The 72,089-nt window shown below is 33.5% G+C and overlaps 1 protein-coding gene, 1 long non-coding RNA gene and 1 pseudogene across 5 annotated transcripts in view; all 3 read right to left on the bottom strand.

Moving 5' to 3' along the window:
• Window positions 1-6,794, bottom strand: part of LOC143252165 (ras-related protein Rab-30-like) — a 9,338-nt pseudogene extending 2,544 nt beyond the window's left edge.
• LOC143252166 (uncharacterized) overlaps window positions 1-10,735 on the bottom strand; it is a 17,600-nt gene extending 6,865 nt beyond the window's left edge. The window contains exons 1-2 of the long non-coding RNA XR_013028866.1: window positions 10,502-10,735; window positions 9,148-9,288 (exon numbers count right to left, since the gene is read on the bottom strand). This is a non-coding gene — a long non-coding RNA (uncharacterized LOC143252166). The remainder of the gene's footprint in view (window positions 1-9,147; window positions 9,289-10,501) is intronic.
• A 10,568-nt stretch (window positions 10,736-21,303) lies between these two features.
• LOC143252164 (transforming growth factor-beta-induced protein ig-h3-like) lies at window positions 21,304-65,410 on the bottom strand. 4 transcript variants are annotated; one of them, XM_076503874.1, is made up of 11 exons: window positions 64,978-65,410; window positions 45,968-46,066; window positions 39,550-39,614; window positions 39,152-39,300; window positions 36,476-36,652; window positions 35,905-36,205; window positions 32,256-32,465; window positions 31,591-31,904; window positions 28,831-28,967; window positions 24,536-24,707; window positions 21,304-24,305 (listed from the first exon to the last, which is right to left on the bottom strand). In XM_076503874.1, the coding sequence occupies exons 1-11, from the start codon at window positions 65,088-65,090 to the stop codon at window positions 24,081-24,083; spliced, it is 1,962 nt and encodes a 653-aa protein (XP_076359989.1). In that variant the 5' UTR covers window positions 65,091-65,410; the 3' UTR covers window positions 21,304-24,080. The 4 variants fall into 4 exon arrangements, with proteins under 4 accessions (XP_076359989.1, XP_076359993.1, XP_076359992.1 ...); XM_076503878.1 differs by lacking the exon at window positions 64,978-65,410 and adding an exon at window positions 47,110-47,427; XM_076503877.1 differs by lacking the exon at window positions 32,256-32,465.
• Between the last annotated feature and the right edge of the window lie 6,679 nt (window positions 65,411-72,089).

Here is a 72,089-nt window from a genome sequence, read left to right as displayed (position 1 = left end):
TTGAAAGCTCACTTTATTTATTATATCATTATCATTGTATAGCATTAGTAAATTACCTTACCTACTAACACTTTTTAAAACTCTTGGGTTTGCATATAGCTCAATCTCCCTCAACCAATCTGGCAAACAGTCAAATGTTGGTTGTGTGGTGATGTCATATACCAAAATCAAGGCATGAGCACTGCGATAATAGCTCTGAGTAATTGAACGATATCTCTGTTGTCCTGCAGTGTCCCATATCTGAAGCTAAAAATAAATCTCTGTTAGTGCAGTTAATTAGATGAAGTAGATTATGCTGAAATAGCTGGTAACTTACACCATGCAGTCTTACAGCATTTTGTCAAAAAAAAGTGGAAAAAAATTAACTAACAGAGAAAAACTCCCATGATTGTTTGTTCATTACATCATTTTGACTTCAACAATATATTTACATGTCTGGGTCTTTACTGATATGTTGGTTATTAAGATGATTCCAGAGATGCAAGGGTTACTTTATTAAAAAATAGGCTAATATCTCTTGACTCATTTTTATTTGGAAAAACAATGGTTGGTTGGAGGAAATCATATCAAAATTTAGGAGACTGTTCATTAATTGTGCTATATTCTGAAGATAATATGATGAAAGGACGTAAGCTTAAGATTTGTAAAAACAACTAGGATAGGCTTCAGTTAAGAAATTTTTATTATCCTAACATAATTACTGACTTACAGAATAAGTTTCTCTTGACAATAGTGGAGTTTAAGAGGTGAATCAATGATTTTCTGAAAAGTAAAGAATAGGTTCAAGTTTTTACTTTCTCGAGAATGGATGTGCAAGGAGAACTTTGAAGGGCAAAACTGTTCTTTCGTATTCATAAGTTGTGTTAAAATCTTAGGTACAATACAGTAACCAAAATGAACAATATACCACAGTTACTTATACTTTTGATAGGTTACTTTCTTTTCTTAAAACCTTGTAGATACAATACAAAAATGTAAACTATTTTAAAAACAATTATAGAAAATGAGATCTGATTTCATTAATTAATTTTCTGCACCTTCCTGAAAAGTAAGAAATTTCACAAATGCTTCTTAGTTTTTACTGCATGAGCTGATCAATGTAATCCTGTACATCCAGACATCAATTTGAATGACATTCAATAACTATCAGGAATATGTTATTACTCACTGTCATGTATACATACATTATTACCTAAAAACTACTGCATTACTTCTCTGCTCTTATGATGTTGTTGGACTGGATTATTAGAAGGTGATCTTCACACAGTAATACAGAGCAGTCATTTTTTGTATCTTGTGTCTGACTGGCTAAATTTAGAGAAGTATTATTTTTAGTTCTCTGACTGGACATGTGTGTGGTTGAATCTTTATAGTTGAGTAACTTATGTCCTGGTCATCTTTGTGCCACAAATTGATAAAAAAAAAGTCAGATAAACAGTAATAATTCACATTCAACTGTTCAGATAAACATATCATCCTAACATGGACCAACAGGCCACAAACAAAAACTGATGGGACACCACTTCAAGCCAGATTTTATCTCCTTTAAGTCAAAAGTTGAGCTTGCAAAACCCCAAAAAAGGTTTCAACAATTCTTACACTCTCTATAACTAGCTGAGAACATACATAATATGAAGAATTTGATATCTTTACTCCCAAGTTGACAGTCATAAACTAACTCCAAACGAAGAAAATGCTGGCTGGCATTAGAACCATCATCTAGCACATAACATTATTCAACAACTATTATTATAAAGTCTAAATTTAGAAAATGACTTATAACACATTACCAGATCTAATATTCAACATTTTTTCTCATAAATCTTAAATTATAGGGCAAATTAATACATGTTAGTTTATATGACACCATTAAAGACACTATGCAATGGTGCACAGTAACTTCGTTATCGAGTTTACAAAAGGTTTTAACCCAGATTAGCACAGTAATTCTTCTGTAGTCATTAATTAATATTTGATGATGATTACATTCCAGCAGATGTAATTACATGAGTATTTCACTTAACCTTCTTCAACCTCTACAGTCTTAATTAAAAAATCAACTCAGATTGTTGCTCCTTGACATGAAGGAAACAGACCCTGAAACAACAGCTAAGCTTGAAATACATCCTGACATGGTAATAGTTAAAAGTGACTTAAACATACAGAGTCAAATGTATTTTCATAATGAACTGTCAGATTCTTAGGTTTGTGAAATACTGTTTCTCCATATTTTATTACACTGAAGGAGCTCAGTTATTATAGATACCAAAATATACTGCTTTCACAAAAGTATTTAACAAATGTATAGATATTCTTAGGATTTTAAACTTGTGAGATAAAACTTAAACTTCATTATTTTAGTGTTTCTAATACTGTATTGGTGCTTTGATTGCTGTCCTCTTTAAGAATTCTCAATACCTTAAATTTTCAGAATAGTTCAAAACTGTGAACCAAAGAGTAAGCTCTGTAATCAGATAAGAAGCAGAATCGTGTGTATATCCTGTGGCATTATGTAGCCTTAATGTCTATGTACCCTATCAAACAGAAGTCTGAAATAATTAAAATTAATGTACACATCATCAGGAAATGCATTATACCAGTTTATAACACTTAACCAACAACAACAAAACTAATTTGTTAAAGATCATGTCTGCACTGAGTTTGAAAAGTTGAAACCTATTATCTCTAACATTCAAATTCAAATTTTCCATTGTAACACTTAAACTGACCACTAACACAATCCAAAACCCCAATAATGTTTAATACTTTGAACCAAGTTAACTGTAGCTCGTCCATAACCAGGAGAAAACCTTGAAGTACTTTCTCACGTTATGTTACTTAAACCTGATATAATTTCATTAGTTTGTTTCTTTTCATTATTTAGCAAGCAGACCAAAACTGCATGCACAGTATACAAAAATGTTCCCACTATAATTTTGTATAAAGCTATAACAACTTCCTCATTATTATATAAATAAATTTGTAAGTTGAACCACAACTGTTATTTGCTTTCACTCCCTCTTGGAAGAAAGGTTTAGAGTTTTGTTAATAATTATCTATAATCCCCTACTTATTTATTTTTTTTCCACAGCACCAATATTCCTTTCACACAAGAAATCCTTGTCAAACTTCCATGCACCACAGGCTCAATATTACACTTATCAGAAAAAATGTTTTTTTTCAAACTTTGGCTTCCTTAGTAAGAATAACAAGCCATTCTGAATAAAAGAAGCATTTTCAATAAAATCAAGTATTCCTATGAAGAATAAAAATCTTAACATTCAATAAGTAAAATAAATTGTTAACAATAACAGATTTCTGAAATAGTTAACATTTTCTTCAGTTGTAAATGTGTTTCGAATAGACTACTTCCTCACAGAACAGAGTTAAACTTTTCTCACCACCCTCTATATTCCGACACTCAGTTACACAACCCCTTTTAAACAAGTTCAGCTTCCGGTCAGTTACCTCTTTCTTTGTGAACCTGACGATGACCGAAGAAGGTCAAAACATTGTTTGCTCTTTTATGTAAAATATTTTCTCAACCCAAACAAGCAGTTTTTGCATATATATTTCTCTACAAGTGGGTTTTCTCGACATCACTGAGAGTTAAACTTCATACCACCCCCAAATAAATTTTGCAGGTGTAAGGCCCTTGAACAATACACTCACCCTTAAGTGTAATAATATTATTCTATTATACTATTCTATAATGCAGGGGTTTCCAACCGGTGGGTCGCGAAGCCTTGGCAGGGGAGTAGCCTTGTTAGAAGTAGCTTGGGATAACATTAATTTTATTTCATCAATTACATTTTCATGTCGAAAGTGCCAAAAGGTTGGGAACCCCTGCTATAATGTAATCAACATCAGACTCTACCCTCCACCAACAGAAGGGTCATGCATCCTCCAAATACAGCATTCACTTTGAGCACTTTGTGTTTACCAAAAGCTCATTCTTGATGACCCACAAGAGAGACACACACACACAGTGAAAGCATTGAAAAATGGAAAATGGAGAAGATACTAGCATTCATAAAGAACTAAAAAAAGCTCCCTTTTGAAACTGTTGTGACAGAAAGAGAGAACTTACAGAATGCTTCATCACCCGCTACAAGAGTGAAGAACTAGTAGGAACATCACTTGATGAGAAACTACACCCATCTCAGGTAGGGGTCATTTTTTATCCAATACAAGTGATAATGCAGAAAGGAACTGTTTTAAAAGACCTACATGGTGATAAAGTATCATACAGATGGGCAGAATGTAAAGTCTGCTCAACCAATCTGTATATCTTAGGGTGTGGGCAGACTATAACATTTGCAGCATAGCTTGAGTAACAAGTCAAATCATACAGTATGTAAGAAATATGTGATATACGTACCATAATAAGCATATGTAAGGATAAATTATCCTTGGTCTGCATCCAGAGGAGAATGTAAGACCCATTTGGCTGGTCACAACCACTTAGAATGGGTTGGCTTTTAGTGTAGGAGTGATCTATACTATATTTCCTTTGGTCAGATGTAAGAGTGCATTCACTCTTATACAAGTAGGATTACACATACCTGAAGCAGAACTGTTCACATTAACTTTCTCTTCAGTTTGATACTAGGGTAGAAAGGATTCTTATATTCCACCAGAAGAAAATGGAAGAATTTGAATAAGGGAGAACAATGGATAGATGCATGGATCAAACAGGAATTATCTATTCTGAAACCTCTTTTCTTCACTACTTGACTCAATAAAATCCAAATAAATATCTCTTTGTCTCCCATAATCACTGTATCAGTATCCTTATTGGTAGAAACCCTGAACTTGTTATATACGTTTTAACTGCTGCCATCTGTCTGAAAAAATAACCTTTTAAAAACTTTCTAACCTTGAAACTCAATGTAATGAATAAACTACAAGTTCATTCATTACATAAAGAGCCACCACAATCCCTCTTCTGAAACATCTATCACTACTAAACAACTCATAAATTAGAATTTCAAAATAAATCCTGTTATGAATATTCCCCAAATTTAATCAAGTTTCAATAATTCACATTCTACCATAGCTTTCCATTTCAACATGAGATCTGATCTCATCTAGATTGTTTTTTGGTACTTTTAGCATCAAAATAATGACAAGTCTTTAAAACTATTATTTAGCTTATGCTCTAAGTATTTTTCCTATTTTCTTATTGTCATAGCTCTGTTAATAATTTCTTTAATTTCTTGAGATTGGTTTATGAACTGTTTTTAACAAAGTTTAGAGATTTACTTGATCAAGCAAAGCCATCTTTTAGCATATTTCACTAGTACCCAGAAAAACTATCTCACAGGTCCATCCAAGCCACCTGTTGCTCTAAGCATTTCCTTGACAATATTTTTGCTTAAGTTTTGAATTCTGCAAAGAAACTAATTCCTGCATCTAACCTAAGAATACACTCCTAAAAGAATTGCAAATTATTTTTTTTAGACCTCTGAAGAAGTTATTTATACTTTTTAAACAGCTCTTTTGATTGACAGGTTCCAATATTATTAAATTCAACATGCAACTACAGAACAAAAATGTTTTTTTTTGGATGTGGAACTCAATTGTTAACATGTTCTATAATATCCTTTACTTTAGCATCTGGCAAGCAAGTTCTATTCCAAACTATAAACAAGTTTGTCAGTATATTTAATGAGTCTTCCAATATACACTCCTTTTGATTATCTTCTTACTTACTGTAAACAACCAAAGGTTCAACTCTAAGTCTTTACAAAATATGTCCATTGTCTAAAATAAGTGAAAAGTAAAATGCCTTTTTTATGGGACTTGAATGCAATCTGAGCTCCATTGTATTGTGCTTGGCACTCTACAACTGAGTATACAGTGTCCCAAGCACTGTTATTATTACAGAAGATTCTGAAAGAACATTTTTTTGAATGTTTTAATGCTCTACTACTATACCTTCATGCGAAGTAGCTACAATGGAAGTTTTTTGCCCTGACAGCTACATGAACACACACCTTTCACATTCATTCATTCCTATCATGCTGGGAACTTGGCTGACAGGTACTTGCAGTGATATTTCTTCAAGATAGGTAATTATTAGGACATATGAAAATTCATAGCTTTTGTTTTCTATTCTACTTAAATTGTTTAATATATGAGAATGAATAAATGATGAGATAACAACACCAACCTTGAATACATGTTTTTTTAGTCCCAAATGAATATATATAGTGTAAACCCTATTGATATTTTCATACCCTTTCTTTAAATTGTTTCTTATTCTCAACATTTATTATTATTCCTTATTTGGAAGTGTAGCACTATCTTTTGTTTAGTATAACTTTGTATGGGGTCTTTTAATTGGAAAACAGTTGAATATGGTGAGTTATCTGATTATCCATCATTAATATAATTGATGTACAAATGAAAAAAAAAAGAACTATGACCAGGATACCTGGACCTTTTAAAAACTGTGATAATTTAAAATATCTTCCCATTGTATTATAAATTATACAGGATTTTGTAGTAGTGAGCAAGAATAGTGTATTTCATCAGGTGAATTACTGTGCATCTTTACATGCTTAGCTAATAAACAGATGAGAAACCAGTCTTGTCACGTCTCAGTATAGTTTTGGCCATCAAATATATTAGGCAAGTATTTACATAAAACAATGTTATTTCACGTCTCAAGAAAAAAAGCTTTAAAACTATTTGAACTTTACCTGAGTGAAACATCTTACAAGGCAGGTTTTTCCAACACCAGCATTTCAAATTAAAACAACCTTGAAAAGAGATTTGTAGTCTTCCATACTAAAAGAAAATTGTAAAGTCATGTAATAAAAGTTACCAATGTGAAACTTCACAGTCCACTTTAACTTATTTATTTATTATGGATTGAATGAAATAAACTTTACAAGTGATTTCTAAGAAGATTTAATTTTTATGTATTACAGAGCTAACTTAAATAAATTATTATTCATTGTAACTTTGATATTTAACAGGTACATTGTAAAATGAAACTAATAAACAATTTTATTAATTTTACTAAATAATATTAACTGCAAATTATTTGACTCTAAAATTTTCAATAATATTTCATTAAAAATATTAATAGAATCTTATGATATTTAATTTTAAAATTATTGTAATTAAATATAGAAGTCTTTAAAATGTTTGGTGTTCTAAAGCAATTAGTATATGTATGGCAGACTTTTGTTACAAATATTGCATTTTAAGGTACTTTAGAATTCACTCTTAATACATCAACTTCTCAACAATCTTTCTCGATTAAACTACAATAAAGTTGTGTACTATGTTATGTTTAAATTCGTTTCCATTTCTGAGACTAAACTTCTCAACCTTTCAAGAATTCTTTAATCTATGCAAAGAATAATTTAAAATTTTCTACTAGCATTCTTTAATAAAAAGTTGTATATTAGAACTTTTACAAGTTAAAACATGCTCAAAATTTAAAAATGCCAGACCCAGACTTTCACATGTGACATAACTGAACTTAAAACTTAAACACAAGAAGTTAGGGAAAACCAAATCAGAAAGTACAAACATAACTTAATAAATTATTATTATATTAAATTAATACTAAAGACAACCCTTTTTGAATCTATTGTTTAATCCAAGTTCAAGATATTTATAAGCTCTAACCAAGTTTTAAGCAATATTCAATCTAAAATTTCATATTTTCAAGTATCTGTCCTATAAGTGTTCAGTTCCATTTTCAACAGACAAAGAGTTTACAATTCAATAGGGAATGATTATTGGCTATTGAACAAACAAGTGATCAGTTTACTTACATAAAGTATAGATTTACTTACCTATTAACCATAAACTAATTACCAACATAAATTCCTCAACACCAACGGCTGAAAAAAAGTTTGTCTTTCTCTGAGAATAATGTTACAATAAATTTTAAAGAGCCACAAGCCAACTTAACTAAAAGACAGAGAAAAAAGTACACACAATATAAACATAATAATTAAATACAAACAAAAGTGTACCACCTCATACCACATTTAATTAGCTTAGAGAAATTCAAAACTACAGTGTTGTAAGCCATATTTCCTTCAATATAATAACTAGGTAATTTTTTCAGGCATGTATTATGTAAAATAGACCAAGTCAAGTACATTCTTTGCATAATTAACTTCCAACTGTTTTGGATTCTTACTGTTTTCATAATATTCAAACTTTTCTTCACAATTATTATTTTTTATTTTGTTTTCCTCGTTATAGAAATGTATATCGAGTTGCTGGATGATGCTGGTGATGGTATTAAATGCGATTCCTCCAAGTTCACAGAACTAGTACAAATGTAGAAGTCTGGATCTTTAGGATAGTTTTGATCTACTTCCACTGACTATATTTTTTTAAAGTTCTGGATGAAGAGATTTAACACTAGAGACTGAAATATGAGAGGAAAAATTTCAGGTATTAGAAACATATAGTTTTTCTTATTCTCAGGCAGTATCATTTTTTTCCTCAAATTATTAATAAAAAACAATCCTTTGAGTTGGTTCCTGCCAAAAGTTTGAATACACTTTTGAAAATACAATGATGAAAATATCTGAGACATAGTTGTTTTTATTTATGCTATAGTTTAATGTAAGAATGAAGTCAGTTATTGCATTTAGTTTAATGTTCATGTACTGAATTTTAAAGAGTGTGGTACACAAGTTGAATGAAATTTTGTTTGTTTTTTCAGTCAGGTTTAAAAGTAAACCAACCTGTATATAATAATTTGGTAACATGTTCCCTTACATAAATTATTATATAAAATTTTCTCTAAATGAAATTAACATAACATTTAAAAACAAGAAAAGGCCTGTTAGAGCCCCATTGATTAAACTTTAAAAAATGAAAAGAAACAAAACATGAAATTAAGTGATTACCTTTTAAATATCTATTAAGCTGTCCCTTAAACTTCTTAAATTTACTGTATACACCACACTAGAAAACAATCCATTATTAGCTGTCTCAGCTTAAGATGATACTTACCTTACCAAAATCTACACTCATGTCTACTAGTTTTATCATTTTCACTATTAAATATGATGCATAAGCACTATAAATTTCCTTAACAACCTTGAACTTCTCAATGAAATTCCTTTTAGTTTTTCAAAAGAAAACAATTTTAGAGAATTTTACCTGTCTTCTTAAGACAACCTATCCATCCCTGGAATCATTCTAGTAGTCCTCCTTTGAACCTTTACCAAGTACACAGTATCTTTCTTAAGGTAAGGAGTCCCACACTGAGTAGAATACTCCAAATGACACCTAAACAGTGACCTATAGAATAAAATTATAACCTCTTAAGTCTTGTATTCAGAACCAGAAAATATCTCAGAAAGTGTTAAGACCTACTCTTCTCTTATACAAAGTAAAATTTAGTATTTTGAGAAAACATACTTTCATCAACAATGGTTCTGGGAGCCCACCTAATGATGCTCTGTTTCAATTCATAGAGTTCCATTCAAAGGAAACAGAAAAATTATCATTCTTAGGATGCTATGAATAGGGTCAGCACAGTACATAAACCCCTCCCTACGAGTTAACAACTTGCTAGTTTTATAATCTCACCATAATATGAAATATTTTAAAGCATGGCTTCACTTTCTTCACATTATAATTTACTAAATTCTTTTACTTATGTTACATTAGTCAGACTGCACTGCATATGTGTGTGTGAGGTTATGTATGCCACTGATAACTGAGGTTAATATTAAAAACAAAATACAATCAAGCTTTATTTTATTCAGTTATTATTTTAATGCATCAAATTCTCACTGAATGGCATTTTTACTTAGCTATTACTTTTAACCACAATATGTAAATTTAGGTTACTTTAATTATGTATTGATTAATCATTGCATGTTAATGTAATCTTATGAATACTTTCTTATCTCCAACTAGTAGAATGTTATGGAATGTAGTTGAAATGAACTTAAAGAAGTAAATTCAATGTAATGGATAAAAAGAAAAATAATTTAATGTTCCTTACATTATTATGTTAAACTTAAGCTTACATAGATCAGATTCAAAAATACATATTATTCAAAATTTATACAAATGGCAAACAATTTTAAAGAGTACAAGTGTACCAGACTGAGAGATTATATGAAGAACTTGTATGTATCAGAAGTACACATACCAGTTTTCAATTAGATAGGTAACGTTTTAACAAGGGAACATTTGGTTCGTCAAGGCTGTCTTTACACACCCACCCTAAATTTATGTAAACATTTAAACCAGCTCTTCACTTTTCATTGATTCTTACCTTACACTCTTGTACAGTGTTTGCCTCTACTACTTTTGACAGAAACTTATAAGTCAGACACTCTCAGGCCTGATGAGAGAGGGGGTTACGGATAAAGAATAATGTATTCTCACTTTCATAACATACATAAGGAAAAATCTCAATACTGTGTGAAATTGCATTGCCTCAAAAAATACCTTTTTATTAAAAAAATGTATGTTCTCAACATATTTGGCTTCCACTCACCAGAAAATTCTTCACATGCCCATGAATGTTCCATAAATTTATGAAGACTTCAAAAAGGGGCCTGGGACATAATTGTCCCTGGTGCACATTCTGCCTCTCAACACCCTTGCACATTCTTAGGAAATAAAACTGCCTTAACTGAAGCCTAGCCTGTCTTTTACAAATATACTGATACACAGATATATTGCAAAATTTAATAAGGTTATTTTTCATCTTGATTTCTTTATTTTTTTTTGTCTGTTAAGTACAAAAGTTACAAAATGTGATATTTACACTGTGTACATGACAAGTACTGAAACTCAGATCTTACTGCTGAGCTACCAATAGCTAGAGAGGGACCCTGATTTTCATAAGAAAAAATACGTCACGACATTTTAACTTATTCTCATAAGACAACCATTCTAGTAGCCCTTCTCTGAACACTCTTCAATAAGTAAATATTTTTTTTAGATGAGAGACCAAAACTGTTCACAGTATTTCAAAACAGCAATGTAAAATAAATTACATATGTAAGCTGCAATGTGTACATGCTTGTGTTATGACTATGGTGAGTATAAGTGCTAGTGAGCACGTTTTGTGAATCATGAAGAAATGCTTGAAAACAATTGATACTTTCAATAAATTATGGTAAAATTAGCACAAAATTAAATACCGTATTTTCCGCCTAATAAGCCGAATTTCTGGCCCTAACTTTTGGACCTGATTTTTGGGGGTCGGCTTATTGGCCGATCACTCCTTTCGGAAATTTCTTCTTCTTAGGAAATGTTTTTCTTTTGAAAATTACCATAGGCGGTAATTTTGTCCCATCAGCAAAGCACGTTAAGACTACAGTGAAACGTTGTTTCTGGAATTTCATTGGTTACCTAATTACAGTGAGTGGAGCCAATAACAAATGACATATTGATTCCATCTCTGTCTCAATACGACACGTTCTGCTTTACTACAGAACGCCAATGATCACACACAACATGCATGCTGACGCTGAAACGAGACATCATTTTGAAGAAACTTGTCACTTCTTAAAAATGGCTTCGGCTTATTGGGCGGTAATAAGCAAAAACCCTCATTTTCATAGCTGAAAATTGGCCTCGGCTTATTCGGCGATTCGGCTTATTAACCGGAAAATACGATATCAGAGCAACTATTTTTCAAAATTTTCTTAGGGTATATGCCCTCAAACCCCCCAATACTGATATACTATTCTGAATTGCCTGATCAATTCAAAAATGCTTCATCCATCCATCTACTAGAACCAGAATAATTTCATGAATAGATGGGCTGTCATAAGAGGATAAAATTCCTTGTAACTTGTTCCCTTTCAACAACAACAACAAAAAGACAGAGTGAAATAAGGGTTCATTTGATTAAAGCATTCAAAATTATTAAAGAATTACTGTGTAATGTGATGTATATATCAAATTATTTTCATGCTGAAATCTGAGGACAATGGGATAATATTTAAGAGGTCATAAATTTTAAATTTAGAAAGGTCAGACAAATTTAAGTTGAGGCACGTTTATTTCTGCAGCGTATCATCAATGAGGTTCAAATTTCTGTGCTCAGCAGCTTAACAAACCAAAGTTGAATAATTTTGGAATCAGGACCAGATTCAGAGTTTAGTTTTACATTTAATGAAGGAAATGGGGAATTATGAGATTATGATTTGATGTTTCATAATTAACAATTTTTTTTAGTCTATCCAGATGTAGGCTTAATCAGTAACTGACCATTTACCAACCAGTAAGTTACAAATATAAACATTTTTATTATTTTAATCTACAAAATTGATAGGTATTTATAAGAATTTGTATGAAAACAAGTTAATGAATATAGTTTAAAGTCTGAAAGCTAACCATTAATATCTAAAGGCAGTTCCATACAAGAAGATTAAAAATTCCAAAGAAAAAGAGACCAAGTTTCGGGAGGAGAACTGAAGTGCCTATTTAGTAACACTAGCCCCCCGCTAGTACAGCTGTATGTCTCTGGATTTACAACGCTAAAATCAGGGGTTCGATTCCCCTCGGTGGGCTGAGCAGATAGCCCGATGTGGCTTTACTATAAGAAAAACACACATAATAACACTAATCTAAATTCTGAGATCACTGTTGGGCATTAAAAGAAGTGTTCTTGTTAAGACTTAATACATCCATTTGTTTAATTACACTACGTAATAATTACAGAAGGTACTAATAATTTATAATATTAAAAAAATTGCAGCTTGAGTATAGCTTCCCATTTCAATAGCATTAATATCAATACTGCTTAAACAAACCACTGTTGCTACTGTAATATTCGACTATGAGTATCAGAGCTTTCCATCCTGATCCTGATGAATAAAAATATGGTTGTGTATTTTTTATTAAATTGTTATTTTGAACATTAACGTTTCTCTAATAATCTAATATTACGAAAGATGTATGGCTCTGGTGCTTAAAGGTAGCACTAATAATAATACTAGGTGAGTTACAGCAGTACAACTATTAGTATTAGTAATACTAAAAGCACATCAGCAAATATAATGCAACCTGTAGAACACTATAACTTATTGGAAATACAGAATAATAAGACGCGTGAATCGAACTATGTTACTTCACGGTTTACGAGCGTTACAGTAATAACAGCGTCATTACCTATCATCAGTTGTTACTGGCTTCGCTTTGTTTTTACTCTGTTCTACTGATGAACAGCATTGTCAGTATTTGTTTGTAATTACGCACAAAGTTACACAATGGGCTAACTGTGCTGTGCCCAACACGGGTATCACACCCGGTTTCTAGCACATGCAGCTGTGGCACCGAGTAGCCATTGACAATGTCAGTAGTCGCTTGACTTTTTTTTTAAACACATTTAACGTATCGGTGCTATCAGTATCAAAATGCTTGTAATTGATAAATTACCTATTTTACAAATAATAAAAATACTCTGTTAGTTTAAATTATAATTGATATGTTTTAATTACCAGAAATTTCTAAATATTCAGAAAGTTATTTGAGATATAAAATATATAGTGATCTCACATTCATTAGAAATTAACTGTTGAAAAAAACCCAAAACGCTTTATGTGCAGCAAAATCATTTGCGCATTGTGCTCTGTCCCTCTAGCAGTAAGAAAGTAAATTACGTTTTATTATTATTTTCGTTAAAAGAAAAGCTGTTGAAACGTTTACGGCACCGATCTCATTAGATTGTTGTTGCCATTGTTTAAGCAAAAACTACACGATGGCTATCTGTGTTCTATCCGTTACTGAATATTAAATGCCGAATTTTAGCATTGTAAGTCAATAGACTCATTAAGACTCCTCATTAGATGCACAAAAATATTTGTCCAACTTTAAAATATAATATGTACATAATTAAAATATTTTCTTTAACAACTCGTTAAAGTGATATCTTTATTTGTATTTCGAACATAAAGTTTATCCATTGTTAGGGAATAAAATGCTTACAAAATATAACACACAATGTAAAGCTTAGTTTTGAACTCTGTGATGCTTTTAAATATTGAATACGTTGGTGTTTGTAGCTAAGCATAAAGCTTTTCAATGAGCAATCTGTACATGCACACCACAAGTATCGAAACTCGGATGCTAAAATTGTAAGTCTGCACAACACACACCTTTGTTTCACTGGGGGGCATTAAATAAGTAACTGCGAACAATTCGAGTAATTTACCTTGCCTTTCATTATTTTGCATTATTTTGTAAATTATAAAACACTATTAAACAAATTCTTATCAACTGATTACTCTATTAAATGTTTAACATGTACTAATTTTTAGAAGGTTTTAGATTAACTATTTTTTACAAATGATACAGGGTAGGCTTGTTTGTTTGTTTTAAATTTCGCACAAAGCTACTCGAGGGCTATCTGCGCTAGCCGTCCCTAATTTAGCAGTGTAAGACTAGAGGGAAGGCAGCTAGTCATCACCACCCACCGCCAACTCTTGGGCTACTCTTTTACCAACGAATAGTGGAATTGACCGTCACATTATAACGCCCCAACGGCTGAAAGGGCGAGCATGTTTGGCGAGACGGGGATGCGAACCCGCGACCCTCAGATTACGAGTTGCATGCCTTAACACGCTTAGCCATGCCGTGCCATTTAAAAATGTTATCATTACCCGGTAGATTTTTTTTGAACGACATCTGGTTCAGAAAACTCTTAAATTCATTTCGTTTTACATGTCTTTTCCTTTATTATTTTCTGGAGGTAATACTTATTCTGCTCTAACATTGCAAGTTGTTCAAGAATGTAGACTAAAACAATGATCTTTACTGCTAGCCTAGATGAAATTTTGAGATTATTGGCTCCTCTATGTCAATTCAGAATAACAAATCACGTGGTAACGTTAACCGTTATGGATAAGTCTGACGTTTTCGGTTTAGATAAAATTAAACGGCACTACACAAAATCTGAAATGGACTGGGTGACGGAAAGATATCTCGAAGGAAGAAAGTCAGTTATTCACAGTGGTAGAGGAGCAAATAGAAGAGTGTGAAAACTCTCTTGTTTGGTACTTGGTGGTGTGGTAAGAATTTAACTTACAAAGAGAAGTGGATAAATGCTATATTTTTCATATTAGATGTAGATAAGCATTTACACTACCGAGTCCAGTGAAAGACGACTGTCCAGTGTTTAATAGAGCTAAATACATTGGAAATTTGTATTTTTAATAATAATGTTTCATCATGCATCATACATCTTATCCAGTTTGTTTAATTCTCAGCTTTGACTCTGTGGCCCGGCATGGCCGAGCGCGTAAGGCGTGCGACTCGTAATCCGAGGGTCGCGGGTTCGCGCCCGCGTCGCGCTAAACATGCTCGCCCTCCCAGCCGTGGGGGTGTATAATGTGACGGTCAATCCCACTATTCGTTGGTAAAAGAGTAGCCCAAGAGTTGGCGGTGGGTGGTGATGACTAGCTGCCTTCCCTCTAAATTAGGGACGGCTAGCACAGATAGCCCTCGAGTAGCTTTGTGCGAAATTCCAAAACAAACAAACAAACAAAATTTGACTCTGTGAGTTTGGGTAAATTCAGTATGATGTAAATATTTGCCCTCACACTTTAAGGAAGACACTCGTTGCGAAAGTCAGGTTTTGATGAGCTTGAGTGTAAACACAGAGTAGATATAAGGAGACATTTTGGTGTTGTGACTTAAAAGTGTTATTGTGTATTTTGTGTACTTCAAATCTTGTGTTAACGTGTTTAAAGGATCACTTTTCACAGAATGACATTCTACACAACCAGAATTACTCACAATCAAGAGAGAAAGAAAGAGTTTTCCAATGAAGAGAGAAGGTTGTGTAAGAGGAGCATTGAGCCTAGAAGTCCATTTCTGGAACTAGGACTTTTGTTTATGCTGCAAAGCGTCTTCTGTACCCAGAATGACAGGTTACATATTGCTCCTCAGAACCGATTTCTGCACGAGGGAAGCATGGGTTACTGAAAGCTGTCAAGGTGGAATGATAGCTAGTGATTTTGAGACCATATGGGATAAACTTCACAGATAATTCAAGTCATCACCATCCAGACCAACACAATCATAGCTCTGGCCAAGATCACTTGAGACCAGTTAATAAGAATTGGGCATTCTGCTTGATCTTGAATCTGTCATTTAAATATGTTTCTCCAGCAGATGCAATAGTGGGTGCTAACTGGAAAATACCATGAATCAAGGGGAAATTGTGAATTTCTCTGAGGCAGGAGATATCCTGCAGTGATAATCTTGGATATGAAAAAATCTAAGGTCATGCAAAGCTTCAGGATAAGCTACGAAGAGTAACTCATTATTCTACTGCTCTTGCCTAAAAACCACCTAAAATAAATTACGTCTCAAGGAATTGGAATACCTAATCTTCATCTTTGAATTGTTGTGGCTTCTTTTATAGGAATGATGTCAGAATACTGCAGGGCAGTAACACTAGTTAGGGCTGTTTCGGAAGAAAAACTATACTGCTAAGAGATTCACATATAAATAGAAATATGTCTTTATATCTTTCCAGTTACATGAATCTCATGCTAATTTTTTTTTTATTATTGCAGGTTAACACTTTAAATAGTTTTAGTTTTTAAACTAAATTGTCATTCGAGCCACAGTATTTTAAGGTTAATTATAGAAACGATACTTATACAAATGTATTCTTAAAGAGGACAAGGATGTAATCCGTTAGAAACGTAGTAGCAAGCAGATTTCCAGATAAAATAAAAATCACAACCCCTCTACTGGAGGCCTGGCATGGCCAAGTGTGTTAAGACATTCGACTCGTATTCCGAGGGTCGCAGGTTCAAATCCCGGCCGCACCAAACCTGCTTGCCCATTCAACCGTAGGGGCGTTAAAATGTGACGGTCAATCCCACTATTCGTTGGTAAAAGAGTAGCCCTAGAATTGGCGGTGGGTGGGGATGACTAGCTGCCTTCCCTCTAGTCTTACACTGCTAAATTAGGGACGGCTAGCGCAGATAGCCCTCGAGTAGCTTTGCGTGAAATTCAAACACAAACAAACCCTCTGCTGGTGCAGCAGCACGTTTGAGAAATTATAAGGTTAAAAACTGGCTTTTGATACTTGTTGTGGTCACGGCACAGACAACCATTTTTGTAGCTTTGTGCTTAATTACAGACAAAGAAATTAACTACAGTTGCTCGTGCACTTTCAACAGGTCCTTTTACAAAAAAATATTAGGAAATCCTATAGAAAAAGTGTTCCGAAAAACACATTATATGTCATATTGCAATGTGATATCGCACAAGCTATTTGATCTATAGACCGCATTACTAGTTTAAGGCGTCATGTATCTCACGAATGTAAATTAGTGTTATTCATAATGATGAACTAATATTTTCTGAAATATATAAAAGTGCTTTAATAAAAGTAACTGAATCACTTAATTTTTTATAAGTTGCTTTTTTGGTCCGTTTTTCAATCTTATTTAAGTCATTTACAAATAAAAATCATGTTAAGGATTAAAAATAATATTATCAGGTCATCACTTAAGTAATGTCAGATCTTAGGTTTAGAAAAAGAGAAAGGATTTCAAATATTTTAAAGTTAGTTAATCAATAATGTATGTTTCATTATTATTAATTACTTCTTGCCAACGATTCACAAACTCCTGAATGCCACGTCGATAAAGTTCTTGGGATTTAGAGAAAAAGAATGCAGAGAGGGTAGTTTTGACATTATGTGTTCCAAGCTCTTTTCTATCAAGATAGTTCTGCAAACTTTGAAATATATGATAATCAGATGAGGCTAGGTCTGGATAATAAGGAGGATGTGAAAGTTTTTCCCAGTTTAGCTCTTCAATCTTTACAGATGTGATCCTTGGTGTATGGGGCTGTGAATTATCCTGGTGTAACACAACATGATTGAACAAAGCAGGCCTTTTTTCTTTCAGTGCAACATTCAAGCGCTCTAACTGTTGACCATATAATTCTGATGTAATCGTTACATAGAGTGGCAGCAACTCAAAGTGGATCACACCAACAACATTCCACCAAACGCTTAACCAGACTTTCTTAGGGTGGAGGACCATTTTGGGCTGTTCTTTAGCCAGTTTACCTGCATTGAGCCATTGTCTGCGACACGTAACATTTTTATAAACTATCCAGTTTTCATCTCCAGTCAATAACATATCCAGTAAAGGTGTATTACGTTCACGAGAGTGCAGAGAAGTGCAAATGTTCACTCTTGTTCTAAGGTTGGCTTTTGTCAAATCATGGGGTCCCATTTTCGAAGTTTTGACACCTTTTAAAGCTGCTACAGATGACAATGAACTGTTAAACTGGTTGCATTAAGCTTCTGTGCTAGTTCTTCAACTGCTACAGTACAATCTTCATCACGTGCAGCTAGAAGCAAGCCATCATTAAACTCAACAGAATGACTCGAACGTGGTGCATCACTTAAGCTGTAGTCACCTGTCCTGAACTTCTGAAACCACCTTCGACATTTTCTTTCATTTGAGAGACTCCGCACCATAAACACCTTGAATGTTTCGTACAGTTTCTACTGTACTATCGTCTTTTCTAAGCTCATAAAGCATTATATGCCTGATGTGCTCCTCAGACACATCCGTCTTCATAAGGGTTTATTTGATTAATGATCTCAAAAAGTGGAGTTGGGTTAGTTTTTTTTTTTTGTCTGAGCATGTTTATACGCGTCCTACTATATATTTTAGTCGTTAAAGCCTTCTACTTTCTGTATTAAATTTTCGGACATTACTTACTGGATGACCTCATGTTAATGCTTTGAGTACACCCGATTGGTATTTGTCTGTAGGCTTAGTTTATTTACGTATTTATTGCTATTTGTAAAAAAACTTAAAACGCCTGAAGCACAGGTCATTACAAAATGCTAAACCTTGCACACTTACACTTAGTTTTTTCTCATGTTTATTTTGGAAGATTTTTTTTTCTATAAGAGTAAATCATATTTGGAAATTCTTATTGTAAAAAAATATCAAAAACTACTCGTTATGCATTAAGATATTGTGAAAATGAAAGTGAACTCAAAATGTTATTTTATTGATATTGTAAATTTTAAAGCCATAAGTGTTGTTTCATTGTTTGTTTCTTTTGAATTTCGCACAAAGCTACTCGAGGGCTATCTGTGCTAGCCGTCCCTAATTTAGCAGTGTAAGACTAGAGGGAAGGCAGCTAGTCATCACCACCCACCGCCAACTCTTGGGCTACTCTTTTACCAACGAATAGTAGGATTGACCGTCACATTATAACGCCCCCACGGCTGAAAGAGCGAGCATGTTTGGCGCGATCGGGATGCGAACACGTGAAGTTTCATATTATTAAGATGGTCTGCTCTGTGAATCATGTTCAACGTAGCGCTCTCAGAAGCAGAATTAGTAGAAAGCAACTGTCTTGTTATCGGCTGCTGCTCAAGTATGAATACCGTATATTTGAACGAACCAACGTTAACAATGTAAGTGAGATCATTACCATTGTTGACTTGTTTCTACGAAAGGGGGCCGAATGACGGTTCGAGGAGTCACCTGTTTTAACAGTAGTGTGTCTTCTGTGTGTCAGTCAGTAGACACTAAAATTATGTCACATAAGGGACACCTTAAGTTATAAATTGACTACCATGACGTCAGTAAATCGTACGCCTGCCATGAATCACGAGAAATAATTTTACACTCTGTAGACTAAGGGCCCGGCATGGCCAAGCGCGTTAAGGCGTGCGACTCGTAATCTGAGGGTCGCGGGTTCGCATCCCGGTCGCGCAAAACATGCTCGCCCTTTCAGCCGTGGGGGCGTTATAATATGACGGTCAATCCCACTATTCGTTGGTAAAAGAGTAGCCCAAGAGTTAGCGGTGGGTGGTGAATACTAGCTGCCTTCCCTCTCGTCTTACACTGCTAAATTAGGGACGGCTAGCACAGATAGCCCTCGAGTAGCTTTGTGCGAAATTCAAAAACAAACAAACAAACAAACTGTAGACTAAAACGTAGCGTGACATATGAACTTGAAATGCAACAAATGAAAACATTTGTTGTTCTGAATTTTGGTTTTATTTACTCTTGAAATCGGACATTTTCGAAAACCCTTGAAAGTAGTACATATTTAATAAATACGTTAATAATAAACTGTATTTATATTTTCAGGTTTTAAATCCCCTAGGGACTTCTTCCTACATTACAAAATATATTTATTTTTCAGTTTCGAACTATTTATTAGTGTTAATTCAGGTTAAACAGTTTAAACTCTCACAACTGTTACGTTTATGTATATTAGCCAAGCATGAATAGTTTTTGTTCTTATATGTATATAATGTACACAGAACAAAAGTTATCTGCTAATTATTTAGATGGTTATTTTGTCTAACATCAACTAAATCTGATTTGTACAGAATTATCTCGTAATGATGAGCTGTAGCTGATTAAGCTGAAGAGTTATTAGGCTCGGCATGACCAGGTGGGTTGAGGCGTTCGAATCATAATCCGAGCGTGGCGAGTTTGAGGCCCCGTCGCACCAAACATGTTTGCCCTTTCAGCCGTGGGGGCGTTATAACGTACAATCAATCCCAATATTTGTTGGTAAAAGAGTAGCCCGAGAGTTGGCGATGGATGGTGATGACTAGTTGCTTTTCCTCTAGTTTTATACTGCTAAAATCAGGGACGGCTAGCTCAAATAGCCCTCGTGTAGCTTTGCGCGAAATTCAAAAACAAAACTAACGAAGAATTATTATTATGCACAAGCATAAACTGTGTAAGAAAAATTAGGATTTGACTTCAAGCTATAAATAGGGGCTCAGTTCGGTTATTTGTTGTTAAGCACAAAACTACACAATGGGTTATCTTTTCTGTGTCAACCACGAGTATCAAAAGCGATTTTTAGCGGTATCATCTCTCAGAGAAGGGACTACATTAAATTTACATTCTAAAATATTACTTTACTTTCACCAGATGGTGCTACATGTTAGTAACACCGTTAATCTGAATATTTGACGATTATATAACTGATAAAAACAGATTTAAATTGAAGTGTAACGTTATGATGTGGACGAGATTCCACAAATGTAAGTAATCTTTTGTAAAACGATGGCTTTATAATAGTTTTATAAGTCCACTGAAATAGGACTATTCAGATATTTAAGTCCAAATGAGGCGCGTCGCTTCAAATAAACTAGTTTCAAAGAAAATACACGCTAAAAAATAATTATAGCAAATTAACTGAGGAAAACACTTTGGTATATAGGCGTGAGCTTCATCCAAGTAATTACGTTGTAAAGTTTTAATTCGTGTGTGTGTTATTGCTTATTTTCACTTCTTAATAAGACAACTCTTATTCAAAATCATTAATTCATATATTTATTCAACTTCCACAATTTTATTGTAAACACAATAATAACCAAGATTTCCAATATAAATGTATAGGCTTGATAACAGACTACATTCAACAAAGTTAAACATTACGTATAAATATAAATATTACATAGTTTGCTAAACACTGAAATAGATTTGATGTGTAAATATGTAAATACAATATGACGTTATTTTAAAAATAGACACACACACACACGTGTATAGAAAGAGAAAGAGAAAATTATGTAAGTTTTTGAAAATGTGATTCATTGAAAATTTACAAATGTAATTTCTGTGAATTGGTTTAATTAAAGCTCTTAATTGTGATTCAAAAAGAAAATAACTGGTTTCTTTCCGTTTTGTGCTTATAGTATGTGCCAAAATTTTAAGTTTAACAAAATCAGTTGATGAAATAGTTCCATATAGTAATTCCTGATATAATTTTATATAAATCTTGTATTTCACATAAGGAATAACATCCTATAAAACCTAAAAACAACTATCATATTCCATTATCAATTTCAAGTTTATAGCAAATGTATCGCCAATACCATGGGTAAGAGAAATGTTCTCTTCAAGTTTCATACTTGCACTTGGAATCTGACCTTGCGTGGCGAAGATTCAAGTGATAGAAAATAGGTGGCGTTAGGAAAGTTTGTAATTTGTTTAAGTATTTCAATAGGCCTAAGCACATGGTTGTAACATCTTTTACTAAATTACATTTTTATTCATAAATAACCGTATAATTATATAGAAATTACTATTACATGCATACAAAATATTCAACTGTCTTCATTGTTTGTAACTGACAAAAAAGAAGGAAAATTAATTTGTATAGGGAAAAAAAGTATTTGGTTCTGCGACACTGTTACTAAGAGATTTGCAGTGATGAATCTTTAGCAGCAATTAACTCTCATAATAAATTCTACCTGTAATTTAGCTAACACGCATTAAGTAAATATTACTTGTGAAATCAAACCTTTTTTTATTTTTCGAAATTCGAACGTTTTGCTTATCTTTGAGAAAAAACAACAACGAAATATTGAATCCCTAAATCATTTTGCATCTCTTCTATTAAATAACAACTTAATTCAAGCTAAAGTTATTTTTAAGTGTATTACTAATAAAATCAATACATTAAAACCATGCCATTATTTTATTATCATGACAAATTCGAAGGAGACTACAAAAATACAAACATTCGTTAAACGTTTTTTCCACAATAAAAACATCCAGTGTTTTTATTTTTTTGGCGCATTTATTATTGTTATATTTACATAATTTTTTAAACTAAAAAAATACATTGTTTGTACATGAGAATCAAGAAAATGTACAAACGACTAAATAATTTCAAACAGTCGGTATTAACCAAAACTGGGTACATTCTGTGTAAGTGAAAAATGTTTTTATTTTAATGTGATTATATTTTATTATTAGGGAAACAAACTGTAAAATGTGTTCTTATTTATAAAACCATTTGTATTTTTAACAGTATCATATTGAAACAACATTTCTTTTTAATTATGTGAATAATGACGCACTTTAATCGAAACATTACGCTACTTTTCGTACGCCTTATGAAGGATGATTATGTTATTCGGAGACAAATATAATCTGTTGTTTTTTCAATAAATAAGCCAAACAAGAACAACAAACATAAATACGTATTCGGATATAATTATGGAAATTTTAATTTAAGAACAAAGAGGGCTACGAACACAGATATGTATTTTAGCACTGACCCTATTACATATATCGTAATAACTTGTATTACAAAAAAAGATCGCAATACTTATTCTGTGGTGTAGGACGCAAATTATTTAAGTTAGACATGCCTTTAGCTCAAAACTATATTATAACCTAACTTCTACTAGTCAAGCGCTTGTTAATATTCAATGAAAAGCTCAAAACACTAGCATGAAAAGCAGCGAAAAAAAATATATATACATAAGACGGTTGTTCTCACCTCTTCCTAACTTTGAACAAACTAACCACTGAAAAAATTCCTCACCATGGTCTAATATAAATCAAAGATCTATTTTTCTTTGTATAATTATATACTTTATCTAAACCCAGAAAAAAAAATTCATGTTTTAATAGTATGATTTTGGTAAAGAAAGTTTAATGAAATAACGATTTAAAAATGTAAACAAATCGTTCAGGTCTCTTCTATGGAGCTTTCTAATTCCTCAACATAGGTCGTATAAAAAGTTAAATATTCGGCTTAATTACTCTCAAGCTGAACATTTTGATACTTGTAGGGTTTGAAAATCAGCAAATTCAGATTTGTAAAATATCATAAATCTTAAAGAACTAGATAGACGTGATTAACGTAAAAGAATAATTTTAAATAACTAAAACAAAAGAAAAACGAAAATAAAATGATATAAAAATATATTTTTGTAGGTGGGTTTACGAAATATAAATGTTACATCTTTGCACAAAATTTATATAAAAATACATAAAATGTCTAGTTTTAACTTCTTTTAAGGGCATTTACAATTATTACACTTTTGGTTGTATCACAAACCAGTTACACAACTAATAAGCCCTACCAGAAACATTGAATTAAAGGATTATTAACAAAGCAGAAAAGAAATTAATAGCACTATAATTATTGGCAGTGTTCAATATATCTTCATTAACACACTGTGCTCTAAAGAAAAGGGGTTATCTTTTAATTGCTTGAAGTGAATGGTTGGAACAGCAAACCGGTTTATTTAGACAAAAAAAAACAAACAAAACTTAAGTTATCTTGCTTCAGCTTGCTCATAAATGTCGATGATGCTTAGGCATCAACACATTATCAATACAATGAACAATACCGTCTTTAGTCACAAGGTCCGGCTCAATAATATGTGCATTGTTGACCATCAAATGACCTTTTCGTTTATGAACTTTGACCATTTCATGTTCTGTATGGACATCATAGAAAAGACGTGAGTGGAAGGAGCGAGAAGACATCATGTTGTCTACCACGTGGTTTTGTACAAACTGCAAGTAAAGGAGCAGTAAAGGCTTAGTATATAAGAGAACATACCTCATTCTAACTCTTTAAAAAGTGGTTATTATAAATAAGACCAAGTTGGGCATCGCTGGAAATTCGTCTTCAAATAGTTTCAGAAATTCTATTAACTCATAAGATAAGTATTTTCATCACAATATGAATGTGTAAACCAAATAACCAATCTTTTTATATAATTATCTGACGGATAATGTTTTACCTTCTTCAGAGATTTTTCGTCGTTCATCAGAGACTCCATCTCATGGCTTCCCATTCGTTTGAAAGCCTTGTTTGTCGGAGCAAATATTGTGAAAGAAATCTGTGATGGGTTTCGTCCAGAAAGAAATTCTGGCTCGACTTTTTGAACTCTCCGAATAGCATCAGTAAACATACTTTAAGAAAAAGAAGATGTTATTGCCACCATTTTTGAAATAAACAAGACATTCACTACGACATGTACATTTTATCAAATAAATTATTTTATATCACGTGATGCAAGAGATTTAATTCTGTACGCTCAGAACCTATAAGATTTACAAAATCTGCACAATCTCAGTGTCAAGTTATTTTAATTTGATAAAACAGACTAAAACATAATTAAAAGAGGTGAAGAATATTTTCGAAAATTTAATTACATGTTAATATTCATCATAAAAAATTCAGTTTACAGATTACACTGCCGTCATGTTTTTGTTTAAATTCAAGCGCAAAATTACACAATGGTTTTTGTAAACCGCCCATGCACATAGGTATCAAATCTCAATGTTTAGTGTTATATGCCTACAACTTTATTCCGGAGTCACCAGAGAGAAATATAACATTAAACAGATAACTTCCTTTATGTCGAAGCTTAATTTAAGTCGCAAAAATAATTAGTAAACTCGGGAGATTTATAAATTAATAATAAAAGGTTATCACAGCAAAGTTTATCAAGACAACATTGAAAACGACGTTTGATGTTTGAAATTTTTTTTTATCGATGAAATTGCAGAATAAACTTAAGGAAAATGTTATAAAATATTTTAATAAGAAAAAAGAAACTTTTACAATTTTCTTCTCTCCATGAGCTACCTTATTTGCTTTCAATGTAACTAGTAAAGACAAATTATAATGGGATTCTTCTTGCACAAAACACATGTACATCTTGAAGAAAATTTTAAAGACTGAAATTTTGTAATCCATAATTTTTCGGATTATGAAAATGCTTTAGTTATCAAGTATTTGGAATATAGTTGCGGAGTAAATGTACAGGGAAATTTGAATTTGTTTCAGATAACTTAGGAACGTTTCATATCTGAATGGATAATCGTTCGTTGTGTAAAATATTATATTAATAAAGACGAAAATAAATTTATATATACTATCTGAAAAACATGATCAAACTAAAAATATAATTCGAACTTGTAATTTAAACATTTTTCGCAGAGTTGGCTAAGTTTAAGGGATTCTCAGAGCTGGATGGGTGTAAGGTTAGAACTGAGTTTGGAAGTAAAGGACGGCACTGGGTTTGATTAAAAATTAATGTCTTGCAAAATCTGATCTCATACATAGGTGGCTGTGATTATGGGGTAAAAGTTAATATATTATGATCTTTTTTGTTTTAAATGAAGAGTCTACAGAACATTTGAAATAATTTTAGATGTTTAGCAGTTTTGTTTGTTTTTGAATTTCGTGCAAAGCAACACGAGGGCTGTCTGCGTTAGTCGTCTTTAATTTTGCAGTGTAAGACTAGAGGGAAGACAGCCAGTCATCACCACTCACCATCAACTTTTAGGCTACTTTTTACCAACAAATAGTGGGATTAACTGTACTATTATAACGACCCCATGGCTGAACGGGCAAGCATATTTGGTCTGATGGGGATTCGAACCCGCGACCCTCAGATTACGAGTCGAGTGCTTTAACCACCTGGCCATGCTGGGCCTTAGAAGCTTTGAAAAAACATACAAAGAGGAAAATTAAATAAAAAAGAATAACGAAAACAGAATCATCAATAGTATTTATAGGACTACTCTAAATTAGGCCTAGGTGGCTAGGGGGCGCTCGACTAGTAATCAGAGGGTCGCGGGTTTGAATTCCCGCCACATCAAACTTTCAGTCGTGAGGGCGTTATAATATTACAGTTAATCCCACTATTCGTTGGTGAAAAGTAACTTAAAAAATGGCGATGGGTAGTGATGAATAGCTGCCTTCCTTCCAGTCGTACTGCTAAACTAGGGATGACTAGCGCAGATAACCCTCGTGTAGCTTTGCGCGAACTTTAAAAGAAACAAATACTGTAAATATTTCGCCTGGCGTGGCGTGAATAAACGTACAGGTAAGTAACGAATATACGCTTCTTCTTAGAAGTCAGTATTTTATATCCTCAGTTAAGTAAATTCCCAAACAAATAAAATACAAAGAAACGCACTAATAGTCGAATTGTTATTATAGTTCAACTCATTATTGCACTTGCTCATGTTGTAACTAATTCGAATTTATAAGTACTACGCAACTTTAGTGTTGCTCGTTGATAAATTAAATCCAAATACTTCATACGTTTTACAAAATCAGGAAGGAAACTTAACTTGAGTAACAAATCAAAGTTATTTACCAACATGTTTATTTCTCCGAAAGGGGACCTGTTTTAACCACTCGCATCACTATACAATAGTGTGTTATCTGTCTGTATACTGTTATGACGTCAGTAAAACTCTTGCATGTCACGAATCACTTGAAGAATATTATCCACTCTTTAAGCTACAACATAGCCTGGAATAGGAATTTTAAAAACAAGAAATAAAAATATTTGTTATTTTTAAGTTTCATGTTATTTGTTCTTGAAAAAGAACATTTTTCAGGGACCTTGCAGAAGGAACTATTTCTAGTATATATTGACATTCTTTTCCCCTGTTTCGCAAGCTATTCCCTTCAAATTTTAATACTATGTTTGCTTCCTCTTTAGTTAGTAAAATTTACAATTATTAATACAAAATATTTCGGACTACTGTAACTTGTACGTCAGTACCGATAAAACGTAAATTACTCATGGCCATTTTGTCTTGGAAGGCACAGATTTCGTATCATGGTAGAAACGTCAATAACCTCAACATGTCGGCCACAAATGTAGATAAAAAGCAATTTGCACGCTCTGAACTCATAATAACCGGGAGTAACTGAGACCGGGGTAAACCGTCATCTAAACCAGGGTCGAAAGGTGACTTCGCTAAACATTTACACTTATTACTAGCGTGCTGTTTACCTATAACTACTTTAGTTCCAGTGTGTTAAAGTAATTACGTTCTAGAAAATACGGAACATTTATAATATTTTTCTTCTTTGTCATCAGTAAATTAGTTTTGGTTAATACCATTGTGAAGAAAACGAGCCGTGCCTTGTATAATGGTGGATATGTTAAGTGATGGAAGAATGAATTTGTTTATTATAACACATTATGTTCTAGCACGAATGCTAAGAATGAAACAAGTTTTGTTTTATGGTTATTCCTATAACACGATGCTTAATATGTATATATAAATATACGCTTTTAAACACGGTTTACATTGCTCAACTTTTCAGCTAAATTCATTACTTAAGGTAAGACAAGGTTTAAAATAATCTAGTAAAGCACATTTATTTGTCTGTTGAGTTTTTGAATATGCTGTATATATATATATGTGTGTGTGTGTGTGTGAAACATAATAGTTTTTAAAGCGTGGGAATGTATTCACAGTAAACGAATCATTATACATCTTACGAACTGTTTTTTTGTTCAAATAAAATGTGCAAATTGGTCTACTAATCACAAAAAAAAATTTAAAATTACTTGAGTGGTTTACTTGAAATATTTTTTTACGACGTTCGAGAAAGGTTTGTTTGCTGTTAAGCGCTAAGCTACACAAATGGACTTGTTTGTTTGTTTTTGATTTTTGCGCAAAGCTACATGAGGGCTATCTGCTCTAGCCGTCCCTAATTTAGCAGTGTGAGACTAGAGGGAAGTCAGATAGTCATCACTACCCAGCGCCAACTTTTGGACTACTCGTTTACGAACGAATAGTAGAATTGAACGTCTCATTGTAACGCCCACACCACTGAAAGGGCGAGCATGTTTGGTGTGACAGGGACTCGAACCCGCGATCCTCAAATTACTAGTCGAGCATCCTAACCACCTGGTCATGCCAGGCCCTACTTTCTTCACACCTTGCAACCTTATACAAAGTTCATCAACCCTACCACCAGACTTACAGTTCACTACCTATTTTGATAGCGCACGACTTTGCTACAAAGCCTTTCACCAAACATGTCGTTCTGCAATCACACACATTGTTTTCCAATAACTGTTCCAACTAGGCACATTGCCCTCTCCAGGTAGATATTTTGTTAACCATACGTGTTACACATGGATGTTTCCTTACTTTCTACTCACCCTATTCCCTACACCCTAACACAAATATGTTACCTATCATCTTCAAAAGACGTATTGATAATGTTGTTTGAGTTATACTTGGTATAAGAAGACACTATGTTTTCACTTACCTAAAATTGGAATTTTCTTCCAAAAGCTCTAAAGTGCTACGTTCTGGAGGAGTGAGGACCTTATCGATAATGTGGAGGACTCCATTCTGGCCTTCAATATCTGCTTTCGTGATCACAGCCGACTCAACTCCCAGAGCCTACACGAGAAAGGAAAACAAAAGGAGAACTTAATATCACAACAAGACAAACATTTTGAAAATTTATTGAGTCACGTTTTTAGACGTGAATATAGATTTCTTACCGATATGTACTGGTTAATTTTATTGTTAAGCTTGGTTTTCTCATTCTAAGGCAAATCATAGCACACAATGACGTTAAACTTTCTGCATTTATCATCATTATTCATGTTCATCATGTATGATGATAGCCTGAAGAGTGCATGCTTGGAGTTAGATTTGTTTGCTTAATTGTATTCACATCAGCTAGAGTATTATCTAATAAATTCTGTTCAAAGTTATTGAATTTGATAGGTAATCTAAGCTATTAGAATTTGGTTGGAATTAAAGAAACTTCAATGTCGCAGTCTTTAGACATATTTTGTTTGACAGATACGTGTCAAACTAATCGTTGTTTTATGTTTACAAACTATCACGTGGTTCTTTGAGAATGTTTGATCATTTTGGTTGAAAGGAGTTTAACTGCGTGAGAACTAAAGTTTTTATATAAAAAGAAGCAGTTTCAGGGGTATAAATAAGTAGGAGCCAAAGGAGTAGTGGTAGGGGTTGTTACCCGCTTTCAACACCCACCTCTTAATATTCTTCCATACTTTTTCACATTATTAATTAATAGACGACCATTGGCCGCAGAAGTGTTTTCTGGGACGAATCTGTAAGGTCATGGGTCAAAATAGGAAGTGAGTATAACTTAAGAAAAAATACTAACAAACTTTAAGTTAATAAAGCTATTTCTAAATTATATAATTTTTTTCATCAATATTGCTGGCACAGCGGCAAGTCCACAGATTTACAACTCTAAAATCAGGGGTTCGATTCTCTTCGGTGGACTCAGCAGATAGCCCGATCTGGCTTTGCTATAAAAAACCATACACACACTCATTAACGTAATTTATTACAAGTAGTGACATTTAGAAACTGATACAACTGATGTATTTTAATTGGTACCTTAAATGTTATTCTCAAAATATATGAATAATGGTTCTTTTCTCATATTCAGACTATACTGAATGAATTCTTGCATTATTAAAATTAACATTTATTATCGTTAATGAGAACGATAATTATACAAAATATTTTAGGATCAGAAATATGATAATAAAGCCGTCAATGGGTGATCTGTAATACATCCTTTTGAAAATTGTTATCTTCTTTATAAAATGTTTGTTTATTTGGTGTGTTACGTATTTCGTGCGCGAAGTTACACGAGGGCTATCTGCGCTGGCCGTCTCTAATTTAGCAGTGAAAGACTAGAGGGAAGGCAGTTAGTCATCACCACCCACCGCCAACTCTTGGGCTACTCTTTTACCAACGAATAGTGGTAAAAACCTAGGAACAGCTAGATATGTAAATATTCTTATTCAGTGCTACATTTCTTTTAATTAGGCCCAGTCTGGCTAGATGGTTATAGCACTTGACTCGCAACTTGTGGGTCGCAAGTTGAAATCGTCTTCCCACCAAAGATGCTCACTCTTTTAGCCGCGGGGGCGTTATCAGTGACAGTTAATACCACCATTCGTTGGTAAAAGATTAGCCCAAGAGTCAGTGGTGAATGATGAAGGCTAGCTGTCTTCCCTCTAGTCTTTCACTACTAAAGTAGGGACGGCTAGCGCAGATAGTTCTCGCGTAGCTTTGCGCACGAATTACGTAACAAACAAAGAATCTTCTTCCAAATATTAAAACCATTTCAGCTCCATCTATCTAAAATAGCTTCTTTTTGTTTGTTTCCTAAAAAAAAAGCCATATTAGGCTATCTGTTATGTCCGTAAATATACTGTTGTCTCACCAGGGAACATTTTTTATGGCACCACCTGTTTGTAAAATTGAAATAAAATAGTTTTATTTAACATCGTTCCATTTTGAAGTTTTCAGTTGTTCCCAATTTACTTTAATAAAGATAGTTACATCGTCAATTTATTTTATAAATATTTAGAAAAAATAAAGTACTTTGATGATTGGTCAAATGCTCCTGTCCTTGAGAAAGGTGAAATAAATATTTACACAGCCTTCGACTTTGTTATTTCTATTGACACTTGAATTATCGCGACCTGCTTTAAGGCAACGAAACGCTATTTTTGAAATTCTTAAGGTGTTTATTCATCAACACACAACGACGGAAAAGGTTTACATTCAAACGAAGTTAGAATATTACGACATTATCACAAAGCATATTTTTTATTATGTTGTCTATAAATCGAAATATAATCAACAGAGTGCTATAATATTTAGTAGGTGGACCAATGAAACGTTGGGAAAGGCTGCGCCAGTAATAAAAATATCGCCACTATGGGGCGTTGTGTGTGAAAATTTCACTCTTGTCGCCTTGTAAAATAAAAAAAAACAAACAATTTATGTAAGAAAAATATATATATGTAAAAACGGCTCGTTTGGGTTGAGGAAAGTTCTCGCTCTTCTACGTAAAATTTTTTCTCAACCCAAACGAGCCGTTTTTACATATATATTTTTTTTCTACAAGTGGGTTTTCTCGACATCACTGAACTTATGTAAGAGCTATTGGCGACCTCTATAACGAACACTTCTTCAGCAAGTTGCCTTTGGATATATGTATGTTGTTGTTTTTTCTCACCTTTCTGTATACCTTTAAACGAAGTTGATTTCCTTTTCCTATTGTATCCACTTTCTGGCTATCTGAGAAAGTATCTGTCTTTACTTTACCCTGGATGATATGATATTGTAACAGTTTACGACCTTCGTCTGGGTTTTTGTTAAGCTGATACCTTCTTTCTTCTGGTAATGCTCGAAAAGCTTTGTCAGAAGGGGCGAACACCGTTATGGTGATGTTAGCTTGTATTAGTTCCTGAGCCACGTCTGTAGAGTGCGCTAGTTTAGTAAAGGTCTTCAGATCGTCTGATCGAACTGCTAGATCTAAAACACTTCGAGCTGAAAGAGAAAACGAATAGAAACTCTTTGAGCAAAAACAAAAAAAAGCTCATGCTTTAGAAAAATTAAAAATACTTTAAACGTTTAATTATAATTTAATTTATTTCTATAAGTTTATATATATATATATATATTGTTGTACAAGTACTCAAAACACTTGAGCAACTGAGAAGTGTAATTTTACAAATCATTTTATAATATTTGTTTTCACGGACATGTACTAAGATATGTGATATTTCCTGCCGTACTGTTATGAACAAGTGGAATAATTATGTGGTTATGAAAGTTGCATTAGAAAAAAGACGTTAAATTATCATAAGGAAGTGTAAATTTCACGATGTCAGAACTTACCACGATCTGGGACAAGGACATCGGTGAGCAGATTTATTACTCCATTTTTGGCAATCATGGCCTCTGACGTCATTTTCACGTCATTAACAAAAGTCCCTGATTCGTTACAGTGAAAATTGATGTGATCTCCTCCGAGGGTTCGAATTTTGTGCTTATCTATTACACCAGGTGCACAGATTGTGTGAGGAATCACGTGGTGTCTCAGTAGAGCTATAAAAGCAATAAAAGCCTAATGTAATTTTTAAACGACATGTAACGTAGACTATATAATAGAGGGATGATAATAAAATGACAACATGATGATAAAATGAAAAGCATTACTGACAGTTCAGGTGAACCAAGATGTATGCGAAGTTTAACCAAAGTATAATTTAATTTTCAGGCTAGCCATAAAAGGATGTGATATTTTTTATACCCTTTTTCATAAACCGATATTTAGTGTTACAACATTTCGTTACTTAAGAAGTCAAAACGGACAATTTTACCATATCCACAGGGATCTTAAATATAAAAAAAACAAACATGTACGGGTCTATTTAATTATTAAATTCATTTGTCTATGCAGGTGTGCGTACATTCACACGTCATGGCCAGGTGGGTTAACGCGTGCGACTCGTAATCCGAGGGTCGCGGGTTCGCATCATTTTTGCACGAAACATGCTCGCCTTTTCAACCATGTGGGCATTGTAATGTTACGATCAATCCCACTATAGGTTGGTAAAAGAGTAGTTCAAGAGTTAGCGGTGGGTGGTGATGACTAGCTGCCTTCTCTCTAGTCTTACACTGCTAAATTAGGGACGGTTAGCGCCCAAAACCACTAGAGTAGATTTGCATGAAACTCAAAAACAAACAAAAACATTCACACATACACTTTCGTATGTACATTGGATTGGCAATTTTATATTTACACGCTATCGGAAGAAAAACGGATGTTTTTCAGCAAATTCAAATTTATTTGCCTTCTCCATTCTAAAGAATAACTACCCTTTTAAAAAAGGTCCGGTAAGGCCAGAAGGTTAAGGCATGCGACTCGTAATTCGAAAGTCACGGGTTCGAATTCCCGTCACATCAAACATGCTCGCCCTTGAGGCCGTGGGGGTGTTATAAATCGACGGTCAATTCCACTATTCATTGGCAAAATTGTAGCCCAAGAGTTGGTGGTGGGTGGTGATGCCTAGCTGCCTTCCCTCTAGTCTTACACTGCTAAATTAGGGACAGCTAGCGCAGATAGCCCTCGTGTAGCTTTGCGCCAAATTCAAAACAAACCAAAACTAAAACCTCTTAAAAATAAAATAAATAAAATAAAAAAATATGACGCCGACGCTTACAAAATTTACATTTGTGTCCTTTAGTCCTACAAAAAAAGACGGTGCACCGACACTATCAATTTCCTTAATAATTTTAAATATCTCAATTACAACCCATTAACTCTTCTTTTTAATAAAGAGAAAACAACTTCAGAGATCTTCCTAGTACGACAACCTTTTCGTTCCAGACGTAACGAAAAGTTTAAAGTTTGCTCAATTTTTGAAACACCAAAACGAGTGTATTATGTGTCCAGGTTTATTGCTGTTTAATAAAGTGAGTTTACCATTTCTTTATTAATACCCAGTCTGTGAGTTAACAAGAACATATTTGATACATTTGATGGTGTATATATATATATATATATATATTGTTACTCCAGAACTTAAATACCAGAAACAGTGACAAAAAAGTTAGGTTTTTAGAACCTCAGGTTATATGGTGTGTCCTCCTAGGGGAATATGATCCAGAATTTTAGTGTTGTAAATCCGTATGTTTATTGTTGTCACACTAAGGAACTTAGTACAAAATGCGACCCAGCATGGCCAAGTGGTTAGGGCAATCGACTCGTAATCTGAGAGCAACTGGGTTTCGATACCTGCGATGGGCAGAACATAGACAGGCCAATTTGTAGCTTTGTACTTAACTTCAAACAAGCATTTTTTTTTCTCCAGATAATTGACTTAGTTTCAAAATCTTGGACAATGGTGGTTACTCAGACCAGAGTGTAAACTTGCTTGGAGTTACAGTAACGTATTATTTAACCTAGTATATTTATTCGGCGTAGGTTTTGTTAAAATAACCCACAAAGTATCCACTATGATAATGTATTGGCTTAATCTAATTCGAGAAACTGTTAACAATTTTTACATGTCTGCAAAATAAATAAAGCCAAAAAGATGTTAATATTTTAGTTTACCATGTACAGAGGGTTGAGTACCTTGTACTAAAACGACGTCAAACATGTAAATCGGCAAACCGTAGCTGATATAAAGTTACTGTGGAATAGCACATATATGAACTGCGTTTTAAATATTTTTGACGTTCGAGAAAGGTGTGATTAAGCCGACAATTTATCATTTTTGGGAGAATGACAAGTAACATTTTTTCTGATGCAAACAGTTTCACAAAATATTATGTAATACATTAAGGAGGAAGGCTGTTCTTCAGACTTGACAGGCTCACGATGTAGACTCTTATAATGAAAACTACGCTGCAGGGTTATTGTCAAGATTTGCTGTTGTCAGATATGGTAGGACCGGATGCGACGACATAGGCCGTAACGACACACTGAGTGTTCAAAATCGTTCTAATATAACGAGTAATTTTCTTATGTTACATTTATGGTATACAGTTTCTATAACATATTTTATTTAAGTTTCCTTTTTATTACAGTGGACATAAATTTCGGTTCTAATCTCCAACAAAAAAGAAAACAAAAACTTGTCTACAACTTTGTTGCTTCTTTTAATCATTAACCTCCTAAACACAGAGGATATATGTTCGTTTTCACAAAGTTCAAGTTTGGCAGAATTCCAACAAAAACGATCTTAAAGAAGGATAGCTGGTTATAGGCGATATTATTGCAAGCCATAAAATTAAAATGTGGACTGATACCTTATAGCTTATTTACCAAAAGCTGTCAGGAAAGTTTTAAATAACTATTTTATATTTTCTCTTACAGCTATATTAGTATGTAGCGGAAAATAGAGACACGAGTAAAATAGCTTTTTATATATTTCGAAACATTTAGGATATTACTATATTTATTTATATATATATATTGCGAACCGTGGAGTTTTTTCCGAGCGTTCGTCTGTTTCCCGTTTGTAAAGCTGCGCACAACATTTACTCTTTAAATGACGGGAGAGCAACCATTAATTATGTTGATGCCAAATTTTATTGCACAAATATTCTGCATTAAGTTGTTAGTAATCAATCACACTATCGTTCAAATATCAAAATAGGACGTAACTTAAATAATTAAAATGTAGGCTTACCGTATGTTAATGTTGACTGACTCTTAGTATGACTGATTTTCTCAATAATTACTTTTTGTGATGGGCTGTGTTAGTAGCTTAGAGCTTTGACTCTGAATGAAACTAAGAGTGAAACACAATTAACATTTTTAAAGTCCATGAAATAATTTAAACTGACTTAAACTTTCCCCGTTACTGGGGACGGGTACTTTTGCATTATTTTGTCAAACTATTGAAGATTTAAGGTATGCAAAAATATTATCCTAGGTAACTATTTACGTTGTGACTCCTGTGCCTGATTAAATAAAAAAAATCAATATTATTTGAAAAATAATTTTGTAAGAAGAATGACTGAAACTACGCACCAAGTCTTGCCTCCGGATCTTTTGTCATGCGGTCTCTCTCAACAGGTGGGATCTTCTGGAAAGACTCGTCAGAAGGTGCTAACAGAGTGTATGGACCACCGACACGGAGTTCATTGACTAAACTGGACTGAAGTAGCGTTGTGGCTAATTCTCTAAACCTACCATCTTCCACGAGAATTTCAGGAATCGTTAAGGTCCCCATCCGCCCAGGAGGAACAAGAACTCGATCGATCAGATGGACGATACCGTTCTTCGCTTCTTGGTCTTTTCTCACCAGAGGACCACAGTTTACCGTAATCATCTTTATCAATTCAGAAATAAAATTTAAATTACAGTTTAAAAAATGATCACATATTGGACATCTCCCTCTAGTTCATAATTGAAAACACATTTTAACACGTCAGTTTTCCATAAAAGTTAGAAGTTTAAAACTGTGTTAAATTATAGAGTTCCTGTTGTGTCTTAAAAAAGGATAAAGAAATAACGTTTTCAAAATCTCGATATAATAAACTAAACTAATAATTTTAATAGCGTATGTAAAATCGTTAGTTTGGAGAAGTGTGTTTCTTACTCCATTTGAATAACGGTTTATACGAAGTTTTTGGCCATCGAAAAGGCTTTCAACCTCCACATCTGCATCAAAGTCAGTAGAGTGAAGCTTACGTCCAACCATGTGGAAAAGAAGGTATGGAGATTCTGGTTTTTTGAGGCTCTCCTCAAATTTTTCTCTTTCTATAGGCCCCATTGTCTACAGAAAAGTAAAACACACAATTATGAATACCGTACAATTCCTTGTAGATTACTTTACACAGAAGCTGCAAAAATATTGGAGTGACGCAGTTCCTCAGTAGATACTATTAACGATTTATTTTGTCTTTCATTCAGCTTGTTTATAAGCTCCAAATGAATGTGACATAATTACAAACACTATTCGTATGACGTTCCTCTTTATTATTTTTAGTTTGTAGGGACAAAAAATCATCTATAGATTATTTGAAATATCTCTAAGTGATGTTTCTTCACCTTTCTCATTGTTAAAGAGAAGTTTGATTCATTTTATTTTTCCCTTTAGAATATTATTTAAAACATATATATTTGAGAATCTTTGAAACCTGATGAAGACAGATGGTTCGGACAATTGTACGAAAAAAGCTACTTTTGAACTAAATAGAATGTTTACCTTATTCACGCTTTACAAACAAGTCAAAATGTGTGTCTGAACTCGAGCTACACTACTGGGCAAACCACTGTCTCTTCTCTCGCTTCAACAGAACTAACTGGACGATAATTTTAAACTTTACAAGCAGGACCCAATCACAGTCAACCTTTCAAGTTGTATTAATTATCGATCAGTTAGTGTTTGTTGACAGTCAATCACAATCATTCTTTCAATTGCACTATCATCTTTCAATTTGCACTAATTAGGGACCAGTTAAAGTTCGTTGATAACCAATCACAATTCTCAAGCGAATGTCTCCAAGTGATTCTTTCTGGTCCTCAAGACTCAGTGTGGTCAGTGAGAACAAAGTTCAATTTGTAATAAACAGAAAGATATAATACAGGTTTGAACAGTGGCCAACAGTGGACTTCTATAAGCAAAAAAATCCAGAAAGACACAAAAGTTCGATGATTTAAAGTTATAGATTGGTGTAGGTATGCTACCAAAATCGTCAAACATATAAGATAATATCAAATGCAGAGCAAATAGGAGAATGATAAGAGCCAGAAATCATATGCAGCGAAAAAAAAACGAGACATTTTATAGAGTTAGAAATGCATGGAATGTAAATAAAGAATAATGTATACATATGAACCACAAACCCGATATCATAATATATAGAAATTGCACTGACAAGGTTATAAAATGGTTTGTTTTCTTCTCTAAGATAATTACATGATCATCTTGATAAGGTCACTTAGCTCAGCTAATTTTTATCACGTTTAGCTCTACGTTGTAATATTCAAGACATGGTTATTTGATTACTGAATGTGTAAATATTAAAAATGTAGCTAATAAAGATAGCCCCACGTGGCTTTGCTATGAGATAAACGCACATAAACACATGTGCTAACGAAGAAGTTTTATAAACATGTTTTCTAATACAAACTCGATAGTTCTTAGTTTCAGATCGTAGCTTAATAAACCACATCTCTACATATTTTGTCGAATTTTATATATATAAAACTATAAGCAAACCTAATCTAAAGTATCGCATGGCTCATTTCACTAAATATTAGTGCCTATCAGGTGATTTTTCAGGCATGAATAAGTCAATACTGAGTGCGTGTCTTTAAATCAATGTAAGTAAAGTGGGACCACAGAGCGTCGGATGAGATACATTATTTTCAACCGTACACTACTTGTATTGAAGTTTCATCGCTTGAGCAGGAATTTATTTTTTTTCAAAGAATGTGTAACTTGTTTACTAATGATCTAAGTATTTAGAGCTTTCAAGACTTCCAAAAGAAATGGGCACAGTTATTTTTAACACTGTTTATATGGACACGTAATGAAGTTGGATTTTTAATATGTTAAGTAGGTTGTACATTACACATCCTTTCGTCACGCGTATCGTACATTGCACAAAATCCAAATGTGAGACTTTGTATTTATAAAGACAAGGAATAAATAACATGCGTACGAATTATGATAAAAGGAATGAATTAGAGTGGTTCAAAGAAAAGGTAAAATATCTATTGGGGTTTGAATCCGTTTTATTTGCAGTTCACAGCAAAGGATACAGCCAATCAAAAAATATATTAGACCTCTACGTCACAGATTCTCTTTTCAATTTCATCTTTGGTTAAAAAGAAAAGAAATCTTTAACACATATTTACAAATGGAGGAATAGTTCAAATACTCTGTCTGAGAAGAGGGATTGTCCAATCATTGTCTTGAATAAGAACAATTATAACAAGTAAGAATACAACTTTTAAACATTACATTGTAATATATTTCTTTGTACTCAGCAGATAGCCTGGTGTAGCTATGCTATAATAAAACACACACATTTCTTAATTAAACAATATACCATGTTAGAATACAAGGTAGTTAAAATTACACCGAAATTTATTTATTTATTAAACACAGTTTAAATCTTAACGTTTTCAAACACACACACATATAAACAGGAGCTAAGGAGCTCTAAAACAATGTCAGTCAGTGAATTTAAACAGTCTTACGAATTCGTGTTTTATATATTATTACAAGTATAACGGTTCTAGAAATGCTTATTTTTGTTCTTACTTCAAAGGCTTCGTTGGTTGGAGCAAATAGAGTAACAGCAGCTCCTGCTTGCCGTAAACTATCTGAGAGTCCTGCCTTGGTCAAATAATCTACGAAGTAGGTGGCTCCAAGATCTCTTGCTGTGTCCAGCACGTTTGTCATCGGTTTCACTGTCAACAAATACATGTGAATGTCAAGTTAACTTTTTACTTACACAATTTATATTTATTATTAAAATTATATCTCTCTTTTTCTACATTTTAACATCATGCTTTTATAGTATAAGTTTTATTAATTTCAGTTTTAGTGTTTTATCAGAGTATCGAGAAAATGTATTTTGAATTTTTGTTAAGATTCTGATTCGTATTACACTGCAATTTACCAAACAGTGTCTATCTATCTGTACATACAACACTTACCACCACTACATCCTCGTTTATGTTTAACTTGTTGGAACCCTTCACAGCATTCGTATCGTATTACTCTGGAAGTAGTCAAACAATAATAAACATCTTGATTCATTTCGAATAAATAACGACACATCTTGTTCCATTTTAAATGTTACATCTGTTTCTTTAGGCTTTGAAGCTTCAGTCTAATGAGAGAAAGAATAGCTGTGCAAAATTTCACTTTTAGGCACTTTCACATATTTGTATTTTCACAAAAAAAAAGAGGTTTTTGTGGAACTGAACACATATATCTAAATATGCCGCATTACAATTCAGATATATTCAACTTTCCTATTGGATAGTTTTTTTTTTTACAGAATAATTGTTCCTTTTCTCTTTTTCTGGTAAGATTGCTAAAAAGAGACATCTATATATATTTCTAAAACTCTTTGGTTACTTAACAGCTTTAGGATCTTGTAATGGTGTGTGGTAATTAATGCTTTTCGTCTCAAACTATTTAAGATATTATTGTTGAATGTAAGAAAATAGTTTTAGTAATGTATATATGCATAGGCCTTCTTGAGTACTTTAAACACTAAAATTTGTGTTTCAAATTAAAGTTTCATATTTTAATTTGTTACCAACAGAAACTGTTGTGGTGGCCCGGGATGGCCAGGTGGGTTAAGGCGTTCGACTCGTAATCCGAGGATCGCGGGTTCGAATTCCGGTTGCATGAAACATGCTCGCCCTTTCAGCCATGGGGGCGTTATAATGTGACGGTCAATCCCACTATTCGTTGGTGTGTTTGGTGTGACGGAAATTCGAACCCGAGACCCTCAGATTACGATTCCAGTGTATTAACCACTTGATCATGCTAGGCCTAGAAGTTTCATTACGATAATGATTTATTTATATTAAATACTAGCTTGTTATTGCAGTATTCTTGCAGTCTTTAATCATTTTAACAAGTGTATGAAGTGGCAATTATAAAACTTTGTTTAAACACTGTTATATATAAACATAGAAAAAGTATATAGAAACACGATTATTTTGAACAAAGAAATCTCTACTATGATTTTTCAAAATTTTGTGCATAGTATTTAAAACACAATTATTATAAAATGCAATATTTATTTAAGTTGCTCGTTCTATAATATGTTGATAAATCTCTTCCTACACAACAATTAGTTTTAATTAGTTTTAAATGAATTAAATTTTGTATGTTTATGTGTGCATCGTTCTCTCAAACATCAAATCATAACAAGTTTATGTTAATTACATTTGTACAGAAATTTACAGTAAATTAATGAATCATTTATTTCTGGAAGTAATATATATAAACCTGAATGTATATCATAAATGTTTCCTTTAGTTAACGTCTACTGAATCATAATATATATAAACCTGAATGTATGTCATAAATGTTTCTTTTAGTTAACGTCTACTGAATCATAATATATATAAACCTGAATGTATGTCATAAATGTTTCTTTTAGTTAACGTCTACTGAATCATAATATATATAAACCTGAATGTATGTCATAAATGTTTCCTTTAGTTAACGTCTACTGAATCATAATATATATAAACCTGGATGCATGTCATAAATGTTTCCTTCAGTTAACGTCTACTGAATCATAATATATATAAACCTGAATGTATATCATAAATGTTTCCTTTAGTTAACGTCTACTGAATCATAATATATATAAACCTGAATGCATATCATAAATGTTTCCTTTAGTTAACGTCTACTGAATCATAATATATATAAACCTGAATGTATGTCATAAATGTTTCCTTTAGTTAACGTCTACTGAATCATAATATATATAAACCTGAATGCATATCATAAATGTTTCCTTTAGTTAACGTCTACTGAATCATAATATATATAAACCTGAATGCATATCATAAATGTTTCCTTCAGTTAACGTCTACTGAATCATAATATATATAAACCTGAATGTATATCATAAATGTTTCCTTTAGTTAACGTCTAATGAATCATTACTAACTTTCTTACAGTTCTCTCTATCCGAAAATAATATACAAAAAGAAACATGTTTGTCGTAAATGTCTGTTTCAATAAACGTCCACTGAATCATTGCTAAATATCACATAATTCTTTCTACCCGGAATTAATATATAAACCGGACTTGTTATAAATGTTTCCTTTAGTTAAGGCACTCGACTCGTAGTCCGAGAGTCACGGGTTCGAATCCCCGTCACACCAAATATGCTTGCCCTTCAGTCGTGAAGGCGTTATAATGTGATGGTCAATCCCACTATTCGTTGATAAAAGAGTAGCCCAAGAGTTGGCGGTGGGTGGTGATGGCTAGTTGCCATCCTTCTAGTCTTACACTGCTAAATTAGGGACGGCTAGCCCAGAGAGCGCTCGTGCAGCTTTGCGCGAAATTCGAAACAAACCAAACCTTTAGTTAACACCTTCTGAATCACTGATAAATATCTCACAATTCTTTTTACCCGGAAGTAATAAACAAATAAACCCGAACTTATTATAAGCGTTTCTTTCAATTAACGTCAACTTAATCATTGCGATATATCTCACAACTCTTGTCATCAAAATATTTTTTTACAACATTTGGAACGACTTCAGAAATTTGCGTTACGTGTATGGTGGGCCGGAGTGAAAAAAATCTAAATTATTCTGTCGGAAAAATGAACATGAAATAGTTCTTAAACAAAGATAAATGAAAAATATGATTGGATGGCTGAGGACAGAGAATACAACAACAAGTTGAATTAACGCGAGTTAGATCAACATTTCTCTAACATGTCATCACTTATTCCATCATTAAAGTGATGTTAGCCATAATTATAACTACTCTTGGCAACGATACTAAATGACACACGAAACAAAACCTAAACCATCTGTGGTGGTTTAAAAATATAGCTTTCCTCATTGCATGCTTGACTTGAAAGAGAGCTCGGTTATGATTACCTTGTTCTTGTAGGAAACTGTGTTATTCTATTTAAGAAATATGAGCGGAACAGTTGCATGCTCAGCATTTAAATAAAACAACTTATGTCATAATTGCTATCGTATTCTTCTATGAGCAGTGTAATCTGATCTTTAGAATAATTGTACGTTTGAGCCTTAGATGCTCACGACTGCTTTGAATGAATTCTAAACATGATCGTTAAACTAGTTTGCTAACAACAAACAAGTGCTGTATTATAAAAGTGATCTATAGTACAATGATGATATATAGTATTGCAAACAGTCAAAAACAAATTAAAATTAGTTCTACCTTAAGCGACTGATTAACCGCCTATTCATAAATAATTTATGCATCAGTTTTCAATCGATATAATACATGCCATATATACATTGCGAACCATGGTGTCTGTCCAAGCAGCCCTCATTGGAACAGTGGCATGTCTGCGGATTTATACTGCTCGAAATCGGGTTTCATGCCTGTGGTGGACAGAGCACAGATAGTCAGTCCTTTGTGTAGCTTTGTTCTTAATAACAACTGTCCGAGTGTTCATTGCTGAGTTTGAAAAGCTACGTACACAGGCCAAGCTCAAAATTGACTTTAGAAATGACGAGAAAACAGACATGAATAAGTAGACGTTAAATGTTATTTCGCGAGCAGGATATTCTACCTTAAGTTGTTAGGAATTAATCCCGCATTTCAATATGTGAAGTAACTTAAATAATAAAAGTGTTGATTTACCGTATATTGAACGGATCTTTTCGCTGTGGGCAGTAGAAATAGCTCAGCGCTGTGACTTTGAACGATTTTGTTTGTTTGTTTTGAATTTCGCGCAAAGCTACTCGAGGGCTATCTGCGCTAGCCGTCCCTAATTTTGCAGTGTAAGACAGCCAGTCATCACCACCCACCGCCAATTCTTGGGCTACTCTTTTACCAACGAATAGTGGGATTGACCGTAACATTATAACGCCCTCACGGCTGAAAGGGCGAACATGTTAGGTGCGACCGGGATTCAAACCTGCGACCCTCGGATCACGAGTCGAACGCCTTAACACACTTGGCTATGCCGAGCCGATTCTGAACGAGCCTAAGCGTGAAACACAATTAAATTTTCTAAAGTCCATCAAATAATTTAAATTGATAGAATAACCCAAACTTTTTCTGTCAGTGGAGGAGAGAACGTTTGTTTGTTACCGTAGTTTTATAGTTTTCATGGTATTTTTAAACCTCCTTTATTGGACAGACTTTTTAACTTTTATTAACAGACAGTTCAGGTAATCTGAATCATTCAGAGACAAGTGTGAAAAAATAATAATATTATAAACTAAACTGGAATATATTTAGAATTTTGTAGATGTCGTTACTTCCGAAATTTTCATGTCAAATTTGTATCCTCGGAGTTCAGAATGCCTCTAAAAGGTTAACTGCTAATTATGTTCAAAAGCTTAAGGACTGCAAATGGTTTGACACAGACGTATGAATATGTTGGTTGAAAATGTGCCAAACGATAAATATTTTCTTTGGAAAGGTCTAAACAAGAACAGCACTGAACAAGAATTGATTTTTAAAAGAATTACTGACAGAAGGTCTACAGCACTAACTGGGTTATGAAATGTATGCTTAACCCTAATTCACTGTTTTTCATAATTAATAATTAAAAAAGATTAATCTTTGATACTAAATATTTGTGTAAAGAGAACCAAGATGACGCACAATTATAAAATAAAAAATACTGATCTAATGTGGAGTCTCTTGAATAATTAGCGCAAAATATTAAGTTTTGTTTGTAATTACACTATTTCAAATAATAATTTTCATTATTGTTGTATTTCATAGACATAAGTTACATAATAGGTCTTTTCATTGTCAGTATATTTGAGAGACATAGGATTTACAGTAATACTTTTCATTATCACTATATTTGATAGACATAGGATTTCTTGATGACGAGAAACCCACTTGAAACAAAATTGTATCTCAGAACGGCTGATAAGGAGAGAACAACGTTTCGACCTTCCTAGGTCATCTTCAAATATAAAGGAATACCTTTATACCTATACTAATTAATAACCTAACATTCACTTGCAATGCCCCCTACAGTCCCGTACCCGTTTATTCTCTTGTTTCTAAGACATGTGTCCGTCAACAGTCACATTCGAGCTCTCTCTTTCTTAACCTGAAAATAACCTAGTAAGGTCAAAACGTTGTTCACTCTTTATCAATAAAGGATATAGGTTTTATAATAATCATTTTCATTACCAGTGTATTTGACAGACATATGATTTGTGATAATCCTTTTCATTACCAGTGTATTTGACAGACATATGATTTGTGATAATCCTTTTCATTATCAGTGTATTTCATAGACATATGATTTATAATAATCCTTTTCATTACCAGTGTATTTGACAGACATGATTTATGATAATACTTTTTATTATTACTGTAGCTGTTAGACATAGGATCTGTAACAGTGCTTTTCATTATTTCTAAATTAGGTATATGTAAGGGATCACTTTACGAAAGCATCTTGGAAAGAAGTCCTTCTTAGTAAGTAACTCAAAAAAGACTTTTTTTCACAAGACGTTTCATAGTTTACGAACATTCTTAAGATCTTCCGTAACTTTACAATAAGTAAACAGGTGTCTTAAGGCAGAATTAGACATGACCGCTGCTTAAGGCTTAAGAAGATTATTAGTAATTTTACACAAATCACCTTGACACGTTTAAATTGTTTGAAGTAAAAATTTCCACTTAAGTGAGAATAAAAACTTTTTAAAATGAAGAACAAAAATGATTCGCTACATTTACGAAAACTAAGAAAAGTAGGAATATTAAAATATTTGTGGCATGTCGTACGAATTATGTTTAAGATATCTAACCATATAGTTTGAATTTTGCGCAAAGCTACTTAAAGACTATCTGCGTTAGCCGTCCCTAATTTAACAGTGTAAGACTAGAGGGAAGTCAGCTAGTCATCACCACCTATCGCCAACTCTTAGGCTACTCTTTTGCCAATTAATAGTAGAATTGACCACCAAATTATAACACCTCCACGGCATGGGTGAGCATGTTTGGTGTGACGGGGACTCGAACCTGAGATTACGAGTCGAGTGCCTTATCCACCTGGCTGTGCCGGGCCTCTAATAATCTGACTTAATAATATCTGTGTATTCTTGTTATATTGTGTGAGTAAGAAATGATATAATTGTTTATTTAAGTGATATTTTCATGACTACGACATTAACTTTTAAATGTGTAATTTAAAACTAAACTGTCTTGACTTAGCTTTTTCGGAGTTTCTATAGAAAAATGTAAAATGTAAACAATTATATTAAGTGGTTCAAACAATAACCAAATTTCATCATTGTGGCATGCTAGCATAAACAGAGATAATGTTTCTATAGAAGAGAAGAGACCCATTGCAATACTCTTCCCGTGATTATATTGTATGTATTTTTAGTGCAGTTATTAACGTGGCTTACGTTCTGACGCCGCAGATTTCTCTGTTTATCCAATACTTGCATTCCGTCCAGTACTTCTTGTTACTTCCCGGAACTTCTTCCACAGCACAGGTATTAGGCCTAATACAAGTAAAATAACAATAGCCATTGTTTAAATAGTCTGCAAACCATTGCTTGTTAGAGTATTATGTTGCACTCATTTCCTAACTAAAAAATAAATAAAAATATACTCGAGAGCTTCTAAATACTTGATCCCTGAGACGGATAACTTATAAATAAAATAGAATAAGGAAATTTTAAGTGCCTTTTAGACCAATACAAAATTAATATTGATTTACTGGTTTTGTGTTTTCATCCATCTAAGAGCTCTGTTTGTTTTAGTTTGAATTTTGCGCAAAGCTATACGAGGGCTATCTGCGCTAGCCGTTCCTAATTTAGTAGTGTAAGACTAGAGAAAAGGCAGCTAGTCATCACCACCCACCGCCAACTCTGGGGTTACTCTTTTATCAACGAATAGTGACATTGACCGTCGCATCATATAATAACGCCTCCTTGGCTAAAAAGGAGAACATGTTTGGTGCGACGGGGATTCGAACCCGCGACCCTCAGATTATGAGTTGAATGGCCATATCGGGCTGTTTGTTTTGACGCTAAGCACAAAGCAACACATGGGCTATTTGTGCTACCTCCGTGACGGGCATCGAACCCCGGATTCTAGCGCTGTAATTTCACAGACATACTGCTGTACTACTGGAGGTCTAAATTAGAGACTTAAAAGAATGGAACATATTATAAACATTTCGATAACTTCCGGAAAATGTAGTTCGGCATCTTGTGATTAAAAATATAGAAACAAGTTTTATTTATACTTAAGAAATTATTATCAAAAGATATTATATCAGACATAAAATAGAACTAAAGGTAAAATCACTTAAAGTTTTAGACCAAGCAAAACCATTGTATTGTTGAGTAATTAGAAAATGTGCATCTAGAGCAAACTCGAATGATTTGAATATATTTTTAAACTCTACGAAGTTGTTCATTTGCATAGTATTTAGTTAAAATAATCATCAACAAAATAATTTGACAACTTTAAGCCCATATAATTAATTAAATAGATCACGAAACAGTTAATTTTAGGTTTTGAGGACAAGAACTAATACCCTAATTTTGATAAACATCGGAGGTGTAAGCTAATATCAACTCATACAGTTCGAAATACTGTCATTATTTCTTCGTAGCTGCACAGAAGTGGTTAAAATGGCTGTGGTCTCGGAAACTCCTAAACGTCCCAACCAAAAAAGAAGTCGTTTAAGGAGAGCCCTTCAGCTATATAGATGAAAGGGTTATTTTAAAATCTTCTAAGAGGGGTGACCTAGTGAGCTGGACATTTCCTTCCCCATTCCCCTTAGCTCCAGATTTTTCACTTTAACTACTTCTCTACAGACATCCTAGAAGGACTTCATATCACTTACGCACTAAAAAAGAATTGTGTTCCTGTTTGAATTATTTATCATCTAAGTAACGTGAGTAAGCTGGTACTTGTTTATTTTTACTTCAAGCAGATTTTTTTTCACAAATATTTCTGATGTCCCCGTTTTCTGCATTCAGTACCACTTACACATGATTGGAATTAAACCTTTTCAAAGGAAATTGGACAAGCATTTGGGAGCACCTTCTAAACACACCTTCTGACATAATTAACACAACGATGTTTTCACAGATGGTATCAGTTTAAGAAATATATATATATATATATATATATATGGTTGCATATGACTCATAACCTTGTACTTGTTTATTCCATAGCTAAACTGTTTAAACTATACTGGGAGAGTATGCACTCAGACTTGTCTGTTCCAAGTCAAGTTTCACGAAAGTGTTCAGAGAGTTTTTCTAAGGGAACCATAAAGATGTTATTTTATTACTCGGAAAGGCTCGTTCGACTTAAAACAGATAACGATCTTAGAGCTAACGATCCCGGCGAAAACGGATGTTTTATGGATTTCAAAAACAGAATTCTACTGAATAAACCCCCTACAGGTATTCTTGCGCTGTGGATATAAAAATAAGTTTAGAATCTTGCATACCAAAATCTCTTATTCTCACATTTCCAAGTAAGCAAGTATATAGACTTTGTTAACGAAACCTTTAAGTTACACTGCATTGGTCATCATATATTTTTTTCTGGACAACGACTGATGATATATGGCAAAAACACGTCTATTGTTGTAGTTTAAAATAGAAGAAAATAGTCTGATTGTTTATTTCTAAGCACAAAGCTCACAATGGATTATGTGATCTGCGTCCACTACAAGTATCACACCTCAAATTTAATCTTACAAGTTTTCAAGCTTATTGTTGAGCAATCTTATGATTAAGGGTGTGTAATAATAAACCAAGTTAATACATAAATAAGTTATTCACAGTCTGTGGGTAAAACAAGCACAAAACGAAGCATGATTTTATTTTAAAGCCTGCGGAAGTTGTGTGTTTAACTGCGCGACAAAATTAGGCTTTTTTCTTTACCTTAACAAGGACTCCTGGAGCATACTCCTTACCGCTTGTCGCTTATAGTTACAGAGTTTTAGTTTTAAAGTTCGTATGAGTTTATGGGCTTATTTTGTGCATATATTAATCAATACCAGTCATAGTTGACATTCCAAAATCATGTTAATTTCTTCAGTGTTTAGACCAGTGTTGTCTGATAAAGTGTCCACAACATTTTTTTTAAAGATTTGTTCAATTCAGTAAAACTGAAGGCACCACCAAAACAACAAATGACCAAATCTGGGGTTGCGTCTTTCAAGGACAAGTGAAACGTACGATATAAGCAGAAACATGAAATGGAATAATCAACATGAGCATGTTACAAGCCCACAGAGAATGCAGAAATTCAGTAGAGCCCGTCGCCACAGGGATTTTTTTTTTCAGTTTCATTTAAACCGAATAACAAAACTTACTGTCACTTTGACAATTTGTCCACAGCTGAAGGAACAGAACGTATTCAGAGGCATCACATCTCAAACCCTAGATACTCGATTTACAACGTAACACGCTATTCATATACTCACACCTACATCAGAAGTGTATTCTCACAATAAGACACCTAAAGTAGGCACACAACTAATATTTATAACTGTTTTATTCTTTGACTGTACAAAATTTTAGCCCTTTCTTATTTTGATGCAGTACACATTGTTTTTTGAAACTTTATAAGACATTTCATTGTATTACTTGCTAAAGATACAACTCGATTAAAGTCTGGTTTCAATTAAAATATAGGCGTGTCTCTTTAAGACTACAACACTGTTTTTGTTTCTTTCCAGGGATAGTTCTCGAATCAATGCAAAAATTACATTGTGGTATCACACAACGAAACCTGCAAGGAAATAATTCCTTACTTTCGTCGGCTATGTACAACAGCGTGGTTATGCTTTGAACAACTGTATTACGAACTGGTCTCCATAAATCTTCATTTAACTATCATAATGTGCACTTCTCCATTATCACAATAAATCTAACCGTCAGAGGGTTCTATTAAGATCAGTTTAACTTCCTTATTTTCATTTTGAATGTAAATTAACCTCTGAGTGCACATTTATTTGTGAGCTACGTACGAATGTATTTTACCTTAGGGACAACAAAGACATGGAAGACCTTTTTCTTGAACCTGCATCTTTTTTTTTTTTTTACATTTATTTTTGACTGGGTTTGTTTTAGAGCAAAGTCATATTCGGGTATCTGCTGTGTCCCCCACGGGAAATCGAATCCCCGGATTTTAATATTTCAGTTCTTAAGTTAGCCGCTGACTCGCTAGTAGAGCTTTGTTTGGGAATTCTCTGTTTACTTTTCATAGATTTAAGCAATTTCAGGAAGATAAGGAGTCAAAAATACCTACTGTAAACCCTTGGGTTACTTATTGTCTGACCAAATAGTAAGATTTAATGTTACTCTTACAGCATTCTCAGGGCCACAGATTACGGAAGGCTTTTTGTGGCTACAGGATGTGAACCATTAAACCTCTGATTCGCAATCTGATCCATTAGATTCATTGTTGCGATTAGTAGCCTACACGATCATCTAAGCCTTAATCATTGATAAGTAAATTCTCTATAATTTGTTACTGTTTTCATTATGGAACTAAATTCTACTTATTGGTCTCTGGGTTTCTATTGCTAATCTGCTGGTGTCCTCAGAAAAGTCACGAGAAAGACCGTTTCTGCTGGTAATATTTGTCATAATGAGATTAAACTTATTGACAAACTTTCATTAACTATGAAGCCCACATACACAAACACAAGACAAACGAGAAACATTTGTTGTTAAATATTCCTTGTTTTTTTAGTTAATATTGTGATCAATGGATCCAGATGGTGCGAAAAGGAAAGTTAAACATATGACATTATAAGCTCACTTACACGTGGCGCTGTGCCTAAAGAGTCAATCGTAACAGGTCAAGGGTCAAATGCTGATTAAAATCAACGTCTTTTTTTTTCGCCACAGATTGGATCAACCAATGAGAGGTTTAATGATATACAACATTATCAATGAGTTTTGAATAAAGTCAAAACTACTTTTATTCAGAAACACGTATAGTCGTATAGCTTATATCAGTTTTACGAAACGAAGTTTTACGTATGATGTGCAATATCAACAGTTAGGGCATTTCCTAATTAATTATCTTGAGGCTCGTCAAATACAACGAAAATAAAGTTCGTTACTTTTGAAAGTCTATGACGCAAGTGATCCAAGCTAATGTGAAAAAGAACTAAGAATGTATAAAGTCTCTGAACTCGCTCGATTTCAGGAGGTCAATTTGAAAGGTCAGCTAATCGCGGACTAACTGACTCTGAGTTTTCAGCAAAAAAATTTAAAAATACTACAGAAGATTATTGATTGAATCATAACTGGAAGTATAGCTTTTGTCAATAAAGACAAATATATTTAATTACAAAAATACGTATTGAAAACACATATTCACAAATGGAATGATAACTCATCTGCCTTTTCTTTTACCATAATTTTAATCTCTTTACTCGAAAAAAACAAAAAGAGGTATATTAACCATTTACAGTTTAATTGCTAAACGTACAGATCATGCGCTAAGCATATGGTACTTTTAATTTCTGTATTTTTGTGTTTTTTTTAAAGATTAAAGCTATATAAGATATTTTGTTCTTATAAAGCATTTTGAACGGTTTGAGCTAAATACATATAAATATATGTACTATAACTAACACGATGCGACCTATATGGTTCTAGTTTGTACTTAAGACCACTATTTTGTAACAAAATCTAACTTTAGATCAAGTCATTGGCCCTTTATGTTTGAATTATTTGCCTCTTAATTAATGTTTTTTTATAGTTTCATTTACAACATTTAGAAACTAGTTAGCTTATTTGGATGTGGCGATTCTGTTAAAAAATATTATATCAAGTACACTATCTAAAGAGTATTGTTGTTAGTACTTTTGCGAAAGGTTTTACAAATACAGAATCAATAATTTTTCGAACAATTTAGTTCAGGTGTCTTTTTCAAGTTATAAAATTGTGGAAACCAGGACTTTTAAGTCTTTCAAGAAAAGAAAGTTTCAAAAAGCAACTATGAACATCAAACGATAATAGTCTTAAAATAATTATCATTTGGTGCATTTTGAAAATATAACATTATACTTCTATGTTCTCCTTTAGAAACAAGTAACGTATGGTACAAATTTCATCTGTTTGAGGGCAGAGCCACATTGGGCTACTTCCTGTGTCTACCGCGAGAACCTGAACCCATTTCTTATAACATTGCAAACTCACAAACTTACCTTCGTTCGACCGATAGTTCATCTAGTATTTGTTATTATTATCATTTATTTTTTAAGGGAAGGATTTTTGTGAAAAAAAGATTTAAATATTCCTATAAAGTTCTGGCCTTTATACAGATACTGATTTCACTATAGTGCATTAAGTATATCGTAAACAAAGCTGAGTTTATCAAAATAAATATCCTGTTTCTGGATGTATTTCAGCCTAACATGTGGCAATGCTTAATACTTCCATTAGAAGCAAAAGTCATCACACGAGAATACAAATGTAAAGACAACAGGATACGAATCACGTGTGTTATGAGTTCCACAAAGTTTGACATCTGTGTGCCATTATAGAACAATACATTACATGTAAATTGTTTAACCATATGTAATCTAACACAGTTTCAATCATTACCTAGGTGATCGAGGCCCACGCAGAAATTAGGGGCTCGATCCTCACAGTGCACATTTATAGTTTCACGCATAACAACAAACGAACAGTTTGAATATACAATTTTTAGGAGATAAATGTTCAGTCGAAAGAAAGACCTCAAGAGAGATCTGGCTAAATAATTCTTAACCATCAAATACTGATTTGTTCGTACACTGTTGTTTGTGAGTAAGGTTCACATAATGCATCATATCAAGTAATTTTGTTTTCTTATGTAATATAACACAGAAACAGCAGTAATTAGTTAGCAACTGCAGTATTGATGGATTTTTTGTTTAGACGCTTTTGAGTGGTTCATGTGTTATTAGGAATCCTGTAACAAACAAAGCCATAGAATAACGAACAATTTAATAGACACATATTTTTTTAAAAAAAGTGTACTTAAAAAGCTGAAGGGAGCCTCATGGACCCAACGGTAATTCTACGGTTAAGACTTTTTTGAACAGAGATGGTGCTGTGGACCAATAAAAATTGACTATAAAGATAAAAAATCAAGAGCACGAGCGCTGTATTCGTCAGGTGAAAGAAAAATGGCTAAGGTTTAAAATCAACGTTTTAAATATTTCAATATAGCTTTTAACTTCAACCATCTTTAATAATTTAACTTGTTAATTTCTTCTAGAAAATCAAATAAGAAACTTCCAGTGTTTCTAACATTATAACCTCTTGTGCAAAATAATAGATTAAAGTTTCAGCTAAGAACATGAGAAAAAACAGTGGTATGGAAATAGATGGAGCAGTTTAAATTAATACTCTAGGGCCCAGACACATAAAGACTGAAAGTTCGCGCAAAAGTGTGCAAGTTGTATATATAAATGTGCATTTACAGAAATAAAATATATATATCACATGAATCGTCTTTGAATGGGAAATAGTTGATGCGTTTTCACGCTAGGCGAAGGGAATAAAAAATTATTATGAAAGTGTGAATTAACATTCATTATGGTTAAAATTAATAATAATTCAGTCAGTCTGGTTTTATCCTTCGATTTGTAATGCCTTAAATAAAATTAATAAACAAATATAGCTTACCAAATTTGGTTAGTTCATTCTCAAACACTTGTTCGAATACATAAGTATATAAATAGCATTTTGGCAACTATTATGTTTGTAGTATCCTAGCCTTCCTGATGAGTCTTGGAATTTACGAAAGGCCTCGTCGGCATTGGATATTATTATTACATTAAACTGTATTTTAACTCATAAGTTCTCAATACTCAATATTTATTGAATAACCTATCAATTCATTTCTTGAAGCTGTCTTCAAGGTAATTGATTCGTACGAAGGGCCATCCCCGCTAGTACAGCGGTAAGTCTACGAATTTACAACGCCAAATTCAGGGGTTAGATTCCCCTCGGTGGGTTCAGCAGATAGCCCGATGTGGATTTGCTATAAGAAAAACACACAAACACAAAAACACTCGTATGAAGGACAAAGTTTAAAACAAAGTATTTTTTTTATGAATACACACGAACAATGAGCTAAAATAATAAATCACAAACAATGCAAAAAAAAAGGCTAAACATACACATCTGATAAACAAGGGTCCACAGGAAAAACTTGACTCAGCATTTTTTCTGACCTTTGTTATGTTACTGATTGTAAAAGCTCCTTAGATTGTATCAATGACACTTAGTTAGTTTTGTTTGTTTGTTGAATTTTGCTGAAAGCTACTCAAGGACTATCTGCGCTAACCATCGTTAGTTTAACAGTGTAAGATCAGAGGAAAGGCAGTTAGACATCATAACCCACCGCCAATTGTTGGACTGTTCTTTTTACCGACGAAGAGTAGGATTGACCATAACATTATAACGCCCACACGGCCGAAAGGGCGAGCATGTTTGGTGTGATGGGGATTCGAACACGCGACCTTCAGATTGCGAGTCGAGCGCCTTAACCACTTAGTCATACCGGGACCGCCTTAAGCTAGTCTCAGTTGTGTTTACAGTGTATAATATTTCTTTGAGTCACCTGTTATGTAGTAACCATCTCTACTGTGACTTTTTTGTATATCAGTAAGAATGGCGTAACCACCAAACATTTTCGAGTCAAGTTGATAAAGCTAAACGGATTTTTATTAGACACGGTACCTTTAAGTATTACATTTGTATACAAAACTAATAATTTCAGAGTTAGTATCGAGATACGTAATTACGAACTTTTAGGAACTACTTTTGCTGACTCCTTTGATGGCAATCAGTAAACTCTAATAAAAATGTTATCCGACTGATACACAGTTAATATTTGTCCAACATTTTAAATGCTTATAATGGAGAAAGATATGAATTATTTGAATTATATCTGTTTACGGTGCACTCTAATAATATTTTTTTCCTTCACGTGATGTATCAACAACAAATAATATTCTTTTTTATGTGTAAAAGATGATATGATAATGACTTGATATAAGATATATATTTTGTTTCTCTGTGTTTAAGATCTATTTGCAAAACTAAAAAGTTTATTTATTAACACATGGACTCATAACACTATGAAACAAAATTTTTACTTTTTCTTGTTCCTGGGCAGAAAGTGTTAGTTCCAAATTGCTTATGTTTAAAGTAAATGGAAAAGACCTATTTTTCTCTTCAAACTTTGCTTTTGTGACCTGGTTAATGAAAGTTTCAAATTTACCCATTCTCCAGAACATTCCAAGTAGATTCAGTGCTCAGTAGTTAATAGAGAATTTTCTCGAACTTACAAGAAAGTTTCGAGAACTTTCTAGAATGTTGTAGAAGTTACGAGAATTTTCAAGAAACTTTTAGAATTTTCTAGAACTTTCCATATACATGGGCTCACCACTCACCACTTCAGTTTAGTTCTAGCTGCCTAAGTGAACACACAGACCTATCTGAGTTTATCAGAGACGGCATCAAGAAGCTGCAAGCATTCTCCAGATGCATTCTGCTATGTTTGCGGCCAATTTATCAAGACTAGAGCGAAAAACTACTCTGTGACAGCATCTGGTAAAATGTGTGAAACCTACAAGGCATATTTCCGTATGCCTGCCAGGGATCAAGACAAACCCTGGGCACAATATCAAGTGTGAGCCACTAGTGGACCTTCCCACCATTGCACATAAAATTGGGTCTTATGAAACAATTTGTCACAGCTCTTGTTAAGGAGTCTGCAGCCTTCAAGTACCTTTGAGTCTTCTTCCTTAAGCTGTCTGAGACAAAGGTCAAAGCTGGTGTCTTCGTTGGACTACAAATAAAGAAGATCCTGGAATGCACAGAATTCCCCAAGAAGCTCAGTAGGAAGGAAAAAAAAAAAAACTTGGGGCAACTTATTTGCAGTGGTTCGGGGCTTCTTGGGCAATCACAAGGCCGAAAATTATGTGGAACTGGTTGAGGCTCCAGTGAAGAACTACGGCAAAATGGGCTGCAGGATGCGCCTGAAAGTCCATATCCTTGACGCTCATCTTGATAAATTCAAGGAGAATATGGGAGAATACTCAGAGGAGCAAGGTGACCGTTTCCACCAAGATATACTGGACTTTGAACGCCGTTACCAAGAAACGAATAAGGAAAACATGATGGTAAACTGTTTTAGGGACTGATACGTGATAGTAATTTACGTTACAGTCGCAAATCTCAATAAACTATTCACTTCTAAACATTTTTGTTTATTTTTTATGACGTTAGTATAAAGACATGTAAGTCTCGATCCGTATGCTGTTTTATTCAGACCGCATGCAAATAAAAATGTGCAAATTTGCCCGTTTTTATATAGAAAATAGGTTAATTTCTAAATTTCATTATCCAGGTCACAAAAGCAAAGTTTGAAGGGAATAATGACCATTTTCTGTACTTTTAAAACATAAGCAATTAAGAAATAATACATACCGTCCAGAAACAAAATTTGTTACATAGTGTTGAGTGGCTATTTGAGTTCTGTCCACTGTGAGGAATTGAGCCTCTGATATTATGTTGTAAGTCGGTAAAGTTATCACTGACTCACCAGGTGACGTAAGAGTAAAGACACGTTTGATAAAATGCAAAGGTTCGTAATTTAAGGATCTTTTTTATTTCGCAAACTCTGCTGATGAAGAAGTAATACAAGTATATTTGAACTCTTTTGAAATGCACCTATAGGTGCAACATACAAGTTTAATTTGATTGTTTAACACTCCGCCCCCCAGTGGCACAGTAGTAGGTACAACACACAAGTTTAATTTCATTGTTTAACACTCCGCCCCCCAGTGGCACAGTAGTAGGTACAACACACAAGTTTAATTTCATTGTTTAACACTCCCCCCCAGTAGCACAGTAGTAGGTACAACACACAAGTTTAATTTCATTGTTTAACACTCCGCCCCCCAGTGGCACAGTAGTAGGTACAACACACAAGTTTAATTTCATTGTTTAACACTCCCCTCCAGTGGCACAGTAGTTGGTACAACACACAAGTTTAATTTAATTGTTTAACACTCCCCCAGTGGCACAGTAGTTGGTACAACACACAAGTTTAATTTAATTGTTTAACACTCCCCCCCCCAGTGGCACAGTAGTTGGTACAACACACAAGTTTAATTTAATTGTTTAACACTCCGCCCTCCAGTGGCACAGTAGTAGGTACAACACACAAGTTTAATTTAATTGTTTAACACTCCGCCCCCCCAGTGGCACAGTAGTAGGTACAACACACAAGTTTAATTTCATTGTTTAACACTCCCCCCCCAGTGGCATAGTAGTTGGTACAACACACAAGTTTAATTTAATTGTTTAACACTCCCCCCAGTGGCACAGTAGTTGGTACAACACACAAGTTTAATTTAATTGTTTAACACTCCTCCCCCCAGTGGCACAGTAGTAGGTACAACACACAAGTTTAATTTGATTGTTTAACACTCCGCCCCCCAGTGGCACAGTAGTAGGTACAACACACAAGTCTAATTTAATTGTTTAACACTCCGCCCCCAGTGGCACAGTAGTAGATACAACACACAAGTTTAATTTCATTGTTTAACACTCCCCCTCAGTGGCACAGTAGTTGGTACAACACACAAGTTTAATTTCATTGTTTAACACTCCCCCCCCAGTGACACAGTAGTAGGTACAACACACAAGTTTAATTTCATTGTTTAACACTCCGCCCCCCAGTGGCACAGTAGTAGGTACAACACACAAGTTTAATTTGATTGTTTAACACTCCGCCCCCCAGTGGTACAGTAGTAGGTACAACACACAGTAAAGAGTAAAATGGTTCTCGTTATTTTAAATCGCAAATTTCCATTAATTTACTGTCAACTAGGCTTCTCTATTTATTTTTAAGACAAATACTTATCCATCTGTTTGTCGGCTTCCATACGACACTTCTTTTCATATTGTTAGCATAATTAGGCTACAACTAACTGAATCCTGACTTGATGTCTGTTTCACTTGGCAAGAAAATCCTATCGCATTTATAGTCTATCTCATATGAACAGTTAGCTGTCACAACTGTTACTAGTGGCACCTTCGAAACTGAAGTAAAATAGGGTATGTTAAAATAATATATAACACACAACGTTAAAACTATTACTTAGAGTCGATGTTCTTACTTTTGTCTTGCAAACGTACTAACGATGTCACGATTGCATTTCATTTATTGTACTTAAGCACTACCTAATATATTATAAGATTAGTTAATTTTTGTATATACAAATGAATGGCGTGTTCTATAAGTGAGTTTTTGAGGCTTTAATCAAATAACCAGTCGGTGTACAATTTGATCAATTATTTCTCGCTGACCGCAACACATTACTTCCTGTTTAGCACACGGGAAATAATTAAAGGGTTGAATCGGTTGAATCACATTATTTAATACGCCTCTCTCGGGCCTGGCATGGCCTAGCGCGTTAAGGCGTGCGCTTTGTGATCTGAGGGTCGCGGGTTCGCGCCCGAGTCGCGCCAAATATGCTCCCCCTCCCAGCCGTGGGGGCGTTATAATGTGACGGTCAATCCTACTATTCGTTGGTAAAAGAGTAGCCCAATAGTTGGCGGTGGGTGGTGATGACGAGCTGCCTTCCCTCTAGTCTTATCCTGCTAAATTAGGGACGGCTAGCACAGATAGCCCTCGAGGAGCTTTGTGTGAAATTCCAAACAACAAACAAACAAACCTCTCTCTCTCTCCTACAGATGGGGCAATGTAATTATGGCAGAATATTTCCATCTTTTCATTCATTCACATGTAATATTTAAATTTTTACGAAGACATTAAGTCATCATATTTCTGTGAGCTTTCAGTGACTTGTTATATCATATAGATGTTTAAAAGTACCTAAGGTGACGTGATTTCGTTCTCTATAAGTTCAAAATTAACTTGGTTGTTTTAAAACACAAATATTACATTGTGCTAAATCAGGCATGCCTTTTATTTTCGTTTTAACATGTTATTTAAAAAAATAATATGATTCTCACTGCATTGTATTCCTTTACAAAACTCTTTTTGTTGGAATAAGACATCCTGATGAAGCCGAACTACTCCCAACTCCAACGTCTCTCTCTAAATCAGTAGGTATTATTAAATTAAGCTCACAACGTCAACCTCTAAATCATTACTATTATCTTAAGTAAGAAAATCTTCTGTGGTGACGTATATAAAGGAGGACTGGTAAGGCCAGTGACCAATAGTTAGCATCAGAGTTAGTATTCAAGTAGTGTCTCATTGAAGTACTCGTACATAGAGAAATATAGATGTTTAGACACTGATTTCAGATTACAAAACATGGCAAGTGGATTACAGACAATATAACAAAGTAAAACAAACCCAATGACACCGATACTTTTTAAATTGTCCAGATTAACCTCTTATATTTACAACACTCTATTCATTTGCTGTATATTATTTCCACATGGGTTTCTTGACCTTTAACCCCTGTATTTCAACCTCATCTCAACTTGGATTACTCAGATATTTTGTATCTTATGAAGTACTGTATAAAGATGTTTTTCTTTTTAATTAGAAACTAGCTAGAACACTCAAAACTGTGTAACTAAAATTGTAATAATTGATAAATAAATTCAAACTTTCTTTTTTACATTTTTTGGTGTTAGATTCAATCTTTTGTTAGATTTTCTGAAATAATTCTGTAAAAGTTAAAATGCTGAAATAGAATCATAATCCACACGAAGTTCTCTTATACCTTGATGGGTCAAACATCTCAAAATTATTTTTACAATAATCGTAGTTCATATGAAAAACAACTGTACACAAAATAACACTTTTTAAAGAAAAAAATGTAAGCATTCGCCATTTTGTTTATGTGGACGTCATTGGCCGTTGAAGGTAAACATCAAAAATGTTTTGGAACTTTATCATGTAAGATCATGCCTTATTTGACAATTGTCCTGCAACTTAGTTTCAATTGGAAAAGAGTCCATGGTGAGACTGCTATAAATCAAAGCATACCTGAGGCATTTCATAATTTATTTATTGTACAAGGTCCTCGAGTTACCACCACCCATCTCAACATTCTGATCGTACAGAAATCAATGATGTGACCAGTGCGTCTTTGTATGAAGTGATTAGTGTACTATTTTCATTCTCCAGCTGCTTGAAGTATACAACGGTTAAGCAGATTTGTCATGGAAGCAACTTTTGTACCTGCGATTAACCTTGATTATGTTGCGTAGTGTTTACTGAATGGATTTTGCTACTGAGCTTTGTGTTCGTGGGTTTACGCCAATCACAAAACGCTGTACTTTGGTTATCACGACTTGAGGATATACTTGTTATAAGTCTATTTCTAGATGGTTCTGATGTTCCAAGTTGATACATATTCCTTTGTTTTCCAACGCCATTAAAACAAGGGATATTTTCTTCTTAGGAGCTATAATTTCCTGATCTGAAAAATCTTTCTGGTCTGAGTACACAACTATTTAATGTCGAAAAGGACTGTTGTAGATCCCTTTTTTATAATAATACAATTGTGATAGCATCCAGATACCTACGACACGCCAAAATTAACAAAATGTAGTTGTGATACAGATCGTACCATTGCGACTTTATATAGGCTGTGGTTTTTACGTGATTTACTGATTTTCTTTTACAAAATTATGTTAATAATACACTACTTGTAAATTACCATTTTATTTAGTAAGCGTAAACTAGTTTTTTAATTAGAATGGTAACTAAAGTTTATCACGGTGCTGTCGAGTTTACTCAGTCATATAATTACATAATCTGTTCTAGGTACTAAACTACATAACGTATTGAATGATACAGAATTTCAAATCACTTGTTATATTAAGTAGACGAGCAAGAGCATTTAAGGTAGTGTAATATAACTCTTCATAAGTTCTGTGAATCATGTGGTTGTTTTTAATCGCAAGCATTATTTTTGCTGAATCAGAAATGACACTTATTTTTGTGTCAAAATGCTAGATGATTCTTACAGTTGTAGGTGCCGTTGGATTTACTCAGCTATATAATTAAAGTCTGTTCTAGGTTCTAAATTACATAACTTAGTGAACGATACATAATTTGAAACTCCACTGTACTTATTCACTCAGTTAAAGTGACATGATTTATACAAGAACATTTTGCTAAGTTATAAAGAACCACATTTTAGAATTATCTATAGAACTGTTTAACAGATCACGTGCTTATTTACAGCCGTAATAGTCTTGTAAAAATGACAGGCAATCACATTACTCTGTAAGACTAGTCGTGTAGTCATTTTACGTTAGAGACAGCTATACCTGATTCCTGGAGTCTCTGAAATGACTGGTCTGTTCATGTATTGCACGAGATGTCATTCAGGTTAAAGATATAAAACACATCTATATTTTTAAAGCTGAATAAATAAACTAAAATTATTCAACTTATCAAACTTAATGAACACTTGCTTGGAAACTCAAATACATGTTAACGAAAGAATAGAGAGTTAATTATTCCAGTGTTTTAAATTTTTACTTATTTTATGAAACTTTAAGCAGTTTTACTTAGTTATACTGGTTGTAGGTGAAAAACAAATACAAGGAATATACTGATATAGATTTTATCAAACAATACTGCGAGATTATGTGTTATATGAATGACCTAAAAAAATACCATCTTGAAAATAAAAACATGTACACATTTACTAGTGAACCGTGGATAGATGGCAGAGTGATAGGTTAAATCTTTTCCCATACTGGATACAGTTTATTTTAACGAGAATTTCACATGGCTTTTTAATTTATTAATTTATGACATTATACATTCCTTTAAACAATGGATTAAATATTCAAATACGAATTAACTTGGTTTTGGGTCGTCACGAGCTAGGGTCAATAACTAGAACGGAAAAAAAAAAGGAGAAGCAGCTACAATGTAGCAATTATGTAGTTTTATTGTAACCATTGTAGTTTTATTGTGACCATTAAGAGAAATGTATGTACGAAGATAGAACTTAACGTATATTTAGTTTTCAGTACTCGATACCTTGAGATCATCATAATAGTATCACATTAACCAAACACTGATATCAACATCTGTGCAACTGTAGAACATGACCTTAATTAAACTAGAAATTATGGTCGCGTTACAAATATTCGTGCACTTTGTTACTATGGGCTAAGTAGATGATATGAACATAGTTAAATTCCATATTTGTTTGTAACGGGCAAATGAGATTTTGATTTTCTAGGTCTGTTAATTGTGGTCATAAGAAAACATCTTAGTAGACGATAAGAAAGTACAAGTTAAGTAAAAATATATATATACCCTAAACAGAATCCTGACGACATAGAATTTCAGGAAATCATTAATAATTACTTTCTGTAGTCATAAACTATTCAATGTACGGATTACAACTTCCGAGTAGGCATGTGATGAACTTTTAATCTATGGACTGAAGACGGAGAAGCGTTTAACATTGCCAAACATTCAAACCTCGTATTAGCTAAATTAATAATTTATACTTGCATTTATGAGAAAATTACTCTTTGCACTCTTTCCTAGTTTAAAACTACTGACAAAAAAGTGGAAAAGAGTCAGTCAGCAGTACCCTACTATCCACGCTAGGGATAGACTTTCATCCTAATATCGTATCCAGAGCTTAAATTGTGCTAATAGTTTGTGATATCGCACGCATTTGAATCCAGTTCGTCACACCTAAAATCCAAAGCTCTACAACAGAGTCAACGTGTACTCCTAAATTACTAACGTAGAAAGTTTATGTCTAAGATGTTTTAAAAAAGTCAGATGGTGAATTCATTATCGGACCTCATAATTCAAACGTTAGAATCCTTAAAACCAGTTGCATCCACGAAAGGTAGGGTCTTTATCTGAGAGATAAAGCCCTACTGACAACTCTTGTTTTTGTTTCAGCGTCTGATACAAAATATGCATTTGAATGGAAATGTGCACGACGAAAACTGTGAAAAATAATGAAGGTTATTTACTTGCTATTGAAACATAACACGACAGTTTAGGCTTTAGGTTTTGAAGAACCAACAGCATAAAGAAACCAAGGACGTGAAAAAAAAATAAAATTTTGATAACGTTTATAGAATTTCAAGTGACATAAAAGTCCGTAAATATGCGAATAAATCAGATGAGCTTCTTTGTCACAAACAAATACACTGTACTAAGTAGTGGCAAAGAAAGTTTTTAACGGTTACATTAGAACATCTTAAAATGTGATAGAACCACGATATTGTAATACTACATGTAAGCAGCGTTCTTTTATTCTTTCGTTGATGCATTCAAAGAGCAAGATGTGGCTGTAAACCTGTCATCATTCTCAGAATTTCGCTTGAAAAAAACCGAAACGTATGTCTGAGTTTAACAGCGGTAAGTGCTTTGCTGAAATACACAACTAACCCACTGAACACGAATATTTATATGAAATCATTCTTTCAAGACCTTGGCCATCTTCTAAATAACATATTTCCAAATATACACACTTAATTCAGCGATGATGGTTTTGAATAACGTTTTATGAACTTGGATCATATTTCTATTACTTCAACATAACACGAATGTTTTTCACCAATAACCTTTAAGCCCACTGATACTGCGTGAAGAGAGATTATTCATACAGGCCACTTGGGCTTTCACAGAATACTAAGCATTCAAGAACTCCTCCGATACGGTCATGCGTCTAAGTGATACCAACGAATTACCAAGGTCGTGACATAATCTTGTCATTGTTTAGAGTAATCCAGGAAGTAAGTCATAAAAGTTCCGTAACCACCAGTTTCACTTATTTAAACATCTCTTATTGTTGCTTCTACATATAAAGTTTCCAATTCTCCAACCAATTTCTCAAAGTTTAGTGATACGCTAAAAAGCTCTTAATATGTAGTTTCTATGGCCACGTAATTCTTACAATTTTGCTTGTTTTTTCTCTCGTAAAATAGCGATAAATGCACAGTTTATCAACCTTAATAAAATATTATTTGTAACCTCGTGGATATAACACAAAGTGAGTCTTAGTACTAGGGTTTTAAAATAAAGACCTGAGACCTTATTTGCAAACAACTGATAACGCATCCATTTATATTCAAATTATGAAAATGACCTGGTGCGCTTGTCAAAATTTTGATTTATGTGTCTTCGTCTTTCCAAATGCTAAACGTACGCCAACGATATGAATTATAGATCCATGTAAAATTATTGAAGCGTTGAAATTGATAAGTAAATATCAACGTTTAGTTTGCAGTTTGTGCACGTTTCAAATTTTTCACAATTACAATGAATATCGAATTAGGTACAATACTGGGATTGAAGTGACGTAAATACTCATAGCAATTGTTAGTGGATATTTATTATTTACATTTAAAAATAAAATGTTGTAAGTTATACTGTAGTAACACTTAGGCTGAAGAGAACACATTCGTTATGTAAACATGCTCACGTCTATGTGTGTTATAAATTCTCTAAGTTGAATTGTGCAATAATACTGTGAAGTGCGGATGGTATTCTGAAATGATATATATTATGTAAAATTAGCAAAATACAGTATTATAAAAATCTAATAAAAAAACAGACAATCTGTGCCGAAAAAGTATAATACCCTAAAGTCTCTTGTCTTTAGTGTTTACATAAAAGAATGAATAGCAGTACTGTGGGAAATGTTAAGTGTTTACATCAAATATATGTTGAAGAGCTGCTAGTATACAACATATTTCATTTATAACCAAGTAGCTTCTGAAGGATACACGAAAAACAAATCAAACTATTATTTTTGTGCTTTAGGCCTTACTAACTTCGTATTTGCGTGTTTTGTGCTTTAGCCCTTACAAACTTCGTATTACTATAATAGCTATGACCAGTACTAGAAGATTATAAATCTCTATGGTAATTTTTAGGCTGATTTTCCAAAAACTTAAGCTTTTTATAAACGTTAATTTAAAATCATAAAATTAGTACACAATGCATGTTGAAAACAGATAATAGAGTTATCAAATTACAGGCCAATAATAAATGAACATTCTGTGCAATTCGTTATTTAACAAGAGAAATAAGTTAAAAAAGGAATAAATAAACTCCAATTCTGATGTATATCACAAACTGTTTCTTGTTAGGCATACTTTATAAGTTCACTAATGGATATGAAAAAGAAATGAAAAACAGCTAACAACTGCTCCTTATACTAAGTGTATTTTAAACCAATTCTGACATCGAGACAGTTTCTAATTAAAAGCTATGACTTTCAATATTATATCAAAGTATTAAAATAATGATAGGAACAACGATTTGTTGAATATAGGAGAAAAAGATTACCGGTTCCTTTTTATCAGTTCCAAGGAAAAATATATATTTAGGTAATGTAGCTTAAAATAGTAAATAAATGAAATTATAATACCCTTGGCTTTGGGCCATCTTGATGTGCCACCACGGGACCCGTCTACATTGGATTAGAGGGCTGAGTGTCAAAGCTAGGAAAAGGAAGGATTTCCAATGCAGGAAACATTCCATGATTCTCCAAGTGGAAAAGATTATATATTGCTTTTATTTATAAAACAAAGTTTAGGACATGAAGTGCCTCGTTGCTTTACCCAGTATATTGATAATGTTAAATCTACTGACACTGAAAATATAAGATAGATGATATATCGATAATATTTTGGTGGGAATACGCTTGTTGTATGGTTACTGACTGTTGTCTGTTTAAACACTTCAACACAGCCCCAGTTAATGTTCTCCTGCAGCACGTGGTACACACAAAAGTGGTTCGATGTCTCTGCTTGCCTGACGGTTGTCGCCAACGTTTTCGAGAGGCGCTTTCTATCGTTTATGTTTCCTCTTAGCTCTATTATTGGGTTTGAGGGCGGTACCAGAACGCGTGACGTCACAAGATACCCGTATCTGTATGATGATAAATCTAGATTTTCCTGGGATAATTTTGTTGCAACTGGTTTTGTTCTTTGTTTATATATATATGTATATTCTCAGCGTGTCTTAAACTTAATCGTTATACAATTCCACGCTTATAAAGAATATAAATAGGTAAATAAGGAGATAGACGGATGAATAAAAAGAGATGAAAATAACTAGAAAGATAGATACATTTGTGGATAACAATATCCATATAGGTAGCTATGTCACGTACTAAAATTTTACAAACAGTAAGGAGTTCAAACTTTGAAAGAACGAGCTGAAGAAAATGAACCAACGTAAGGACAAATTTTTTATTATGAATATAACATCACTCAAGTAATACACAAAAGGTATTATCAAATCATATAACATTAAAATGAAGCAATAAATAAAGAAATTATGTTTAATCAATTCACAGGAACTGAGAAAACGGATTTTTGGTTTGAAAGTAATTCTACATTAAACTATAGTTTATGTCTACCACGATTTTAGAGGTTTAAGTCTTTCCACTTACCATTATCACATGGAAGTCAAATATATAATCAATATCATTTGTTTGTTATAGTAGCAAAGTCACATTAGGCTACCTGCTGTACTCACCGCGGGGAATCGAGCCTCGGATTTTTAGTGTTATAAATACGTACATTTATCACTGTCTAATGGGGGGATGGGTGGGACGAGAAAACTAAATTTACGTTTATATATCAAGAAACAAGTTGTAAGAATATACATCCTGGTATGGCTAGGTAGGCAAGACAGAAAGCGACAAAAGAAGTGTTTACTAATGTGGAAATAAACGTCAAAGATTTAGAGCTAAGCTTTGGAAAATGTATCACGATAGAGTAGATACAGAGTACTTACACGTGAAGGCATGAAATTACATGAAAAGGCTCCCTATTATTGTATAAATGTGTGTGTGTTAAGGGACATAGTTAAGGACCACATAAAAATACAGTTCTATGAGCAGGTCAAGCGACAGAATGTGCTTGAGCATCTTACTATTAGTAACGTCTGATGCTAGCAGGCGACCTAGATAGATCAGAACCGAGACCAAATAAACAACTACAAAACAACAGAAGATAGTGTAAGTAATTCAATATACCAGTTTAGTTAGGAGTATACACTGACATAAAACAAAATGTTATATCGATTAAAATGCATGATTCATTAATTGGGTGACCTCTCTGTTGGCGGTATTCCCAGCCGTAAATCCAGTAACTTCTCACGAGGTTTGATATAGAAGATTTAGATCAGTTTTAAATGCGTATCCTAAGCTAATAAGCAAAATAATAAGGCAGGATGTTTGATAAATAAAATAAATATAATAACAGTTAATACGCTATGCTTATTAAACAGTTAATCAATACTGTTAATGAAAATAACATTAAAAAGTATGAAATATAGTTTTCTTTACAAGAAACCTATAAACTAGTGATGAAAAAAATCCCACTAAGATTGTATACGTTTATGAATATATATTTGTGTGTATGTACACACGTATATAGATACCATTGTAAAGCCACCATGTGGCGTCTCCGTGATTCTGCCTTGTGACTACATGGACAGGTGGTTAAGGCGCTCGATTTGCAATCTGAGGGTCGTGGGTTTGAATCCCTGTTCCACCAAACGTGCTTACTCTTTCAGCCGTGGCGGTGTTATAATTTGGTGGTCAATTCTACTAATAATTGGTAAAAGAGTAGCCTAAGAGTTGGAGGTGGGTGGTGATGACTAGCTGCCTTTCCTCTAGTCTTACACTGCTAAATTAGGGACGGCTAGTAGAGATAGCCCTGATGTAGCTTTGCACAAAGTTCAAAAACAAACAAACAAACCAAGCCCTGAGAAAGATCTCCTTCGGTGTTGATTGTGGTCGAGATTCGCTCATGGGTCTTCTTAATTTATGATTAACTTACCAGATTTTCTATCAAGAAGACACACGTTCATCGATCGACAATTTAATAGCATTGGAAAAAAGAAGAATATGGATCAACTTTGGTGTTAGAACCATCCAAAACGAGACTTACAACAAGCTGCATTCTAGCAGTTGCGAGCAAAATGCTGCTCCTTATAATAGGTGAGAGCAGATAGTTCAGGAGCAAAAGCTGTCCTCGTGCCCATCACAACAATGTAAAACATAATCAAGATGAATCTTCGTCTGCAAAAATGACGTAAGTCACGTGCACGCTAGCTACTTCCACCACATAGCTGTTCAACTGTCACATACTGAAGAACAGCTGGAGAATTAAAGAGGTATACATATTATCCCACATGAGAACACACCGGTCGCTTTGCTTATGGACTGTTGAAACGATCCTCCTAAACTAAATAGATTAAGAAAAGCCCACGGAAGAGGTGGGTACACTGCACACGATGGCTTTACAATATCATCTTTTCTGCAGTACTTTTTTCGTAGTGCACGATTGTTAGATATGGTACGAACCGGATGTTTTAATATAACTCAATTTCTGTTATCATGAAGTTGAATTAGAATCATCTTATTTTTTTTCTACTGTTCTAATAGCTGTACGATTGAATCAGATTTACACTCTTGTTTCTACTGTGTCTTACCGCACTAATAATTGTGGAGATGAGCAAGTCATTTTTATTATTTTTTTTTATTGTGCTACTAAGTTATGGGTTGAATTAGTGCTAAAACTAGATTTAAAATAAAATTATTATTTTTAAATGTATCTCAGTATATCCACGTATAAATTGATAGTTCTTTAGGGTATTAGATGTATTAACTTTTCAGAATTGTGTCTTAATCTGTTCAGAGTTTTCCAAAGGTTATTTGATAGAGAATAAGGAAGTTGCGCATGCGTATTGTTTCCCCAAGTTCTTCGGGCACTTCTGTTGATTTGCACCGAAATGGTATCTGTTGTGTTGTGGTCACTACTGATAATCAATAAACCTTATTTCTTACCAATTTCACTGTTAGTGCGTGTGGAAATGTTCGTACATTCAGTTTATATGTCCTTGTTTTTCTCTGTATGTGTGAACTAACCACTTTCGTATGTACTCATATTTATGTGTTATTCAATCCTGTGAAAAAAAATCTTCATGTATTTACATATCTTAAATGGTGCATACGTATTGTCATTAACGGTTTCTCAGATCTGAAAAACGAGAACTTTTAGTATTTTTGGTTTAAATTAATTTCATGATAGCATTTATGTTGAAAATTTGAATGTTTATACTTTTAAGCTGTGATAAAAATAAGGGGTCACTATATGATTCTCTTTTTCACAAAAACGTACAGTAGTTTGTATCATTCAAAATGAAGTCTCGGATCCACAAGTGATTATACCGCTCGATTTATTATATCCTTTAAATACGATTGAAGTCTGTTTTAGCTACCTTTAACACATTGTAAAACCTGACATGTTACGTTTTTAACAAGCGCTTATCAATTACCAAGATTAACTTAGAGTGATGCTCAAAATCACGGGCTGAAGTTTGGTTTCGTTTGTTTTCAATTTCGCTACACGAGGACTATCTGCGCTAGCCGTCCCCTAATATAGGGTAAGACTAGTGGGAAGGCAGCTAGGCATCACCACCCATCACCAAGTCATTGGCTACTCTTTTACGAACGAATAGTGGGATTGACTGACACATTATAACGGCCCCACGGCTAAGAAGGCGAGCTTGTTTCGTGTGACAGGGACTCGAACCTGCGATCTTTAGATTACGAGTCGAGTGCTTTAACTATTTGGCCATGCCGAGCTGTCATGGGCTAAAGAAAAATAATTTTAATGATGTGAAGCAAGAAATATTTATACGATTTTTCTTTCATTACATTTTCACGATCGTATTATAATAACACTGCAGAGAAGCACTATTCTTTTCTTGTTTTATTAGTTTCACAATTTCAGAGAAAATAAACTTAAGTTTTGTTACAAGTGATATTTAAGGCACTGTAACTGATATGCTAAAGTTTCACACTAAGACAGAAAATGAAAATAATTTTAGTGCAATTAGCATCATCGAAACACTTATTTTTGGTTTTGTCTTTTTAATACCATTCAGTATTACTGTTTGAGCGTTTGATACCAAGAAATCATTTTAAAAAAACAAACAAACAAACAAACAATCAGTATTACTGTTTGAGCGTTTGATACCAAGAAATCATTTTAGAAACTGATTTCATATAAACATAACTTTAGATGTTATTATTTTGTATTGCAAAGTAAATATCGAAATCATTTTTTACATTTATTGAAGGAACATTAATTAATCGTGTATTTGAAGACAGGTGTCGCAAAGGTTTGCGCTTTAGCATTGGATGTTATAATATTTGTTAACTAATTGACATACAACGCTACGTCCTTTATAGGTTTTAAAGTGTTACGTAGGAGGTATTGCTGGTTATGGTTGTTTAGAATAGGATTACTTTCGAAGCAATGACTACAATTAGAACAAATCATCAGTTATGGCCAAGAAGAGGAGAATTTTGCTCAATTTGTACTCTAACTTTAGGTTTAGCTGGTACTTAAAAACAATTGTGTTTTATTCATGGTGTTTAAAAACCTTGTGATCAAAGTTAACTTGCACTGAATACAGAGTTTTACTGTATTTTAATATTTGCTGTGGAGAGACAATTCCTGAAGATTTACGTTCGTTGATTTGTACAATGTGTTTTTCTCTAGCTCCGTTATCGTTTTACGATGTCAAATGCGAATCAGTAGGTGGTTTTAGATTGATAAATACTTCTGATGTCTTGTGGTAGTCATTGTGTACTGACATTTCGTTTAAAAGTAATATAAAATGCTCATTTTCTGTCTTCAAAAAAAAAAAAAGATTGAGACATCTGAACTTTTGAAGATTCACAGTGCATCTCGTAATTTTAGATGGTAGCTGCTACATACACGTGACCACCTGTGGTAAGATTAGTTAAAAAGAAGATCCCTAAAAACTCTTTAGGTAATTCACTTGAAAAGTTGAATGAGAAACTGATACATTCTGTAGTAGACGAAATCAGAAACTTAACTCCCCAGTGAATAATGGAGTAATGAAAATTAGTTTTGTTTTGGCTCGTGTTTCTTTTCTAAAATGAGTGATAATTTTGAATGGATCAAACAGCAAATACAAATCTCATTCTCTGTCGATGAAAATATTGTAGAAAGAAAACTGTTATTTTGCTAGTTAGTTATGATCATTTTGTTCAGGGTCTAATCAAATAAACATCAATCCAAATATAACACATTGAGAAACAAAAATAATTCTCAATGTGTTATATTTGACTTTTCATTATGGGATCCAAACGTTAGAAAAACTTATTCGAGGCTATTTTTCAGAAAAGTGAAATGATAAGAGTTTAAGTTATATACCTCTCATCACAGTCCTTCAAGTACTTGTACATGTGTGGATTCGAAATGATGAAGTGGTCAGTTATGAGACTCCAAATCAGTAAACATTATTGGTTGCGTGTGATAATCCAGGACAATGCTCCTTCTATTGGCACCACCCTAATACCACCCTTTACTCTGTGCAGAAGACCTTCTCTCCGTTTTCTTCTCTTGTTACCAGATACAAAACAAGTTTAACCATTTAATAGCGTTATTGCGCTCTTTCTCGCGTTTCTGCGGTCATGTTGGTCAGACTCGTGCGAAAGAAGCATCTAGAAACTGTAAAGTATTACAGGTTTCTTGTTATTTTTCACGATCATTTAATAAAGCACGAGGTTTTAGGTTAGTGACATAATTTCAAACCTTATGTCCAGATATACATATGAATACATAAATGACATAATAACATATAAAGTTTGTTATATATATATTTATATATCCAAAACTTCAGTATATATATATTGGATGGGCCACAGCAAAACCACAGTAAAAGAAAACTAAACTTTATGTAAATAGAACATAATTGTTTTCTTTATGGTTGACATATATTCATATATTCGCTGAATTAGGCTAGCATTATAACTGTTGTAATTGTCCACTACTCTTACAGTCCATGTTAGCTTATAATTATTATTTACAAAATATTTTTTGAATTATTACCTTAATATCTTCAATAAGGAAGTTGTTATGGCCCACATAACATTTTCAGTCACACAAGCTACTTTCCCGTGGCCCGGCATGGCCAGGTGGTTAAGGCACTCCACTCTTAATCGGAGGGTCGCGAATTTGAATCCCTGTCACACCAAACATGCTTGCCCTTTCAGCCGTGGGGGCGTTATAATGTGACGGTCAATCCCACTATTTGTTGGTAAAAGAGTAGCCCAAGAGTTTGCAGTGGGGGTGATGACTAGCTGTCTTCCCTCTAGTCTTGCACTGCTAAACTAGGGACGGCTAACGCAAAGAGCCTTCGTGTAGCTTTGCGCGAAATTCAGAACAAAACAAACAAACAAGTCTATAGCAAATGATGCTCTTTTATCAGAAATCTCAAACATTTTAAATAACGATTAAAATATCTCAGCCAATTATATTTTGTATGTTCTCATTCAATCCTTGTCCGCTGTCAAGAAAAAAGTTGAATTCCAAATTTAAGTAAATAAAGAAAAGAAGAAGGGTTCATAAATAAATAATTATGATGAGTGAAAACTTTCGGAAGTTTTAAAGAAATTAATTTTTGGCGTATTCATAGAATAATTAT

Source organism: Tachypleus tridentatus, chromosome 6 (genome assembly GCF_004210375.1).
Source record: "Tachypleus tridentatus isolate NWPU-2018 chromosome 6, ASM421037v1, whole genome shotgun sequence".
Lineage (NCBI taxonomy): Eukaryota > Metazoa > Arthropoda > Merostomata > Xiphosura > Limulidae > Tachypleus > Tachypleus tridentatus.
Note: the sequence above shows the minus strand (reverse complement) of the source record. Positions and strands in the feature narration are given on the sequence as shown.

Excerpts from the sequence above, each read along its gene's own strand:
- LOC143252164 (XM_076503874.1), bottom strand. The coding sequence starts at position 65,090 with ATGGAATGTTTCCTGCATTGGAAATCCTTCCTTTTCCTAGCTTTGACA. Across the intron at positions 36,206-36,475 it reads TAAACCGTTATTCAAATGGA|ATGATTACGGTAAACTGTGG; the intron begins GTAAGAAACACA and ends GAATTGATAAAG. Across the intron at positions 32,466-35,904 it reads AGATCCGGAGGCAAGACTTG|CTCTACTGAGACACCACGTG; the intron begins GTGCGTAGTTTC and ends TTGCTTTTATAG.